The following is a 63,439-nucleotide window of genomic DNA, read 5'->3' on the forward strand; positions in this document are numbered from 1 at the left end:
CAATAGAATACTACTCAGCCATAAAAAAGACAAAATCGTCCATGTTGCAACAACATGGATGGGCCTGGAGGGTATTATGTTAAGTGAAATAAGCCAGAAAGAGAAAGACAAACACTGTATGATCTCACTCATATGTGGAATATAAACCAACACATGGACAGAGAAAACTGTATTGTGGTTACCAGGGGCAATGGGGGTGGGGGCTGGGCACAAGGGGTGAAGGGAGACATATATATGGTGATGGACAAACAAAAATGTACAACCCAAAATTTCACAATGTTAAAAACTATTAAAACGTCAATAAAAATAAAAAGCCAATCCCACAAGGTTACATACCATATGGTTCTATTTATATGACGTTCTTGAGATGGTAAAATTATAGAAATGGAGAACAGATTAGTGGCTGCCAGGGATTGAGGATGTGGGGAGGGAGAGGGGAATAGAAGGGATGTGGATGTGTCTATAAAATAGTTACACGGATGATCTTGAAGTGATAGAAATGTTCTGTATCTTGACTGTGTCATTGTCAATATCCTGGTTGTGAGATTGTACAAAGGTTTGCAAGATGTTACCATTGGGGGAAAACTGGGTAAAGTGTACATGGGATCTCTCTGTATTATTTCTTTAAACGCATGTAAACCTACAATTATCTCAAAATTAAAAGTTTAGTTTAAAAAATAAACAAGGAATGTGCTGCAACTTTCCTAGATAGCCTTGCCATGAGCTCCAGGCAGTCTCTTGATCTGGCACCACTGTGTCTACTGAGTCATAAGGGCCGAGACGTAGAGCCTTACATTGCAGCCTGGTTCTGCTGGAGAGTCTTTTCTTGCTCTGGGCCACGTTGTAAATTCTTAAAGCTGGCTGTAACAAATTGCCACAAACTTAGTGGCTTAAAACAGCACAGATTTATTATCTTACAGTTCTGGAGGTCAGAAGTCTGAAATGAGCCTCACTAGGCTAAGATCAAGGTGTTGGCAGGGCTGCACTCCTTCTGGAGGCTCCAGGGGAGAAGCCATTTCCTTTCCTTTTCCAGTCTTGGGAGGCCACCTGCATTCCTTGGCTTGTGGCCTCTTCCTCCATCTTCAAAGCCATCAGGGTAGCATCTTCAAATCTCTGCCCAACTCACACTACCACCTCCCTCTGTCACTTATAAGGACCCTTGTGATCACATTGGGCCTGCCCAGATAATCCAGGATAATCTCCCCATCTCAAGATCCTTAATTTCATCATAGCTGCAAAGTCCCCTTTGCTGTGTAAGGTAACATATTCACAGATTCTGGGGATTAGGACGTAGATACCTTGGGGGTCCAGGGAAGGGGGGCGGGGGAGATGGTTTTACCTACCACACACGGCAAATGATTCAGAGCATCACACTCATATTGGTATACGTCGCCTTTAAAATCCAGAGAGCCCAATCAAGCTTATGCCTCTTTCTTTCTGGTGAGAAATTTAAGTTCTAGCAACTTGAGTACCTGATGTCGATATGTCTTATTGTTGGTGATTTTAACTCTGATCACTTGGTTAAGGCGGTGTCTGCTGGGTTTCTCCACTGTAAAGTTACCATTTTTCTCTTTGTAATTAATAAATATCTTGTGGGAACAGGCCAAATGCTTTTGATTGCACCAGAGAGCTTAAAAAAAAATGAAAACTTCAGAGCATTAAATTCTCGGCTCAAGGCACAAAGCACCAAACAGTTCCCATGCGTGCCCTAGAAGAATTTCTTACCCCAGTAGACAAAGGGCTGGTGTAGCTGAACATTAGAGTCATAATCAACAAGTAAATTGAATTCATACTATTTCCAGGTCTTTTGTGTGAAAGGGTATTGACTGGGAAATTTGGGAACCTCAAGAATTCGAATGACAACATTTGGGAGGCATCGTATGACACCAAGTATCCTGAACCCCCAAATCTCATACCAACTAAAGCCTGTACTGCCCTTACAAGAGAATGCCAGTTCTCTTCAGGTCCTATCCCCACCTTTCCTCATTGACTTCAGACCTAACTAAAGCCCCATCCCAGCACGCTTCCGAGGGACTTGTACAAAGTCTGATGCAGAACAAAGCCTAAATGCCAAGGTTTTTGGTTACCCAGAGGTACACATTATATAAGCAAGGCAGGATAAATGCTTAATCCTTTTATTTATCAGTTTTCAAGATAAAGAGTTGGCATCTTATCATCAAGCAAAGGTGGCCAGTTATTTTTTTAATATTATTATGATCTCATGGTTTTAAATACATTTGATGGGCTTCCATCCCGTGCAATTTTTACTCTTATTGAAGCCCAAATTACCCCATCTTTGGCCTCTTCAAGTTGGCACCTGAGGTCTTTTGAGTGTGACCCTGGCAGTCTTTGATAGCCTCTTGCTCTCTGGTGTGACAAGATATTCCAGCCTCCAGGGAATTTTGGATCAAACAATACGCACCTTTTATATTTTGCCCAATTACTTTCTCCCAAAATGTGGTAATTTACTAACCTCTTAATGATGCGCATCATTACCATTTAATCTCAAAGGCATTACGCGAAATTAAAGAAGCCAGACCCAAAAGGCTACACACTGCATGCTTCCACATATATGACATTCTGGAAAAGGCGGAACTACAGGGACAGAGAACAGATCAGTGGTTGGGAGGGTTTGTGGGCGGGAGGAGGGGTTGACTCCAAAGTGGTAGCATGAGGGGATTTTCTAAGTGGGTATGGACTTTCATGATTCTATGCATTTGCAAAAAGTCATATAATATAACTACATGTGAAAAAATAAATTCTACTGGGTGTAACTTTTAAAAATTCCTGTACACACTTAGATCTGTTTTGGAACCCTTAGTCTCTTCAATTCATTTGTTGTCAATTGCTGGGCCATACTCCACTGTTTTGATCACAATAGTTTTCTAGTCTAGATTAGGTTTTATATAAGAAGCCTATTGATAGTATTAATTCAAAATGTACATATAAACTGCACATATTTAAAGGGTACAATTCGATGAGGGTTTTTTTTATTATTTTATTGAGGTCTTCTTGGTTTATAACATTGTATAATTTCAGGTGTACATTATTCTTCATCAATTTCTGTATAGACTGCATTGTGCTCACCACCAGTAGTTTAATTTTTATCCCTCACCATACATATGTGTCCCTTTAACCCTATCCTCCTCCCCCCCAGCCCCTTCTGCTCTGGTAACCACTATTCTGTTCTCTTTATCCATGTGTTTGTTTATCTTCCACATATGAGTGAAATCATACAGTGTTTGTCTTTCTCTGTTTGGCTTATGTCGCTTAACACAATACCCTCAAATTCTATCCATATTGTTGCAAATGGAATGATTTTGTCTTTTTTGTGGCTGAGTAGTATTCCATTGCATATATATACCACATCTTCTTTATCCATTCATCAGTTGATGGGTACTTGAGTTGCTTCCACATCTTGGCTATTGTGAATAATGATGCAGTGAACACAGGGGTGCACAAATCTCTTTATATTGTTGATTTCAAGTTCTTTGGATAAATACCCACTAGGGGGATAGCTGGATCGTATAGTATTTCTATTTTTAGTTTTTTGAGAAATCTCCATACTGTTTTCCATAGTGGCTGCACCAGTTTGCATTCCCACCAGCAGTGTATGAGGGTTCTCTTTTCTCCACATCCTCTCCAACATTTGTTGTTTTTTCATCTTGTCAATTATAGCCATTTTGATTGGTGTAAGGTGATATCTCATTGTAGTTTTGATTTGCATTTCCCTAATAATTAGTGATGTTGAACATGCCTCTTGGCCATCTGTGTATCTTCTTTGGAAAAATGTTCATATCCTCTGCCCATTTTTTGATCAGTTTGCTTGTTATTGTGTTGTTGAGTTGCACAATTTCTTTATATATTTTGGAAATTAACCCCTTGTAGGATATATGATATGCAAATATTTTCTCCCAGTTGGTGGGTTGTTTTTTCGTTTTGTTCGTGGTTTCCTTTGCCTTGCAGAAGCTTTTCGGTCTGATGTAGTCCCATTTGTTTATTTGTTGTTTTGTTTCCCTTGCCTGAGCAGACATAGTATTCGAAAATATACTGCTAAACTGATGTCAAAGAGTGTACTGCCTATATTTTCTTCTAGGAGTTTTATGATTTCAGGTCTTACATTCAAGTCTTTAATCCATTTTGAGTTAATTTTTGTGTATGGTGTAAGATAATGGTCTACTTTCATTCTTTTGCCTGTGGCTGTCCAGTTTTCCTAACACCATTTATTGAAGAGACTTTCCTTTCTCCAGTGTATGTTCTTGGCTCCATTGTCAAAGATTAGCTGTCCAAAGATGTGTGGATTTATTTATGGGCTTTCAATTCTGTTCCACTGATCTGTGTGTCTGTTTTTCTGCTAGTACCATGCTGTTTTGATTACTATAGCTTTGTAGTGTATTTTGAAGTCAGGGAGTGTGATGCCTCCAGCTTTGTTCTTTTTTCTCAGGATTGCTTTGGCTATTAGAGGTCTTTTGCTGTTCCATGTAAATTTTAGGATTCTTTGTTCTATTTCCATGAAGTATGTCATTGGGATTCTGATTGGGATTGCATTGAATCTGTAGATTGCTTTAGGTAATATGGACATTTTAACTATGTTTATTCTTCCAATCCATGAGCATGGAATGTCTTCCCATTTCTTTATATCTTCTTTGATTTCTTTCAATAATGTCTTATAGTTTTCAGTGGATAGGTCTTTCATCTCCTTGGTTAAATTTATTCCTAGATATTTTATTTCTTTTGTTGTGATTGTAAATGGGATTGTATTCTTGACTTCTCTTTCTGCTAGTTCATTATTAGTGTATAGAAATGCAATTGCTTTTTATAAGTTGATTTTGTACCCTGCAACTATGCTGTAGTTGTCAATTATTTCCAATAGTTTTCTGAAGGATTCTTTAGGGTTTTCTATGTATCCATTCATATCATCCACAAACAGTGAGAGTTTTACTTCTTCCTCTCCTATTTGGATACCTTTTATTTCTTTTTCTTGCCTAATTGCTCTTGCCAAAAATCTCCAGTACTATTCAAATAAGAGTGGCGGGGGTGGGCACCCTTGTCTTGTTCCTGTTCTCAGAGGAATGGCTTCCAGGTTTTCACCATTAAGTATGATGTTGGCTGTGGGTTTGTCATATACAGGCTTTGTTATGTTGAGGTACTTTCCTTCTATACCCATCCATCCTAAATGGATGTTGGATCTTGTCAAATTCTTTCTCTGCATCTTTTGAGATGATCATGTGATTTTTATTCCTCATTTTCTTAATGTGGTGTATCACATTGATTGATTTGAGGATGTTGAACCATCCCTGCATCCCTGGCTTAAATCCAACTTGATTATGGTGGATGATTGTTTTAATATATAGCTGTATTCAGTTTGCTAGTATTTTGTTGAGGATTTTTGCATGTATGTTCATCAGTGATATTGGCCTACAGTATTCCTTTTTTGTGTTGTCCTTGCCTGGTTTTGGTATCAGGGTAATGTTGGCCTCGTAGAATGAGTTAGGAAGCATCCTGTTCTCTTCAATTTTTTGGAATAGTTTGAAAAGGATAAGTATTAAATCTTCTTTGGATATTTGGTAGAATTCTCCAGAAAAGCCATCTGGTCCTGGACTTTTGTTTTTTGGGAGGTTTTTGATTACTGTTTCAAGCTATGTACATGCGATTGGTCTGTTCAGATTCTCTATTTCTTCTTGATTCAGTTTTGGGAGCTTGTATGATTCTAAGAAGGTATTCATTTCTTCTACGTTATCCAATTTGTTGGCATATAGTTTTCCATAGTATTCTCTTATAATCTTTTGTGTTTCTGTGCTATCCGTTGTAATTTCTCCTCTTTCATTTTTGACTTTGCTTATTTGAGCCTTCTCTCTTTTTCTCTTAGCGAGTCTGGCTAAGGATTTGTCAATTTTGTTTATCTTCTCAAAGAACCAGCTCTTAATTTCTTTTTTTTAATTTAATTTATTTTTAACAGCTTTATTGAGATACAATTCACATATCATACAATTCACCTATTTAAAGTGTACAATTCAATGGTTTTTAGTATATTCAGAGTCGTGTATCTATCACCACAATCAACTTTAGAGCATTTTCATTACCCTCCCCCCCAAGAAACCCCACACCCATTAGCAATCACTCTTTTCCCTCATTCCTCCAGCCAGCCCTAGGCAACCACTGATCTTTCTTTTCTTTTTTTCCCCCCTTTTCTCCCCAAAGCCCCAGTAGATAGTTGTGTGTCATAGTTGCACATCCTTCTAGCTGCTGTATGTGGGACGCCACCTCAGTGTGGCCAGACAAGCAGTGCATTGGTGTGTGCCTGGGACCTGAACCAGGGCCGCCAGTAGCGGAGCGTGCGCACTTAATGCTAAGCCACGGGGCCGGCCCCCCAGCTCTTAATTTCATTGATTCATTCTATTGGTTTTTGAGTCTCTATTTCATTTATTTCTGCTCTAATTTTTATTATTTCCCTTTTCTACTGACTTTGGACTTTGATTGTTCTTCTTTTTCTAGTTCTGTTAGGTGTAGTTTAAGATTACTTACTTGAGATTTTTCTTGTTTGTTGAGGTAGGCCTGTATTGCTATAAATTTGCCTCTTAGTACTGTTTTTGCTGCATCCCATGAGAGTTGGTATGTTGTGTTTTCATTTTCATTTGTCTCCAAGTATTTTTTTGTGTGTGTGAGGGAGATCAGCCCTGAGCTAACATCCATGCCAATCCTCCTCTTTTTTCGCTGAGGAAGACCGGCCCTGGGCTAACATCTGTGCCCATCTTCCTCCACTTTATGTGGGATGCCCCCACAGCATGGCCTGACAAGCAGTGCATCGGCACTCTCCCAGGATCTGAACCCGGGTCGCCAGCAGTAGAGTGCGCACGCTTAACCACTACGCCACAGGGCCAGCCCCTCCAAGTATTTTTTTTTCCTCGTTGATTTCTTCATTGATCTAATGGTTGTTGAGTAGCATGTTCTTTTTTTGTGTGTGTGTGAGGAAGATCAGCCCTGAGCTAACATCCATGCTAATCCTCCTCTTTTTGCTGAGGAAGACTGGCTCTGAGCTAACATCTATTGCCAATCCTCCTCCTTTTTTTCCCCCCAAAGCCCCAGTAGTTGTATGTCATAGTTGCACATCCTTATAGTTGCTGTATGTGGGACACGGCCTCAGCACGGCCAGAGAAGCGGTGCGTCGGTGCGCGCCCGGGATCTGAACCTAGGCCACCAGTAGCGGTGCGCGCGCGCTTAACCGAGTAGCATGTTCTTTAGTCTCCACATATTTGTGAATTTCCCGGCATTTTTCTCATAGTTGATTTCTGGTTTCATAGCATTGTGGTCCAAAAAGATACTTGATATGATTTCAATCTTCTTAAATTTATTGAGGCTTGCCTCATTTCCCAACATATGGTCTATCTTTGAGAATATTCCTTGTGCACTTGAGAATAATGTGTATTCTGCTGTTTTTGGATGGAATGACCTATATATATCTATTAAGTCCATCTGGTCTAACTTAAGGCCACTGTTTTCTTGTTGACTTTCTGTCTGAATGATCTATCCACTGGTGTAAGTGGGGTGTTGAGGTCCCCTACTATTATTGTGTTTCTGTCAATCTCTCCCTTTAGGTCTGTTAATAGTTGCTTTATATACTTTTGTACTCCTGTGTTAGATGCATATATAGTTATGTCCTCTTGGTGGAATGTCCCTTTTATCATTATATACTGCCCTTCTTTGTCTCTCATTATCTTTTTTATTTTGGAGTCTGCTTTGTCTGATAGAAGTATAGCAACACCTGCATTCTTTTGGTTGCCATTTGCTTGGAGTATCATCTTCCATCCCTTCACTCTGAGTCCATGTTTGTCTTTAGAGCTGAGATGTGTTTCCTGGAGGCAGCATACTATTGGGTCTTGTTTTTTAATCCATCCAGCTACTCTCTGTCTTTTGATTGGAGAATTCAATCCATTTACATTTAGAGTGATTATTGATATATGAGGGCTTAATACTGCCATTTTATTTCTTATTTTCCAGTTGTTCTATATTTCCATTGTTTCTTTTCCCTTGTACTTCTGACTGCCATTTCAGTTCAGTGATTTTCTGTGATGGTTTTCTCATTTTCTCTTTTTTTATGATTTGTGTCTCTACTCTGATTTTTTGTTTAGTGGTTACCCTGAGGTTTGTATAAAAGATCTCGTAGATGAGCCAGTCCATTTTCTGATAGCCTCTTATCTCCATTAGCCTAAGCACGTTCCATCTCTTTCCTCTTCCCCTTCTGAGTCATTGTTGTCACAAATTATTCTTTTTTGTGTTGTGAGTTTGTGACTAAATTGAAGTGTTTATAGTTATTTTTGATGCTTTCCTTCCCTTCATCTTTTATGTTATAATCAAGAATTTGCTAACCTATTCTGATAGAGAGCTGCAATTTTATGATTGTGTCTATCTATTTATCTCCTTGCTCATAGCTTTGTAAACCGTTGCCTTTTTGTTTCAGGTAGGAGGGCTTCTTTCATCATTTCTTTTAAGGCAAGTCTAGTGCAGATGAACTCCCTCAGCTTTTGTTTATCTGGGAAAGCTTTTATTTCTCCATCATATCTGAAGGATAATTTTGCTGGATAGAGTATTCTTGACTGAAAGTTTTTGTCTTCCAGTATTTTGAATATATCATTCCATTCTCTCCTAGCCTGTAAGGTCTCTGCTGAGAAATCCTCTGAAAGCCTGATGGGGGTTCCTTTATAGGTTATATTCTTCTGCCTTGCTGCCTTTAATATTTTTTATTTGTCATTGACTTTTGACAGTTTTACTATTACATGCCTTGGAGAAGGTCTTTTTGAATTGATGTAATTAGGAGTTCTATTGGCTTCATGTATTTGTAAGTCCAGTTCCTTCCCCAGGTTTGGGAAGTTCTCAGCTATTATTTGTTTGAAAAAGCTCTCTGCTCCTTTCTCCCTCCCTTCTCCTTCTGGAATACCTATAATCCTTATGTTACTTTTCCTAATTGAGTCAGAAATTTCTCGAAGAATTCCTTCATTTTAAAAAAAATTTTTGTTCTCTCTCCTCCACCACCCGAAGCACTTCCGTATTTCTATCTTCTAATTCACTAATTCTGTCCTCCATAATGTCTGCTCTATTTTTCATAGTTTCTACATTATTCTTTATCTCATGGATTGTATTCTTAATATCCAGAATTTCTGTATAGTTTTTTTTAAGGTCTTCAATCTCTTTGGTGTAGTATTCCTTCTGTTCATTAATGTTTTTCCTGAGTTCATTGAACTGTCTTTCTGTGTTTTCTCATAACTCACTGAGTTTCTTTATGACAAGTATTTTGAATTCTCTGTCATTTAGATTGTAATATTCTGTGACTTCAGAATTGGTTTCTGGAGACTTGTCATTTTCCTTCAGCTCTGTAGTGTTACTGTAGTTCTTCATGGTGTTTGATTAATTGATCCTCTGCTGGTGCATTTGTGGTAGTATCAGGTCACAGATTCCACCTGCTACCACTGGGGGGTAGCAGGAGCTGTTTTCTTATCCTGCCCCATCTGCTGATAGTTGTCCTGGTCCGGCCACTCTGCATTCACGGGGGCCGGCTGCAGCTGCTCAGCAGGTTGTGCTCACATGGGTGGGGCCTCTGTGCTCAGTGGGCGGGTCTCTGTGGCATGGGCAGGGCACTGCACTCAGCAGGTGTGTCCAGCTGAGCTACTGCATTAGGTGGGAGGGGTGCTTTTGCATGGGCCCACACTTTGCTTGGGGTCAGATCAGCTGAGTTGCTGCTTGGTGGGTGGGGTGCCTTGGTGTGGGCTGAGCCACTCAGTGGGGAGCATTTGTGCCAGTGGGGCCACTGTAGCATGGTGGGCACTCCAGCAAGCCAGGCTACCATTCTGAAAGCCTTCAAGGGAGCCAGGCTGCTCCTGCCTCCACTCACAGTCATGCTGGCAGCTGTGTGAGGATCCACATCCTGGATCACTGCCTCTGGGGAGAGGGAGGCGTCTTCTCACCTACTGCCACTGCTTTCCAGGGATCTATTCCCCCCACCTTCAGACATATGGCTGCATGGATCTCTCAGGCATCCTGTTGCATTGTGTAGGGAATCCTCTGTTGGTTAATGAATGTCTGTGTAGTTGTAACTTAGAGGGGAGAGACAGAGGGGAGAGCTCACTCTGCCACGATGCTGACGTCACTCCTCTGATGAGTTTTGACATATATGTACACCCATGAAACCATCACCACAATCAAGATAACAAACATCTCCATCAACCTCAAGTTTCCTCGTGATCCTTTGTAATCTCTTCCTCTCTCTGCTCCCTGCCTGGCCCCATCTCTAAGCAACAACTTCTCTGCTTTCTGTTACTTCAGATTTTTGCATTTTCTAGAATTTTGTATAAATGGGACCACATAATAGGTATTCTTTTGAGGAGAGGGTGAGTCTAGCTTCTTTCTCTCAGCATTATTATTTTGAGATCCATCCATGCTGTTGTGTCTTTACAGTAGTTCTTTACTTTTTAATCCTGGGTAGTATTCCTTTCTACAGATATACCATAATTGTTCATCCATTCACCTATTGACAGACATTTGGGTTGTTTTCAATTTTGTGCTATTACAAATAATAAGCCTGCTATGAGTATTTGTTTACAAGTCCTTGTGTGGACATATGCTTTCATTCCTCTTGGATCTATACCTAGAAGTAGAATGGCTGGGTCATGCAGTAGGTATGTGTTTAACTTTTTAAGAAACTGCCAATTATGTTTCCAAAATGATGGTACCATTTTATAGCCTCATCAACACTGTATGAGAGTTCCAGCTGCTCCTATCATAGCCGACACTCAGTATGGTCAGTCTTTTTAATTTAGTGATTCTAATAGGTGCGTAAGTGGTATCTCATTGTGGTTTTAATTTGCATTCCCCTGATGACTAATGATGTCGAGCATATTATACTTGCTGATTTACAATCTGTATATCTTCTTTGGTGAGGTTTCTGTTCAAATCATCTCCACTTTTAAAATGGGGTTGACTTATTATTACTGAGTTGTAAGAATTCTTTGTATATTTTAGATCAAAGTTTTTTGTTGGATATATGTTCTGTAAATATTTTCTCCCAGTTTGTGACTTGTCTTATTTTCAACTTAGTATATTTTGTTGTTTTTTTTTTTTAAGAACCATTTTATTTTTTTTATTTATTTACTTCTTTTTTGTGAGGAAGATGAGCCCTGCTGTGCCTATCTTCCTCCACTTTACATGGGACGCCACCACAGCATGGCCTGACAAGCAGTGCATTGGTGCGCACCTGGGATCCAAACCAGGCCGCCACCAGTGGAGCACGCGCACTTAACCACTATGCCACAGGGCTGGCCCCTCACCCTAGTATATTTTGAAGATCAAAAATTTTAGATTTTGATGAAGTCCAATTTATCATTTTTTTCTTTTATGGATCATGCTTTTGGTGCCATATCTAAGAAAACTGTCCATAACCTGAGATCACAAACATTTCCTTAATTTTTTTTTGAGAATTTTTATACTTTAAGCACTTACAGGGGCCGGCCCCGTGGCTTAGCGGTTAAGTGCGCGCACTCTGCTACTGGTGGCCGGGGTTCGGATCCCGGGCGCGCACAGACACACTGCTTCTCCAGCCATGCTGAGGCCGCGTCCCACATACAGCAACTAGAAGGATGTGCAACTATGACATACAACTATCTACTGGGGCTTTGGGGGAAAAAAGGAGGAGGATTGGCAATAGATGTTAGCTCAGAGCCGGTCTTCCTCAGCAAAAAAAAAGAGGAGGATTAGCATGGATGTTAGCTCAGGGCTGATCTTCCTCACAAGAAAAAAAAAAAACACTTACAGTTAGGTTTGCTGTTCCATATTCCACTGTTTTTATTACAGCACATCTATAGTCTAGATTAGGTTTTGTGTCAGAAGCATGCACATAGAGTTTCAATTAGAAATGTAAGAACATCTTTTTTCTGATTTTAAAAATAGAAAGTGTTCTTGGGCCGGCCCTGTGGCTTGGTGGTTAAGTGTGCGCGCTGTGATGCTGGTGGCCCGGGTTCGGATCCCGGGTGTGCATCGAGGCGCCACTTCTCTGTCCATCCTGAGGCCGAGTCCCGCATGCGGCAACTAGAAGGATGTGCAGCTATGACATACAACTGTCTACTGGGGCTTTGGAGGGAAAAAGTAAAATAAATAAAATCTTTAAAAAAAAAAAAAAAAGAAAGTGTTCTTAATCTGATTTTTATTCTTTTATTTTTAACTACACAAATGACACCAGAGAATAAACTGTACAAAAACAGTGAAAGTACAAGCTGAAAGTCACTCTGGCATACACTGTTTTTCATTCATTCAAGAAATCTTGGTTAGCTCACCATTTACATATTAGTTTTACAATTCAAGGTTTATTAGTCTACCTACAAAAATGCTGTATATGGATTGCCATTGCCATTATTACGGCAATAATTTTGTGTGTGTGTGTGAGGAAGACCAGCCCTGAGCTAACATCTGATGCCAATCCTCCTTTTTTTTTTTTTTTTGCACTGAGGAAGACTGGCCCTGGGCTAACATCTGTGCCCATCTTCCTCTACTTTACCTGGGACGCTGCCACGGCATGGCTTAACAGGCAGTGTGTCAGTGCGCACCCGGGATCCAAACCGGCGAACCCCGGGCCGCCACAGCAGAGCACCGCGCACTTAACTGCTTGCACCACCGGGCCGGCCCCATATGGCAATTATTTTACCATCTTCCCATAGCTTCTTATTCTTGTTTCAAAGACAATAAAATGAAAATCTTTGTGTCATGAAAAAAACTTTGTACATGCATAGTTAAGTTTAAAAAATAACTTAGAGGATGCAGGTTCCAGAGACAGAAGAAATTGCTATAAGTTGTGAACCACGTCTTGTTCACCAAGACTCAAATGAGAAGGGTTCCCAAGTGGTGCTAATGTCTTTCAGATGTGTTAGAAAATTGAGGTTGCAGGACAAGTCAGGAGCTTCATCGTTATGACTGCACTTCACAAAGACTCTTTCTTGTAAGAGTTTGTGTCTTTTTTTAATCTACATTCAAATGGCTGTCATCATGGTCCAGCTTCTTCTTCACTTTCTCCACTTAACTGATCATGGAAATAGCAAGAAAGACACATATGATGTCTTTGACACAAAATCCAGAACAGAGTTGCTACCATCTCCCGGTGACTCAACAACTTTGACTTCACCTGGAGGGCACTGGGATGTTTCTCATCTGCTTCAGCTGGGAAATCATTTGGGCATGATGTCCACCTGTAGTCAGGTCCAGCCGATCATCCACTATTTTCATACTGTAGCTCTGCTGTCCTTCACAAATTCCTGCAGTGTTATCTCCAGAGGCAAAATTGATCAGTGTCATTTCAACAGATTTTAAGTCTTCAAACACTGAATCATTTTGCACTGAAAGACCAATGCTTGCACTTAGAATTGTAACTTTATTTCTTCTGCGGTCTTTGAAACCTAGAGTAGTAAATCCAAGGAGTAGCTTACTTGAGAGGGGGCTCCAGTCCACTGAGTGGGTCTTCCCTCTCTGGCTGCAAGATCTGACTCAGTTAACTACACAGTCCAGTGGACTTCCATCTCCCTTGTTTTATTAGCTATCTTGCCAGAAATCCTGTCCCTACCAATAGGGGGCGCTGAAAAGACACAGGAGGAGGACGGGGTTTTCCTGGTTCTGGTGGATCTCCCTTGCCAGTCTCCTGCAGAGCCCCCTTTAGTCCTCAGCTATTAGGCAGGCAGTTTTTCACACTAGGCTCCCCCAGGGCACAGCCTTCTCTAGCATCTGGCTCATGCACAATAGTTTTTCCAGTGACCAGCTCTGCTGAGGTCAGCTTCCCCAGCTCCCAGTTCCTGAGCAGGTGGTGGCCAGCGGTGCCCAGCAGCCAGCAGCTGCCCCTGGCATATCCTCTGACAGCTTTGTGATATTGCCAGAAAGGCACTTCAGCAACTTCTCATTGCTCTCTCCAGCAAGGTCTGGCCCCTAACCTGGGGGTGAGGGATGGGGGCTCTTCTTTGGGCACTGTATCTCAGAGTGCTGCTCAGGGTGGGGGCTGCTCCCTATATCTGCCATCTCTTTGTTCTTTAAAGTTCTCTTTAAGTCTTACTCATAAACCCCCCATTATTCCAATCCCCTGGAAAGAATTCTTTACATTCAACTTTCCCCGTTCAAATTACTGTGTGGAGCCTGTCTCCTGATTTGACCCTGACTGACAGAATAATGTTATAGCATCCTTGGATAATCTTTAAGGCAAGTCTGGCTTCATGGTTCTTTTTCATACTGTTATTAGTTTTTCTGCCTCATTTTTTCTCCCAGATGAATTTCAAAATCAGTTTCCAAATGCTGGAAACAATCCTTAAGCTTTTTAATTACGATAACCTTGAAATAACGTGAAATTGTTGAGAATGGGCATCTTATAGTAATAAGTCTTCCTATCCGGAAACATGAGTTAGCTCCTGAGGTAGGGAATGCTCTCAATAGCTGGCTTTCCTTGTTCTTGCTCGTGGGGAATTGTTTCTTCGTTGGGCTGTGAGCACCTTAAGAAGGGCTTGGTTTCACCAAAGTGGTCTCACGGCTGCTTCCGCTGGGCTTCCAAGACATAGAAGCAGCCTGGGATTAATTTTTATGATAATTTCTCAGCTTGAGTTTCCCACCTAATGGGTAAATTCTGGCTCCACACCTGTCTGAAGATGAAGAAACAATTTTTGCAAGCCGGAGCCACGGCTGAGACAGCTTCCTACTCGCCTCCCTGGGCCAGAGGGAAGTTTGTTGGTTCTCGTTACAAAGCAATTGCAGCCTTCAAGGATCCCAGCTTTGTGCACGGGTCCCGTTTCCAGCTCATCCCCTCTCAAAGCCTGAGATTTCATCTTTTGTTCCCGAGTGAGGTTAAAAACCAAGCCTTCTCCCTTGGGGAATTTATAAGTAAGTGTTAGACTGCCCCCTTGTGGAAACTCAAGGCAAAGTTGGAATGGCCTTTTCCGATAGTCTGCAGATGTAACAAATTAGAATGGTTGACACCTCCTCCCCACTGTTGATCTATCTGTAATTATCTGAAAAAGCTCCTTCCTGTGTTTAAGGGAGAATACTTCTGTACTGAGTGACAAAAGAGTGGCTCAGGTCCGGAGGACCCCTAGGATGTGAAATAACGTCATTTTCCCAGTCCCTATCCTCTGCTTACGTCACAACTACAGCCTCAGAAGGGGAGACCTGAACATATTCCTAACAGCAGCTCCCTAAATGAAAAACAAATTTTTTTGACTGGGAAAATATTCGTTTTATTACTTTTCTTATATTTGTGATTTAAATATTCCAAAACCATATGATTTTATTTTTTAATTCTTTTTATTGAGATCACATTGGTTTATAACATTGTCTAAATTTCATGTGTACATTATTACATTTCAGCTGCATCGTGTTCACCACCAAAAGTCTAGTTTCCATCTATCACCATACATATGTGCCCTTTTAACCCTCTCTCTCTCCCCCCACCCCCTTCCCCTTTGGTAACCACCAATCTGTTTTCCTCATCTATGTGTTTGTTTATCTTTCACATACGAGTGAAATCATACAGTATTTGTATTTCTCTGCCAAGACCTTATTTGTGAGGAGATTAGTAAGAGGGGATGATTGTGCAGAAGATAGGGAGACGGAGAAGGAAGAGTGGCAACACACAAAAATGAAGCTTCCGTAACAGAGATCCTGGTGGAGATGGTAGACACTAGTAGAATATTTTTTTTCCAAGATTTAAAACGTAGGAAACATCTATGATGACACATTAGCTGGAAGTAATGGAGACATCCGATTTCTAATTCACATTTAAAATGCCTGTTTGCAATCAGCCAGGAGCCAGGCATGACAGTCACCTCCCTGCTGGTTAACAGAAGGGCTTCCCGGGATCCATGGAACACAGGGGGCTGCAGTGCTGTCTCCTTAGGCAGAGACTTATGTGAATCCATCTCACGGCACCTTGTTCTTCAGAAGGAAAGAGCATAGGGAATAAAAAAGAATTTGATACCCCGCCCCCCAAGACCATAAAGAGTCTTGTCTGGCAGGGCTGTGGACAGCCTGGAAGGCAGCAGGAACAGTCTGTCTATTTCCTGGCTTAATGCAGCCTCCCTGGATTCTGTGGGCCACGGGGTGCACGGGCTCTGATGGGTGCCACGCCAGGACCATCACTCCCAACGTAAAACTGAGTCCTAAACTGAACTGATACAGTACTCATCTTTCTCCTTGTCACACTGGCATATTGTAGTAACACGTGCTGCTTAAGAGCGCAGACTCAGAAGCAAGACAGCCACAAGTCTGGCTCTGCCTCTTTCTCCCTGTGAGACCACAGGCAAGTGATTTAACGTCTCTGTGCTTCAGTTTCCTCATCAGTAAAATGGGACCGTTAACAGTACCTCCTTCATGAGGTTGTGACAATTAAGTGAGTGGATCCACACCAAGAGCTTAGAACAGTGACTGGCACTTAGTAAGTGTTCAACAAATGTTATTTTTAAGTCTCTAAAAGAAAAGCAAGCAAACAACAACGACAGCACACCACGCCTCTAACCCCTCCCAGCCTCAGGGACTGCCAGTCGCTCAGCTCACAGGCTGCTTCTCCAGCACTCAGGTTCCTCTTTGCTTTTGGTACTTGGGGATTTCTCCTTCCTCCTTGCAAGCTCGGCCTGGCACTACATTTATGGAGTTGGATATTTTATTCCACATCTGCAAGGGTTGTAGTTGACAATATTCAGCACTAGCCTGATTTCCATTCAGACGAGAAGCTCTGCCTTCGTTTCTCCAGTCTTCCTGCCACATGACACTGAAAGCGTCTGAACTGAACTGGAGGGTGTTTTTCAATGGGGTAGGCCCAGCTGCTGAAACAAACAGGCCCCAGAAGTGTTTGGTTCTCTCTCACGTAACAGTTTAGGGTGGCAGGTCCAGGTTGGTGGAGAGCTCTGCCCAATGCTGTGATTCAAGTGCCAGGCTGACATCAGAGCTGCCATCTTCTGCACGAAGTTTCCATGAACCCCTGATTGTGGCCATTCCAGCCCTCAGGATGGGAAAGGGCACGGAGGGCCTAGATGGAAGTTTCTATGGGCCAGTCCAGGAAGTGGCACGTGTCACTTCCAGTCAAATTCTACTACAGAGAACTTAGCACATGGCCAAACCCTACTCCAAAGGAGGCTGGGAAGGAAAGTGTAGATGGTGTCATGTGCCCTGCTAACGTCTACTACTACCAAAAAGAGAAAGGATTTTGGAGGATAGTAAGCAGTCTCTGCCACAGAAGAAAAAATACTGGGTCCTACAACAGTGAGGCCGAATTAGATTTGGGGATTGGGCAGGAGAGAGTCAGTAGACAGAATCTCTCTCAGGAAGGATCAGTTCAAGAGGAATCAGTTCTCAGAGGATGAAACACTCATGTTGGCCTCAAGAACAGCAAACTTGGAATATCCTGGGAAGTGAAAGGGTAGCATGGCTGGGGCGTGGTGGGCTGAGGGGAGAGGAGCCAGCTGGGGCAGGGGGTTACAGGAGCCCACTTGGGCAGGCTCTTACAAGCTGTGCACAGACTCAGCTCTAACTCTGAGCACAGTGGGAAGTCATCCATGAGCGTATGCAGGAAATTGACATAATCCGAATTTCATTTTTAAAAGGTCACTTTGGGGCCGGCCCCATGGCTTAGCGGTTAAGTGCACGCACTCGGCTACTGGTGGCCCGGGTTCGGATCCTGGGCGCACACCGACGCACCGCTTCTCCAGCCATGCTGAGGCCATGTCCCACATACAGCAACTAGAAGGATGTGCAACTATGACGTACAACTATCTACTGGGGCTTTGGGGAAAAAATAAAAAATAAGTAAATAAATAAAATAAAAATAAAAATAAAAGGTCACTTTGGCTCTCAGTGCCCAAATCTCGGTTTCTGAATACCATTCTCCAATAAAAGCAACAGGGCTCCTGCGGGGGGGGGATGGCTGATTCAGGGCCAGGGCAAGGAGAACACAAGATGAGCCTGGAGCATTTTGTAGTACCAGAAAGTAGGGCAGTACTCAAAACAACAAAAGGATGGGAGCACGTCAAAGGGGCACAGCAGCCAACTTGAAAGAGCTCCCGGTGGCCAATGCTGGAACAATCTGAGCAACGAAGTAAATAACGTAGTGCTGGATTATAACTCAAAGTATAAACTATATATACCCGAGTCCATGGTGATATAAAGAAATGGAGAAGAGACAAATCTCCCTTATAGAAGAATCCCAAAGAATCTATGTAGCTCCTCCCCCTTCCAGGAGTGCTTAGCCCCGCCCACCCGTGGTGTGGGCTGGACTCCGCCACAGGCTTTTAAAGGACCAAGTATGGGAAGGAGAAACGGGAGCTGTCTAGAGGATAAAGCTGGGAATGTGACCTTAACCGAGTGATCAAATTACTTCGCCAGAGATGTCACATTCATATCGGGGACTCTGATACGTGAGGAGAGGGCACCTCACCGCTGTGGTGTTTTGCCCCATTATACCAGTGTAGTCATAGTGAAAACAGAAAAACACAATTTGGGGGACATCCTACAAAATTCCTGAACAGCACTGCTCAAAAGTGTCAAAGTCATGAAAAACAAGGAAAGGCTGAGAAAAGATCACAGGCCAGAGAAGCCTGGGAGTTTAGTTAACAGTAATGTACCTACGTCCGTTACTTAGTTTGGGTTTTGGCAAACGCGCTGTGGTGGCGTAAGGCGGTAATATCAGGCTGAGGGTATATACGAGCTCTCTGTACTATCTTAAAATAAAAGTTGTGTTTTTTTTTTTTTAAAGTCATTTTGGCAACAAAAGATAAAATACCTGGGCATAAACGTAACAAGAAATGTGCATGGTATTTGTAAAGAAGACTTTAAAACTCTACTCAGGAACATTAAAAACAGACGAGTGAACAGAAAGAGCCATCACGTTCTTGGATAAGAAGAGTCAACACTGTAAAGATGTCAATTCTCCAAAAATAATCTACACTTTTAATATAATTCCAATAAAAGTGCAAACAGGATTTTTTAAACTACACAAGCTAATTCTGGAGTTCAGCTGGAAAAATAAATAAGCAAAAATATCAAGGATATTTCTGATAAAGAAGAGTAGTCAGGAGGTACTCTTCCTGCCATACATTAAAATATATGTTAAAGCTATAATAACTAACACATAGTGATGTTGGCACACAAATAGACAGACAGATCCATGGACAGATTAGAAAGCCTAAAAACACACCCAGATATATGTGGGGATTTAATATATGATAAAAGAGGCATTTCACATCAGTAGGGCAAAGTGGATGATTTATCAAACCGTGCTAGCACCCAACTAGGAAAAAATTAGGTAGGATCCTGTGATGGTCAGTTTTATGCAGCCATCAATAGGGGAATTACTCTAAAATGTTATGGTTTAACTATACAATGAAACACTATGTAGTTATTTAAAGAAAAGTTTAAGGAGTCTGGCAATGTGATTCAGAGAGACTACTCCTGCCTGATATAGCACAGCTAAAATGCTGGGGAACATATCAAAACGTCTCTCTGATGAATGGTTCAACTAACAGGAAATGCGAGAGAAATCCTTACTTTTAAAACTTTTTGTTATAAAGAGCTTCAAACCTATAGAAAGATAGACAGAAAAGCAAAATGAACACTCATACACCCACAACCTAGGTACAACAATTGTTGATATTTTGCCACATTGTTTCATCTGTGTGAAAGGGTGAGGGGCCGACCCGGTGGCACAAGCGGTTAAGTGCGGGCGTTCCGCTGTGGCAGCTCGGGGTTCGCCGGTTCGGATCCCAGACACGCACCAACGCACCGCTTGTGAAGCCACGCTGGGTGGCATCCCATATAAAGTAGAGGAAGATGGGCACGGATGTTAGCTTAGGGCCAATCTTCCTCAGCAAAAAGAAAAACAAAGAGAGGAGGATTGGGGGGGCTAGCCCTGTGGCGTAGTGATTAAGTGCTCGCATTCCACTGCGGTGGCCCGGGGTTTGGATCCCGGGCGCACACCGACGCACCACTTGTCAAGGCCATGCTGTGGCGGCGTCCCGTATAAAGTGGAAGAAGATGGGCACGGATGTTAGCCCAGGGCCAGTCTTCCTCAGCAAAAAGAGGAGGATTGGCATAGGATGTTAGCTCAGGACTGATTTCCTCACAAAAATAAATAAATAAAGGAACCTTTAAAAAAAAAAAAAAGAGGAGGATTGGCATCAGATGTTAGCTCAGGGCTGGTCTTCCTCACCAAAAAAGAAAAAAGAAAAAAGTGACAATATAAATATATAATAAGCAAATTTTGATATAAATAAATATAACACATACATAAAGTAAAAACCAGGTATCATGACATTTCAATCCTAATTACTTCTCATACACGCTGAAATTTTTCCTTTTAATTACCAGTGTTCAGAGTTAAGAGTTGGGGTAATGGCCACCTCCAGTGGTGGAAAAGATGGTGGCTTTTTGTTTTGTTTTTGTTTCTTTTTGATTATCATCATGGACTCATGGGTTGTTATAGATCCAGTGTATTTTACTCAATTACAATCATTTTTGAAAAAGAGCTCCCATAAGACTTCTCAACCACAAGGCTGTCCTTACGTGGGTTGCGAGCCAATGAGATTTTGTGACTAACTGAACAAAAAGGTGACAGGCAACTCAGCAGTTCATTGAATTGTTCCTCAACACTTGGCCACCAAGAATCTTTATGAAAAACTCTACAAATGAATTGTTTTCCCATGTTATTAGGCTGAATTACGTGAAACTGACATTTTTGTGGGTAAAAAAGATCAAATATTGGCATTTTCATACAGTGCAACTTAATAGTAAAATAAAGGGTGATCCCTTGAATTATAGATTGTTTCCTAAACTTCACAGTGACAATGAAGAAGGGTCCAAACATTTTATCTTACCCTTGGAAATGAAATGGCTCTCCAAAGGAAATTCTGTAAAAATATTCTCTTTACTCTTTGGTATTATTGGGGAATTATTTAATTCAATAAAGGAAATATTAGACATTACAATTGAGATATTGCAAAATAATATGATATATCTTTAGTTATATTTGAAAAATTTACCTGCTGGAAAAGATCAATCCCTCTAAAACGAAGGGAATGATCATGGGATTTAAAAATAACCCTTCTTGTAGGGAATTTCCAGTTTTCATTTTTGTAGCAATTTGATGTGAACAGGTCTTAAGAGTCTCTATTTTGGATACTATTTAAAAGGACAAAGACACCATGACCAGATTTAAGGATCAGTTTGAACTTCCAGTACTGGTTTGGGTATTAAATCCATCTGAAGCAGGTACGGAGGGTCAGCTAACATTGACAGGCAGAGTTAACTGAGCTTAGAACTATGTTTGAGCCCCAAACATGGTTTAATCAATCTACTTCTGAAAGATTTTGGATCCAACTGTGACTGTCATCTCCACTTCTTCAGAAAGAACTAAATAATGTATGGTAGCATTTCCAACAACATATTTATTTCACAGATTCCCATTGAATCTTTGAAAATGCGGTTACGGCAAAAGCAACAAGACCAACTGTAAATGTGCATCGGAAGAAATCCGAGGGGACTCCTTTTAACAGACTTAGAACGAAATATTATTAATTAGTGGCAATAAATAAAATGCAGGGATCTCATTGCATTTATTTATTTATTTATTTATTTATTTATTTATTTATTTATTTATTTATTGTGAGGAAGATCAGCCCTGAGCTAACATCCATGCTAATCCTCCTCTTTTTGCTGAGGAAGACCGGCTCTGAGCTAACATCTATTACCAATCCTCCTCCTTTTTTTTTTCCCCCCCAAAGCCCCAGTAGATAGTTGTATGTCATAGATGCACATCCTTCTAGTTGCTGTATGTGGGACGCGGCCTCAGCATGGCCGGAGAAGCGGTGCGTTGGTGCGCGCCTGGGATCCGAACCCAGGCCGCCAGTAGCAGAGCGTGCACACCTAACTGCTAAGCCACCGGGCCGGCCCCTCATTGCATTTAATTAATAAAGGTTGCTTTAAAAATACTTCGTATTACTGAAGTCATATTTAAAAATATTTATAACCCAATGACAAGAAATCTACAATATGAAAATTATATGTTGTAATTATCTACTTATTTGAGGATTACCTGGATTTGTAAAAAATCTTACTCGGAAACTTTTCCCAGAAATCTACCTAACCAACTCCATAACCTCTTATATTACTGCTTACTCTTTCCAACCTCTTTTATTTCCTCTTTACCTACCTAAAGTCTCATGATGGTCTCCGAGTTCTTAACAGACTCACTCTATGTCTTACCATGGGCATGGATGTTAGCCCAGGACCAGTCTTCCTCAGCAAAAAGAGGAGGATTGGCATCGGATGTTAGCTCAGGGCTAGTCTTCCTCACCAAAAAAAAAAAAAATTGATAAGATGGACTTAATTAAAATTAAACACTTCTGCTCTGTGAAAGGAATTGTTGAGAGAATGAAGAGACGAGCCACAGCCTGAAAGAAAATATTTGCAAAACACATATCTGATAAAGGGCTTGTATCCAGAGAAATCCTAAAACTCAACAATAAGAAACCAAACAACACAATTCAAATGTGGGCAAATGATCTGAACACACACCTCACCAAAGAAGATCTACTGATGGCAAATAAGCATATGAAAAGATGCTCATCATAGTATGTTATTAAGGAATTGCAAATAAAAACAACAAGATACCACTACATATCTATTGGAATGGCTAAAATCTAAAACAGTGATAATTCCAAATGCTAGTGAGGATGTGGAGCAACAGAAATGCTCGTTCCTTGCTGGTGGAAATGCAAAATGGTACAGCAACTTGGAAGATAGTTTGAGAGTTTCTTACAAAACTAAACACCGTTTTACCATAGGATCCAGCATAAATGCATATTGCTAAGTGAAAGATGCCATACTGAAAAGACTACCTACTGCATGATTCCAGCTATATGACAGTTCAGAAAAGGCAAAACTATATTGACAGTAAAGAGATCAGTGGTTGCGGGGGATTCAGGGAATGGAGGGGAGAGATGAATAGGTGAAGTTGAAGGGAATTTTAGGGTGGTAAAACTATTTTGTATGAAACTGTAATGGTGACTACATGACATTACCCAGTTGTCAAAACCCGTGGAACTGTACAACACAAAGAGTGAAGCTTAATGTAAACAACAGACGATAGTTAATATAAGTTAATAATAATGTTTCAATATTGGCTCATCAATTATAACAAATGTACCACATTAATGCAAGGTGTTAATCATAAGGGGAACCGGGGAATGGGGTGGGAGGGTGAGTATATTAAATTATGTACTATTTGCTCAACTCTTCTGTAAACCTAAAATTGCACTAAAAATAAAATCTACTATGTTTTCATTTTGTTGCTAATTTTCTGAGCCTAGATCCTAACTCAATTTTACACGCGGACACAATGTATCGTTTGAAAGGTTTGAATCTACACAGCATTTTCCAGTAAGGCAGCTACCGTCTATGTAGAGGGACGGCCGGACTTTTTTGTTTGGAACTTTGCCAAGACTTGGTCACTGTGTTAGAAAATCACATCACCCATAGCAGACTAGCCATCTTTGAGTGGTCAGCCCGCCACACGCCTGCACTGTGTGTGCATTTGCAGCCACTGCATTCACTGTGGTTTTATAAAGACGGGCCAGCATCTGTCTGCTTCATTGTGCCTGATCATTGACATATTCAAACACACATTATTTTATTACTAACTACTTTTCTTTATTTATCCTGGGTAGCACAATTAGGATATGATATTGACATTAAAGTTTGTGTGTCTAGATAGGTTTTATTATATGTGAACTTCATTGCAGGAGAGTAACAAAGTATTTGTTATTAAAAGGATGACTGAGTCTGATTGAGTTGAGAACCTCTTCTTGAAAATGAAATCCACTCTGCTTATTCAGCCCTCCCGCCTGTCATAACCAGCCCGGCTGTCGCAGAGGCTCTGCCCCTTCCTCCCACAGTGCCTGCTAAAGGGATCTATTTGTATATCCCAGAATGTGTCAGCTGGTCTTGGTACAGCCTGTTCTACCCTTGAAATGCCTTTATCCTCTTTGTTCACTGCAGTGAATGAAGTGTTCACCAAACCTCAGTTTACAGTGTTCCCCAAACCTCAGTTCTTCACCACCTTCCTTTGAATCTTGTGCCACAGCTGTGCCCCACCTCCCATCCCATTTAGTAAATTTTCTCTAAATTATTCATTTTTCATAAATAAATTCTTTTTCATTTCTATTAAATTTATAAACAAATTTATTTTTAAATTGAAATAAATTAGGGCCGGCCCTGTGGCTTGGTGGTTAAGTGCGCGTGCTGCAATGCTGGTGGCCCGGGGTTCGGATCCCGGGTGCGCATTGAGGCACCACTTCTCCGTCCATCCTGAGGCCGAGTCCCACATACAGCAACTAGAAGGATGTGCAGCTATGACATACAACTATCTACTGGGGCTTTGGGGGGAAAAAATAAAATAAATAAAATCTTTAAAAAAAAAAAAGAAAGAAATTATAAAAATTATTGTTTTATTTTAACAAATTTATATTTTTAATTTATTTATATTTAATTTTTATTGAATTCTTATGCATGTATCTTAATTTAATTATATTTCATTTTTATTTAATTTTAATCAGTTTATAAGCGTCTATTAAATTATGCATAATTTTATTTTTCAAAGAAAAACGTATATCATTATCATAAATAAGAAACTAGCATAAGTAGCCCTAAAAATAAAGCAACTATAAAAACAGAGAGAAGGAACATAAAAGTTTATTAACGTCTATTTAGATAAAATTGTCAGAAGCCCCGAGGCCAGCTCTTTGTTGGAGAGAGAGGGAGAGAGATTAACAGGTTTTAGAAACATGTTGGCTCCGAGTTGAGACCTTCCCCCTCGATGTATTCCGAAGGCTTGAAAGCAAAATGAAAAGAGAATAACTTTCTCTTTCAGTGTAATTTAATGCCGTCTCTGTTCTCTCTAAACTCACTCGTACATCATGACAATCCATTTATTCACCAAGCCTTTATAAAATCAAGCACGTGCTACGGACCGGGCAGCGGCGCTGGACATTTGCAATAATAAAACGCTGAACCAGACAAGCAGCCTTTGCCCCACAGACTCACAGCAGGCTGGAGAAAAAAACACAAGTAACCTGGAAGTGGCCATAAAATTTAATTACTTATGAGAATAATTTGTGACAGAGCCTCTCACTTCTCCAGCATCCGCTATACGAACGGTGATTGCAGAGAACACAAACCCACTCGTAAATTACATGAGTTAGAGCAAATTAATTTCAAAATTGCAATGGTCTATAATCTTTTCAAAGTTCTTCACTGAAAAAAAAAAGTGGAACGTTGGGTGTATCTTAATATTTTTGATGTGATGTGACCTGGGACCGCCGAAAGTAATTTTTTTTTTTTAAGCGTTGGTGGAGGGAGGGCACGAGACAAGGCTGGGGAGAGGGCCTGGGCTCACCTCCGGGTCACCCTTTCCTCCGGAGCCTTTGCTTAACCCCTCACTGCTCCGGATGCAGTTCAGCCTCACCGCCACCAGGAAGCCGGCCTAGACCTCCAGCAGGGCCCACGCCTCCGCTGTGCGCCCCAAAGGCCCGGCGCTTCCTCAGGCACCAGCTGGAGGAGAAGGGTCCGTCTGTCCGTCCGTCTTCCAGGCTGGCCTGGGGGCTCCGCCAGCACGGGCACCTGGCTCTCTCCTCGGCCTCCCGAAGCACCAAGCTCGGCGCAGCCTGCCAGGACCGCAGGCGACAGACGGTCTCTGGCTTCCCCGGGCGCCAGCCCCGCTCAGGTTACACCCTAGGCTGGGGCTCCACAGGCGCGCGGCGAGCCGGACCCTCGGTGGGCTCTGGCTAGCGGGGTCTGGCACCACCTCCGAGCTGGTGGAGCGGGCAGAACACCGCGCCAGGTTGGTCCAGGGGCCTCGGCTGGGGGAGGGGGGTACCTCCCCCCACTGCCTTACGCCAACCCGCCCGCAGGGGTCAGGGACACGCGCCCGCGGAGAGGTGAGGCAGCAGGGTGACCCTCCCGAGTCAGCCACCTCTAAGCTGCACCAGGCGGCCGGGGAGCCGTGGGGTCCCGGACTGGAGGTCAGGCTGGGCTCCGATGCGAGAGTCTGCAGTCCTTGCCGGCGGGAAGCCGGGAGGGGTGGTGCGAACCTCTGTCCCCGCCTCGGGGGCGGAGCCTAGGTCCGAGCCCGCGGAGCGTGAGACCCGCCCCAATCCGCCCGGGGCTCCCTCCCTCGTTCCCGCCAACGCCTCCTCTTCCTGGGAGACCCGACCCCCCTCCCTCTGCCCACCGCCGGCAAGAACCAGCCTCCGGAGTCCTCCCGCCCTCGGGCCCCGGCGCAGGTGCAGGTGCGGCACTCCACCTCCTCCCACCGGGGCGCATCCCGCTGGGCGGCCATGGCGCGAGGAGATGTACCGCAGGACAGGCGAGTTGGGGACCGGGTAGGGTGCGTACGGGGATCCGGGTGGCCGTGGGCAGCGCAGACCCGCTCCCTTTGGGCTCTCCAAGGCGCAAAGCAAACCAAATGGAACTACAGCTCCCATGAGCCGCCTCCCTTGGCTGCCTGAGCCGCGGTGATGGGGCTTGTAGTCCGCTCTCCGGAGACGGAGGCCTGGGAATCGGGAGGGGCGGCAGAGGCGGTGCGTCCTCGGGGTGACCTTCTGACTGATCCCCACAGCTACCACCTGGTCGGGATCAGCTTCTTCATCCTGGGCCTGGGCACTCTCCTTCCCTGGAACTTCTTCATCACTGCCATCCCGGTGAGACTGGCGGCTGGACAGACAGCCCACGGTCACTACCAGCATCTGTCCCTGCAGCCGCCTTGGACCTGGGGCATCCCAGGGGCTCTCCCCACCACGCCGGCTTTGACTCCTCATTATGCCTGTTTGTATGGCTGCAGTCGGGAGCCTCAGAGAGGGGAGGTGCCCCTCTCGCGGCTAGGGAAGGCCAAGCTTTCAGAGATGCCCAGATCCCAGAGGGACAAGGTCACCATCTTAGAAAGTCCTGTAGAACCAGCAATGAGCTACCCACCCACCACCCCTGTTTGTCATTATTCCTGGGATAGTCACTCCAAAAGTGGGTTACCCAAGCTTTTGGGTTTCTTTGAAATAGCACAAATTACACTCATTCATCCAACAAATAATTAATGTGTACCTACTGTGGACCAGGCCATGTTCCCGGCACTGGAGGGACAGGAGGAAATATAACAGATGAAGGCTCCATCCCGCCGGGGCTTATATTCTCTCAGGGGAAGGCAGAAATGTGGGGCTGCGTTCTCTTTGGGACTAGGTTATTCATATATATTCAATGCAACAACTTTCCAGATGCCTCTTCAGTGCCTGGAGACCCAAAGATGAATCAGCCCCTGGTCTTGAGTGCAAGATGGGTGCCAAAGAGCTGTTAATAATGTAGCATGACACGTGCCATTTCAAGTGGAGCAGAGTCCTGTGGGTCCCCAGGGGAGGGAGCAATTCCTTCTGCTTCATAGAGGAGGTGATTTGTAACCTAGGAGAAGGATATAGGTAAAGCGTTTGTATTGGGATGGGTAGTGGTAGGAAGGGGGAGGGCATTTCAGGTGGAGATGGCAGGCTTGCCTAGGCAAAGGCACTGAGGCAGGGGAGTGCCAGCCTGTTCAGAGAAGGAGCCAGAGCCTCGGGTGCCTGGAGCTTAGCAGGACGGAGCAGGAGACAGGGCACCAAAGGGAGGTGGGGGTCTGGTTCTGAAGGGCCCCAAATGCTGTTCCAAAACCTCGGGGCTTTGCCCTGCAGGCAATAGGGAGCCATGGGCGGGGGGCAGGGGGAGGTTAAGCAGAGGCGTGACGGAATATGTGTTCTAGAGAGAATGCAGTTGGTCAGCACCTGGGCCAGAGCCTGGCTACAGTAGGCGCTCAGTGAACACTCAGGAATCTAGAAGCTGCTGCAGGAGTGGGGGTGGGGGCTGGAACCTGGGCACTGAAGAGGAGGTGTGATCTAAAGATGGAGCAAGGCCCGGGTTAGGGGCTCTCAGGGCCTGGGCTCTGTCCCAGACTTCAGCCGTTCAGTTCAGTGCACATTCATGGAGCTCCGACTGTGTGCCAGGTGCTGGGAACAGGACAAGGACACACAGACAGTCCCCGCAGACATTAACCAAGCAGTCCCAAGCATGCGGGAGGCCGAGGGGGAAGGCTGGGGGTCCCTGAGGGTAGGTTGTAGGGTGACCTGTACCCTCTCCCCCGGCATCCTGGCAGTACTTCCAGGGGCGGCTAGCAGGGGCCAACAGCACCACTGGGACCCTGGGCGCCAACCACACGGGCCCCGCAGACGCCTTCAACTTCAACAACTGGGTGACTCTGCTGTCCCAGCTGCCGCTGCTGCTCTTCACACTCCTCAACTCCTTCCTGTATCAGTGGTGAGAGGCACCCCCCAGGCTCCCTCCCCGGCCATCCCTCTGTGGGCCATCCCTCTGTCGTCCCTCCCCCACCCCTGCTGAGGCAGCTTCCTCGGGGCCCAGGAAAGTCCTCTCATCCTTCCTCTCTCCCCCTGCATCTCCCCCCAGCCCCCAGTGTCCAGCCCTGGGCTGAACCTCTGGCCCATGTCCCCCTGCCCGGCCTGGGCCCAGCTGATACCCACTCTGCACCCCTAATGAGCAGCATCCCTGAGACAGTTCGGATTCTGGGCAGCCTGCTGGTCATCCTGTTGCTCTTTACCCTGACGGCGGCGTTGGTCAAGGTGGACATGAGCCCTGGGCCCTTCTTCTCCATCACCATGGCCTCCGTCTGGTTCATCAACTGTGAGCACTGCTGCCCCTACCCGCCTCCCCACCCAGCCCACCCAGGGCTTCAGCCCAGCCTCTTGGTAACAGAAAGGGCCCCACATATCCAAGAAGGGAAGATAGCACCATCACCACCCATATCCCTGACGAGACACTGAGGCCCAGAGAGAGAGGAAAAGTAATTTGTCCCAGGCCCCACAGTGACCTAAGAGCAGGCCTCCTGGCCCCTAGCCCCATAGACCTGTGGCTGCACCTCAGAAGAAGGGTCGATGGGGAGTGTTACACCAGAGTGCCCAGACCTAGTCCAGAGTCCCCTGTGCACCCTGCCGCCACCTCCTCCAGGGAGCCCCTGAGGCCTGCCTAGTTGAGTGGCGACCCCCACTCTTGTCCATCCACAGCCTTCTCTGCAGTTCTGCAGGGCAGCCTCTTCGGGCAGCTGGGCACCATGCCTTCCACCTACAGCACCCTCTTCCTCAGTGGCCAGGGGCTGGCTGGGATCTTCGCTGCCCTTGCCATGCTCATGTCCATGGCCAGTAAGTGGACTTGGGCAGCTGGAGGGCAGGGGTGGCCTCTGTGACTCTGGGGTACAGGGAGAGTGTGCCAGGAGTGAGATGCCTTGGGTTCTAGGTGGAGATGGAGGTGTCGGGGTGATGGGGGCTGGGGATTGGGTCTGGAGGTAGGGAGCAGGGCTCTTGGGTTCTGCAGTGCGAGAATGGCCAGGCGAGGCTTGGGTTAACTTGGGGCCAGGGGCAAGATTCCTGAGGCCAGTGCTGGTATGTGGCCTCAGGAGTTGAGGTGGAGGGAAGCGGGCACAGGTTTGGGACTCACATAGACTTGGGTCTGAGTCCCAGTTCTACTGCTCCCTAGCCAGGGGAATTGACAAGGCACTTAACCTGTGTCAGTTTGCCCACCTAACTGATTATTGTACCTCCCTCCTCAGAGTGTAAGGAGTATGCAATAATAATGAGCAAATAGTAGGCGCTCAAAAAACTGACACATAGGGCAGAGTAAGAGAAGTGAGGGGCTGGGCTGGGACCCTACACAAGATTTCCAAGTTTGTCAGTGAGAGGAGTGGAAGAGGCCGGAAGGTGAACCTGAGAGGTGCTTAACCAGAAGTGGGACAGGAGTTGTTATCTCTGTGGGAGCCAGTGGGACCAGCCACCTCCCCTCTGCAGCTGAAGTTTCTGCACAGGTGGCGTGGATGCCCAGACCTCCGCCCTGGGGTACTTCATCACACCCTGCGTGGGCGTCCTCATGTCCATCGTGTGTTACCTGAGCCTGCCCAACCTGGTGAGCCTGGTACTGGGTTCAAGGCCCCGCTTCAGAGCATCTTGGATACAGCCTGAGTCTGAGGCCCTGAGAGAGGCCAGGGGAGGCGGAGGGTCCCAATCCTCAAAGGAGTCAGCCATGGGGGGACCCCAGCCTGGAAGCCACCAGGGTGGGGAGGGATCCGGACACCTCAGCCAAGTGAGGCAGGGCCAATGCTTTCCTTCTGCAGGAGTTTGCCCGCTATTACCTGGCCAAGAAACCACTGCAGGCTCGGGGGCAGGAGATGGAGACCAAAGCTGAGCTCCTCCAGTCTGGTGAGCCCGGGACCCTGCTGGGGAGGTGAATATCCAGAGCAGGCTAGAGCCACCTCGGCAGGAAAGCGCTTCCCTCTGTCCCCACCTAGAGCCCTCACCCCTAGTAGCCTTGTGTGAGCAGAGGCAGGAGGGAAGGGAAGTCAGTGGGACTGAAGTCATCCCTGTCGCCCTTTGGGCCTCATTTTCCTCATCTATAAAATGGGAGGCAGTAGAGTTTCAGGCAAGCTCTGGATCCAAGTGCATCTGAGTTTGAATCCTGGCTTCACAACATCCAAGCTGTGTGACCTTAGGCAAGTCACTTAACCCCTTTGAGCCTCAGTTTCTTTATTTGTGAAGCAATGGCGCCGAGATATTCCATCTAAGGTGCTTAAGTCTGCCTGGCACATGTATGCGCTTAACAAATAGTAGCAAAGCCTATTTCCGTTGTTTTTAATTCTCTTTGCCCGCACCTCGGGCTGGAGGGGGGCATCACTTGTTGTAACTGCTGGGAATCTCCCTCCATCGGGCCTGTTTGTCACAGGCATGACCCTGCCCTCCTCTCTTGCCCCAGATGAGAAGAATGGAATTCCCAACAGCCCCCAGAAGGCAGCACTGACTCTGGATCTTGACTCTGAGAAGGAGCCAGAGCTGGAGCCGGAGGAGCCTCAGAAACCAGGAAAACCTTCAGTTTTTGTTGTCTTCCGAAAGGTTTGGCTTGGCTTTAGCCCCCAACCACCATGCCTAGGGCTAAGGCCACTCTCTCCAGCCCTCCCCAGAGACTCTTAGAATGGAATGGCGTCTTAGTTGTTACCTTCTCCACCCCAAGGTGACAGGGTCATAGTGGGTTGGGGACAAAGCTGGGCCAGGCCCCAGGGGTCCTGCTCCCGGGCCAGCCCTTGGGCAGGAGGGTTGGGGCTGAGTGTTGAGCCCTGGGTCTGCCCCACCTTCTCACGTCCCTGCCTCTGGCTTCCAGATCTGGCTGACGGCGATGTGCCTTGTGTTGGTCTTCACAGTCACCCTGTCCGTCTTCCCTGCCATCACAGCCATGGTGACCAGCTCCACCAGTCCTGGGAAGTGGAGTGAGTGGTGGGAAGCAGAAGAGGGCAGGGCAGGGGATGTGCAGGGGAGAGAGAGGGAGGAGGGGAGTTGAGACCAGGACAAGCCCTCCCTCTCTCCCAGGTCAGTTCTTCAACCCCATCTGCTGCTTCCTTCTCTTCAACGTCATGGACTGGCTGGGACGGAGCCTGACCTCCTACTTCCTGTGGGTGAGCACACCTAGGCTGCTGTGATCTGATGCTTATAGGAAGCAATTGGGGATCAGAGGGTGTGAACGAGCACAGAAAGGCGATTTCCCAATAGTCCAACGGGTCGGGTCTGGCGATGGAACAGCAAATCAAGTGGCAGTGAGCACCCGGCCCCTGGAGGTATGCAAGCCCGCCTTGACTGTGAGCTCCTTGAAAGCAGAAGCCATGTCCAAGTGACCTCTGTCCCCAGCATCCAGCCCAGGGCCCAGCCCTCGGTGTTCACAGGCACTTATGTGGGTTCCTGTGCCACGTGAGAGGTTGGGCAAGATTCCTAGTGTTTGGGTTGCTTTTAGCCAAGGCGCTGCTGCTTTAAATGAAATCTTCCAAGGAGACACAACAAATAAACTAGATCAGGGCCGGCCCCGTGGCTTAGTGGTTAAGTGCGCGCGCTCCGCTGCTGGCGGCCCGGGGTTCGGATCCCGGGCGTGCATCGACGTGCCGCTTCTCCGGCCATGCTGAGGCCGTGTCCCACATACAGCAACTAGAGGGATGTGCAGCTATGACATACAACTATCTACTGGGGCTTTGGGGGGAAAAATAAATAAATAAATAAAATCTTTAAAAAAAAAAAACAAAAAACAAATAAACTAGATCCAAGAGGAGCTGCTCTGAGCCAAACCAGGATGGGGCCTGGATCCCCAGCTTTCAATCCCATTCAGCAGCCCTATCTGCCCCAAAGGGGTCTGCGGAACCCCCAGGGGTGCTCAGAGGAACCGAGTTTGAAAACCAAACTCCTCTCCCAGGTCTGCCATGGAGAGAGCACAAGTTGGCGATCAAGAGAGGCAGAGGCTGGCCCCAGGCCAGTCCTTGATTGCTGGGTGGCCTTGGCCCAGCCCCTCGCTCTCCAGAGGCCCAAGTGCTGGTCCTCAGTGGCTCAGGAAGGGTAGGTCAGGCGAAGTGGTAGGTGAGTCTATCGGGGTGCCCCTGGAGCAGAGACCGTGCTCCCAGGGACCACCCTCACCCCAGCTTCTGCCGCAGCCGAACAAGGACAGCCGGCTGCTGCCCCTGCTGGTCTGCCTGCGCGTCCTGTTCGTGCCGCTCTTCATGCTGTGCCACGTGCCCAAGAGGTCCCGGCTGCCCATCCTCTTCCCACAGGACGCCTACTTCATCACGTTCATGCTGCTCTTTGCCGTTTCCAACGGTTACCTGATGTCCCTTACCATGTGCCTGGCACCCAGGTCTGGGGGCCGGGGGGAGGGCCTGGGGGAGGGGAAGTGGGCCAGCTCTTTGAGGGGGACAGCCTGCAAGGGAGGGCCCATTCTGCTTCCCGCCAGCCCAGCGCTAGCTGTCTCCAAGCCTCGCTAGGGCCACCCTGACGGGTCAGGCCTTAACTGCTGAGCCGTCCCCAGGCCAGGAGCAGGGAGAGGAGGCCTCCAACAGGGAGCTTTCTGCCTAGTAAAGTAGCCCAGGCATTGGTTCTGGGGGATCCTCTCTGGGCCTCGGTTTCCCCATCTATGAAATAAATGGACTGAACTGTCATTCCTTAGGGCCCAGCTACTCCCCAAATTCTTAGTTGAAGGGAAGCTAAGGTTTTGATCAAAAGCAAGGTTTATGGGCGATTTGCTCTAGAGACGATGGAGTTGAGAATCCAGGGAGAGTACAGGTGATAGGGAGGACCAGGTTGGGGACATTTTGTCAAGAGGGAAGGCAGTGGAGTCTAGAATCCTATAGTATTGGACCCCAGGGACCTGAGAGGTGACCTTGTCCAGTGGCCTCATTTTACAGATCAAGAAACGGAAGTCCAGAGAGAAGGGCCTGATTATAGTGAGCCAGAGGATGGGTCGGCCCAGACAAGAACTTGGGCGTCCTGTTGTAGGAGGGCAGAGGGCACTGGGGCTGGGTCCGGGTCTGGCCTGGCATTTTCTAAGAGCTCCTACTCCTGTGTGCTCTAGGCAGGTGCTGCCGCACGAGAAGGAGGTGGCCGGCACCCTCATGACCTTCTTCCTGGCCCTGGGGCTCTCCTGTGGGGCCGCCCTCTCCTTCCTCTTCAAGGCGCTGCTCTGAAGTGCTCCGTCCACGGCTCTCGCAGCAGCTCTCTTCTCGCTGCCCCTTTGGAGCTGAGACCCGGCGCAGGGGGCAAGGCAAGCCGGGTTCAAGCCTCTGCTGGGCTGAGGCCCCTTGGTCTGGGGGTGCCAGGAGGAGGCGGGCACTGCTCTCCCTCCCAGGCTGGCAGCCACTTGGGGTGCTACAAGGAAGAATTCACCACTGGTCATTCCAACCCTCACCCAGGAATGGAGCTGACACAGAGACAGACTGTCTGGACGTGCATAAGACCTCACTGAAAGGGTGCTGATCAAGGAAAAGAGGGCCGAGGGCCATGGCCCTTCCCCACCATCAGGAGTGCGTTTGTTAATCACAAGAAACCCTCTTGCTAATCGCCAGGTATCAGAGGCCACCAGCAGAGCCTTGCCGAGGGTGTGGCCGGTATGGCCCCAGCCTCAGGTTCAGAGCAGGAGCTCCTCTTCTCCCCAGGCCTCAGCGATCCCATGATCCCACGGTCAAGTCTCTCGGACCCCAGGACAGAGGATGCCAGGGAAGTTGAGGGAGCATGGGGAAGGAACAGGTGTTAGGGATTTGAGAGTGCTCAAAGGACCCTCTGGGCCTCAGACAGTGTTTTCCTTGCCAGCACTTACTATCTCCACTCCCCAGAGCCCAGCTGGGCCTGGGTCCCAGAACTGCAGTTGGCCTGCATGCGTGCACTGCACTTTATAGTTTGCAAAGCTCTTCTCTCACTGAAGCTGCATTGAGGCCCTTGGAGGGAGCCAGGCAGGGACTGTGCTCCCCCTTTGTAGAGGCGAGGAGACCGAGTCCCAGGGGGAAGTGACGGTCCGTGGCAGAGCCGGGACCCAGCCCCCAGCTCCCTCCTCCCTGTAGGTGCTGTTCGTCCTGCCCGCCACCTGCTTCTCTTTTCCTCAAAGGGCTCAAGGCAGGAGCCCTAAGCACTTACTCCACCTTTTTGCTGTTTCTCCCTCTGACCCTGCTCCCGGGTCTAATAACCACCCTCTTTATTTGTATAATGAATTCATTGAGTCTTTATTTCCAAAGTGCTTTCAGCTCTGTTGGCTTTGATGAGCTGCGTGGGGTGGGGATGACTGTACCCATTTGACGGATGAGATGACTGAAGCCCTGAGAGGGGCAGGGATTTGTGGGCATCCCTGTGCTGGGCCCTCTCCACCACATCATGGCCAAGGGGTACCTGCCTGCAAGGAGCCCTGTGCTCCTGGGAGGAGCACCTGGCTGCATGGACGACTGTCGCTCTCCCCTCCACCGGTGTCCTCTGCCTCCCCGGCTCCCCCCTCTCAGAAATGGAGCCTGAGAGAGGCAGTCAGCCAGTTCTCCGGAGGGGTGGAGGAAAGGCCTGCTTCCCCACACACCTGTACTTCCTGCACAGCCCAGAGACGAGCGATTTTGCCATTATAGGCTCTGGCCTTTCTGCCCACTTGCTCTTCTGCCTCCTATGAACATTCACTGAACAGCTGTTATATACCAGGCCCTGGGCCAGCACAGGGCCCCTTATCAGAAGCCAGAGGCTGTTTTGCTGTCAAAGAGGAAAGTGAGGCAAGATAAGACCTTGCGAGCTGAAATAAAGCCACAGGGCAGACCCCAACTGAGGATTAACTCCTTTGACCACTATTCAGTGTGCCAGACCCTGGCTGTTTGGTGACCCTCAAGGAGACGTGGGCCCTGCTCCCAAGGCCATGGGAAGCAGAATGTAACTTGTGATGGGGCTTGTGAGGGCCCTGCAGAAGTGTATAATATAAGACTTCAGAAGAGGAGGCTATTAATCCCACTGGGAAGTCAGGGCAGGGATCCTGGAGAAGGTGTCCCCTTAAAGGGGCCTTGAGGGATGAATATGAGTTTGCCGGGCTGAGGTGGTGGAGGAGCAGCCCAGGGAGAGGTACCAGAGAGTGTGGAAGGCATGGACATGGATTATTCAGAGAACAGTAGGGACTTCGAGGGTGCGGCGGGGAGCCCCTAGGGTGTGAGGTGGGGGGAGAGGATGAAGCTGGAGCAGTGGGTTGAAAACAAATGATGAAGGGCCTTAGTGATGAGGCCTAAAAGGGGATTAGAGAGAGAAGGAGGGATACAAAAGAAGAGGGTGGCCGTCTCTACAGAGGCCATTTAACTTGGTGGTTAAGTGTATGTGAGCTGGGCCGCCCCTGTGGCCTAGCGGTTAAGTGCGCCCGCTCCGCTGCTGGCGGCCCGGGTTCAGATCCTGGGTGCGCACCAACGCACCGCTTGTCCAGCCATGCTGAGGCCGCATCCCACATACAGCAACTAGAAGGATGTGCAGCTATGACATACAACTATCTACTGGGGCTTTGGGGAAAAAGAGGAGGAGGATTGGCAATAGATGTTAGCTCAGAGCCGGTCTCCCTCAGCAAAAAGAGGAGGATTAGCATGGATGTTAGCTCAGGGTTGATCTTCCTTACAAAAAAAAAAAAAAAAAGTGCATGTGAGCTGACCCAGAATCCTGGGTTCAAAGCCAGGCCCTTTCACTTACAAGCAGTGGGAATGGGGACTTTCCCAAGTCTGGAGTCCTGGGGAGAGGTTGGGGCTGGAGTAGACATTTACTAATGGGTAGTCGTAGTCCTGGGAGTATCTTGTGCAAACCACTAGGCCTAGCTGTACCCTTTGACTGGGAGTGTGGGGACAGGACCTCAACACTTCCTGGGTCCTCTTCTCCAGCTCCACCCTCAGAGACTGTTGTCTGTTGTACCCAAAAGCCCCCTAGACCTGCCAGACCCACGCTTGCCGGGCAGGCAACAGTCCCAGGGAACCCATCAGTGCTGGTCCGTGGTCATCGGGAGCAGGCCCAGGTTAGGCTGAGCAGTGAAGGATGGGCCCAGAAAGAGGACGCTCACCCCTCAGATGTCCTTATGACGTCACAGCCTCGAATTCCTTCTTCCCATCCTCCTTCCCAGTAGACCCTGCCCAACTTTCCCATCACATCAGGGTGCCCCTGGCTTTTGATGCTGGAAACAAATACTTGGGCTGCTGGTCTGCACCTGCCCGTCCCTCTCCTGATGCCCAGTCCCCCGGCCACTGCCACCTCCCTGGCCTGACACAGCTCTGCCAGCAGGCCCAGGTTCCCTCAGAAGCAGCCAATTTCCATCAACAAACACTTGGAGAGGGCTCCACGTGGAGGGCACTGAGACAGGCTTGGTGGAGGGACAAAAACATTTGAAGGCCAGTCTTCACCCTCAAGTTGCTCACCCTTTTACGAAGAGGCCTCCTGGTTTGTAAATTGACTCAACTCTCCAATTAAAAGGCAGAGATTGTCAGAAAGGACTAAAAAATGATTCAACTATATGCTCTCTACAAGAAACTCACTTTAGAGTCAAAAATACAAATAGGTTGAAAGTGAAAGGATAGAAGAAGATATTCCACGCAAACAGTAACCGAAAGACAGTTGGGGTGGACATACTGATATCAGACAAAATAGACAAAATGTCAAAAATCATTTAAGAGACCAAGAAAGATGTTATATATTCATAAAAGGGTAAATCCCTCAAGAAGATATCATAGTTATAAACATGTACACACCTAACAACAAAGTCCTTAAAAAATCTGAAGCAAGAATGGACAAAATTGAAGGAGAAATAGACACTTCTATAATAATAGTTGGAGATTTCAATATCCCACTTTCAATAAAAGATAGAAGAACTAGACAGAAGATCAATAGAAAAGAGGACATGGGGTTGGCCCTGTGAAGTAGTGGTTTTCAGCACTCTCCGCTTTGGCAGCCCGGGTTTGCTGGTTCAGATCCCAGGTGCAGGCCTATACCACTCATCAGCCATCCTGTGGCAGCAACCCACATACAAAATAGATGAAGACTGGCACAGATGTTAGCTCAGGGCTAACCTTTCTCAAGCAAAAAAAAAAAAAGGACTTGAACATTCTAGAAACGAACTAGGCCAAATGGACATACACAGACCATTCCACCTAAAAACAGCAGAGTATACCTTCTTCTCAAGCGCACATGGAACATTCTCCAGGATAGATCATATATTAGGCCATGAAACAAAGCTGCAATACATTTTAAAAGATTGAAATGATACAAAGTATATTTTCCAATCACAATGGAATAAAACTAGAAATCAATAACAGAAGAAAAACTGGAAACTTCACAAATATGTGGAAATTAACACACTCTTAAACAACTAACAGGTTAAAAAGGAAATCAAAAGAGGAATTAGAAAATACTTTGAGACAAATGAAAATGACAACACAACATAATAAAATTTATAGGATACAGCGAGAAGCACTGAGAGGAAATTTGTAGCCATAAATGCCTACATTAAAAAGGAAGAAGGATCTCAAATCGATAACCTACCTTTATTCCTTAAAGAAACTAGAAAAAGAAGAGCAGATTAAACCCAAAGCTAGCAGAAGGAAGGAGATGATAAAGATTAGAGATAAACAAAATGGAGGAAAGAAAAACAATAGAGAAAATCAACAAAACCAAAAGTTGGTTCTGTCACTGACTAGGTGCCTCAAGACACTCAAAGGTGGGTTTAGAAGCAATTAACTGTTTTTCCAAGTTGTTTCTTTTCCTTTTTTGTGTTAAAGACATGTAACCACCAACCATCCTGAAACTGACCAAGCCTCACCACAAGAGCTACGCCCATGACCTTTGCCTTATTTTTAATGCAAAGATCTCTCCAGGAGGAGCTTAGGCCTCATTATGGGGAAGCATGTTCTCCAACTGAGCCTGTGCAAGCGAATAGCCCCACCTCTCCCTTTTTTTTTATTTTATTTTTTGTGAGGAAGATCAGCCCTGAGCTAACATCCATGCTAATCCTCCTCTTTTTGCTGAGGAAGACCGGCTCTGAGCTAACATCTATTGCCAATCCTCCTCCTTTTTTCTCCCCCAAAGCCCCAGTAGATAGTTGTATGTCATAGTTGCACATCCTTTTAGTTGCTGTATGTGGGACGCGACCTCCATGGCTGGAGAAGCGGTGCGTCGGTGCGCGCCCGGGATTCGAACCCGGGCCGCCAGCAGCGGAGCGTGCGCACTTAACGGCTAAGCCACGGGGCCGGCCCGCTCCCTTTTGAATATTCATTCCCCAAACAAAATAAAAGCTCCTGCTTCCCTTTGTTTGGGGACGCCATGACTTTGGAAATGATTCCTCATGGCCTCCTATTTGCTGCAAATACACTTTACTTTGTGAGACAACTTCCGCTGGTGTAGAGTCTTATTTAACTCACCAGGAGGCGAGCCCACTTGGTTCGGTAACAGTTCTTTGAAACAATCAACAAAATTGACAAACCTTTGACTAGACTGACTAAGAAAAAAAGAGAGAAGAATTTAAAATTACTAAAATCAGAAATGAAAGTGGGGCCATTACTATTGATTATACAGAAATAAAAAAGATTATAAGAGAAAACTATGAACGATTGTACACCAACAAATGAGAAACCTAGATGAAATGGACAAATTCCTAGAAACACACAAACTACCAAAACTGACTCAAAAAGAAATAGGAAATCTGAACATACCTATAACAAGTAACAAGATTGAATCAGGAACCAAAAACCTCCTGACAAAGCAAATTCCAGCACCTGATGACTTCACAGGCTAGTTCTACCAATCATTTAAAGAAGAATTAACACCAATCCTTCTCAAACTCTCCCCAAAAATACAAGAGGCAGGAATACTTCCTAACTCATTCTATATAACCAGCATTACCCTGATGCCAGAGCCAGATAAAGATATCGAAAGAAAACTACAGACCAATATCCCTATGAATACAGATGCAAAAATTCTCAACAAACAACTAGCAAACCGAACCCAGCAGGATATTAAAAGAATTATACACCATGACCAAGTGGGATTTACTCCAGAATGCAAGGTGGTTCAACATGCAAAAATCAATCAATGTAATACATCACATTAATAGAACGAAGGGGAAAAACCACATGATCATCTCAATGGATGCAAAAAAAAGCATCTGACAAAATCCAACACCGTTTCAAGATAAAACACTCAATAAACAAGGACTAGATGGGGACATCCTCAACCTGATAAAGGGCATTTATGAAAAATCCACAATTAACATCACACTCAATGGTGAAAAGACTGAGAGCCTTCCCCCTAAGATCAGGAAAAAGACAAGGATGCTGCCGACTTTCACCATTTCATCTATTCAACTTTGTACCGGAAGTTTTAGCCACAGCAATTTGGCATGAAAGAGAAATAAAAGGCATCCAAATAGGAAAGGAAGAAGTAAAACTATCTGTATTCATAGATGATATAATATATATACAAAAAATCCTAAAGAATCCACACACACACACAAACTATTAGAGCTAATTAACAAATTCAGCAAAGTTGCAGGATTCAAGATCAACACATAAAATTCAGCTGTATTTATATACGTATGATTCTGACACCAATTCTGATGTGTGGCTTTTTTTCCCCACACCAAGAAATTCGCTGACACCAACTGAGCGTCCTCCAGTGCAACTCAATTCTGACACTACGTACCTGGAGATAGTGTCAGATTCCACAAGTTAAGAGCTCAGTCCCACAAGACCGCCCCCACTTCAGATGCCAATTGCGAGTCCAAGTTGTTACCTATACTTCTGACCAACTGGCTATAAATCAGAGATTCCAGAGACCCCTTCCCTGGATTCCATTAATTTGCTAGAGCAGCTCACAGTACTGAGAGAAACCTTTTACTTACTGGATGACAGGTTTATTATAAAAGGACACAATTCAGGAACAGCCAGATGGAAGAGATGCACAGGGAAAGGTATGTGGGAAGCAGACTCCTTGTTAATGGTTTTTGATTCTGGTCTTTGATTCTTTCAGGTCCCACGCCATCACTGCCAGTCCCTCTCCCCAGCCAGGCCTCTCTGCCCACAAGAGCAGGCTTTTGGCTTTCCTCTGGGCCTCTCATGTGGCTTTCCTTGATCTTAACACCCCACCAAGGCCCAGTCACCACTTTTCAGTCTCCCCTTAGACTAGGGCCCCTGGGGACACTTCAGAAGCTTCTTATTTACTCATTCAACAAACACGTCTTGATGCCTGCTGTGTGGCTTGCATTGCAGTGGGCAGGGGGGGCAATGTGGGCAGACGCCCAGGGAAATCTTCAATGGAGGTAGTAAATGGGTACTGTGTGAGCACTGCAGATGAAACACAAATGTTTAAAGCCCCGAGGCGGACAGGAAGGCGCAGGGTTGAGACTTTGGCAAAGGGAGGACTGTTTGCAAAGGGAGAAACACTTTTATGCTCTGGCCAATTGTCACCCTGTGGGAATGCAAGCCTGGCATTGCCAGATCTTCCAGAATTTAAAACAAAAGTTGGAAATGTGAATTTTATGTGAAATCTCCTGATTCCCCAAAGTTAACAACTGACGTGATTCAAATTGTTATTTCTAAACACTGAGCAGGTCAAAGAAAACCCCTATGGCACCAAATCTGCTTCTGAGCCTCCCTGATCCTTATGATGGGATCCACACATACCTTTCTCCTCTCTCCTGGCACAAGTCACCAGTGAAAACCTTCAAGGACAGTACCCTTGTCCCCTGCAAGGCCCCACGCCCGGTGCCTAACACAGCCTCTGGTGTAGAGCAGGTATTATTATTCAGGGCTGCAGAATATAGGTCTCCTGGTCACTTCTCAACTCAACAACCCTGGCTCCCTACTGCCTGTGGAATAGCGGTCAAACCCCTTACCCTGGCATGCGAGCCCTCCTCAGTCTGTCCCAAAGCACCATTCCAAGATCACAGGGCTCAAAAAATTATGTATTACATATAGTAATTGATTTAGCAGTCAAAGAACCTGCCTTTCCCCACAGCCTCTGCTCTTCTAAAGAGTCCTTAGATCGTTTATTCCACACTTATTAAGCGCCTTCTGTGTACGCTGGCTGGTGTGAGAATATTCAAGGCTTTCTGCTTAAGTGCGTGTGTTGGGGAGGGAGGTGCGTGGATACAAGGTCTCCGCCCTGGGAGAAGGGCTGCGCGGAGGGGAATCAGTGGGCTGAACAGAGAAATAATTTAAACGATCAAACACCCCTCCCCCCAAGTTCCACTACTTCAGATAGGGAGGGCAGCACCTTCAGGGGGCGTTTCTAATTCCTGCAGTTAATGTATTGGCCCCCAATTAGGCATTGGCCAGAATTTTGGTTCTGGTCTTCTAGGTGCCACCCAACCCTTGGCCCTCTTCTGGAGAAAGAAAAGCACACTTCCGACCTTCGCCCAGAAGGTTCAGACACCTGGAGTACGAAGTGGCCAGAGATGTACGGCGAACAAAGGGGAGAGAGGCCCGGGCTGCGCCGAACTGCGTCCCATCCTCAATTCCGTGCTCTTTAACCTGCTGCTCCAGAGAGGCGGGATGTGGAAAATTAAGAATGGTCTCCCGCGTAAAACACGATCGACGAGGATGGGATTCGAACCCACGCGTGCAAAGCACAATGGATTAGCAGTCCATCGCCTTAACCACTCGGCCACCTCGTCCCACGTACAGCGCCCCTTTCCACATTCCCTTATCTCTCATCTCCTCCGCACCTTCCGGGACCCCCCCCCCACCCCCCCCCCTGCATCCATTCCTCAGAGCAGACTTCGTAGGACCTAGAAGGGGGAGACGGCAGAAAGAAAAGGGCTTTTTGTGTTCCCTTCCACCCGCCGCAGCCAGGAACCCGCGCCATCCTTCTCCAAGCCGCAGCCGAGCTCTGGCAAGGTTTCCCCTCCCTGAGCCGGGGGCGAGCTCGCCGGGGTTTCAGGACGCGCTTGGTTCAGGGGGTCGCGCAGTGATCGGGAGAGAGGGGCTATGTGTCTCTGGGAACCTGGCAGGCGCGGCGGCGCGGCCGCGGGGAGTTTCAGAGTTTGCAAAGCGCGCGGCCCGGGCGGCGAGTGCAGTGGCTCCTCCTCGCGTGCAGGGGGCGAGCTGGCGCGCCTGGAGGCCGGCGCGGGCGGGCGGGGCTGCGCGCGGGGCTCGGCTCGCCTCGGCTCGCTTCGGCCGCGCTCGGTAGGCTGCGGTAAATCCGGGCTTGCGGCTGCCGGCGGAGCCTGCGGCCCGGTGGTCCCTGCTGCGCGCCCTGCGCCCCGAGAGCCATGCAGATGTCCTACGCCATTCGGTGCGCCTTCTACCAGCTGCTGCTGGCCGCGCTAATGTTGGTGGCGATGCTGCAGCTGCTCTACCTGTCGCTGCTGTCCGGGCTACACGGGCAGGAGGAGCAAGACCAGTATTTCGAGTTCTTCCCCCCATCCCCGCGGTCCGTGGACCAGGTCAAGGCGCAGCTCCGCACCGCGCTGGCCTCCGGAGGCGTCCTGGACGCCAGCGGCGACTACCGCGTCTACAGGGGCCTACTGAAGACCACCATGGACCCCAACGATGTGATCCTGGCCACGCACGCCAGCGTGGACAACCTGCTGCACCTGTCCGGCCTGTTGGAGCGCTGGGAGGGCCCGCTATCCGTGTCGGTGTTCGCGGCCACCAAAGAGGAGGCGCAGCTGGCCACGGTGCTGACCTACGCGCTGAGCAGCCACTGCCCCGACATGCGCGCCAGGGTCGCCATGCACCTCGTGTGCCCCTCGCGCTATGAGGCCGCGGTGCCCGACCCCAGGGAGCCGGGGGAGTTTGCCCTGTTGCGGTCCTGCCAGGAAGTCTTTGACAAGCTAGCCAGGGTGGCCCAGCCCGGGATCAATTATGCGTTGGGCACCAATGTCTCCTACCCCAATAACCTGCTGAGGAATCTGGCTCGTGAGGGGGCCAACTATGCCCTGGTAATCGATGTGGACATGGTGCCCAGCGAGGGGCTGTGGAGAGGCCTGCGGGAAATGCTGGATCAGAGCAAGCAGTGGGCGGGCACAGCGCTGGTGGTGCCTGCCTTCGAGATCCGCCGAGCCCGCCGCATGCCCACGAACAAGAATGAGCTGCTGCAGCTCTACCAGGTGGGCGAGGTGCGGCCCTTCTATTACGGGCTGTGCACGCCCTGCCAGGCGCCCACCAACTACTCCCGCTGGGTCAACCTGCCAGAAGAGACCTTGCTGAGGCCTGCCTACGTAGTGCCCTGGCAGGACCCCTGGGAGCCATTCTACGTGGCTGGAGGCAAGGTGCCCACCTTCGACGAGCGCTTTCGGCAGTACGGCTTCAATCGCATCAGCCAGGTGCTCAGAGGGGAAATGGGGCAGGAAGGGTGGTGGGTTCAGGGAGCTATGAGTGGCCCTGAATGGAAAGGAGGCAACGAGGCAGGAGGGATCATAGTTCAGGACGTGGTTGGATGGTGTGGAAGATCCAGGATGCCTCCAGAGTAGTGGGGATGCTGGTGTGCGGCTTTAGGGATGTTAGTCTCAGCCGAAGGAATGTCAACAAACTTGCTGACCTGTCTCTCCCCCCACAGGCCTGTGAGCTGCACGTGGCAGGATTTGATTTCGAGGTGCTGAACGAAGGTTTCCTGGTTCATAAGGGCTTCAAAGAAGCCTTGAAGTTCCATCCCCAAAAGGAAGCCGAAAATCAGCACAATAAGATCCTTTACCGCCAGTTCAAACAGGAGTTAAAGGCGAAGTACCCTGACTCCCCACGTCACTGCTGAGCCCTTCCCTCTCCTAGTCTGAGAAGTCAGCCTCCTCCCTCCTTAGGCCGCCCCTCAGGCCTGACAGGGGTGAGAAATTTCACTCCACTTTGCAGTGGTAGCTGTGGTGTTAGAACACTGGACTTGAATATGGGGTGCTGGGATCAAATCCTAGCTTTACCACTAACTAGCTGTGTGGCCTTGAGCAAATCCTGTTCCCTCTCTGAGCCTCAGTTACCCCGTCTGTAAAAAGGGAGGTGAGAATATCTACCTCACAGCACTGTTGGGAGGCTCAGATGAGATGCTATATGTGAAAACATTCTGTAAGCTTCGTACAAATGTGAAGTATTATTAATATTATTACAGTATTATTATTATTATTATTAACAGTCTTGGGTGGGTGGGTAGTAGGAGAGCAAAAAGTATGCATGGGACAGAGCTAGAAGTCTGAGTACTTAACAACATGGACTTTTTGGAAAGAAATCGGAGGAAGGCGTTGAATTTAGTTCTTAGGTTTTGGGCAGTAGCCTAAACTTCCTGGTTCTCCCAGCCTTCCGTCCTCGGGGACTCTGGAGAAGGGAAGGGTCTGCAGGTTGTGTGTGTGGTAGTCCGCGATCTCTAACCCTCGAATAGGCTGGGCTGAGTTATTTGCCTGCCAGTGACAATGTGTAAATAAATGAGTGTTCACACCTACAGCTGGCTCCATTACTCTCCTGTACCGGGCGGACGGGGAGGTCCCGGGTTCGCCCCTTTCACGCCGGGGGTGGGAGATGGCCGCGGACCAAGGGGCGACGGCTGCAAAGCAAGGAAACCACAAGGGCCTTTCCCGCCGGCTGAAGACCTCTGCATTTCGGCCGGTTGCTATGGAGACCGGCCCGCAGTATCCCAGCATGCCTTGCCCCGAGCTGTCCAATTATGAGCTCTCCGACGGGCGCCTCCTGATGACGCATACGGAAGCGCAGACAAGCCCCGCCTCCCGGAGAAGAGGACCGGCGAAGCGCTTCCGGGAGTCCGGCGGCGGCGGCGGCGGCGGCCAATACCCGTGGTTTCGGGGTCCTCTTTGGGAGTCGCGGACGTGAAGCCAGAGGACCCACTCTCCGCGGTGCGTATCGCCACCCCTGGTGCCTGGTTTGGCCTCTTCGGTGAGTCGGTTCGGAGCCGGCGCAATCTCCAGGGCCGAAGGGGAGACTTAACCGGCTGGATGCTTGGGGAGCCGCAGCTGGCTGCGGGAGAGCCAGTGGCGGGAGGCTTCGGCGCCCCGCGGAGGGGCTGTTGGCCTCTTCGAAGGTGGGGAAGAATCTGCCTTACATGGAGGCCTGCCCTCGAAATGGTTACTTTCTGAAAAGATAAATTGCATGTGCACGGCGCCTTACAGTTTGCTTTTCCATCTCTTACCCTTTGCGATCTTTACAACACTTAGAGTAGCAGTGGTTGTCCTTTTTTTTGCACCCGAGGGGTGTGTGTGTGTGTGTGATTTACTTTAGTTCACTGAGTAGAATCAGCGACAGCTGGAGAGACTCCCTCCCTCCGCCGCCCTTTCTGGTCCCGAAAGGTAGGACTTAAGTCGCGTCTTACAGAGTAAATATATTTAATGGTTAAGAGGGATTGCGAAATTTGGGAACTGCAAGAACTGAGGCTTGAGAATGGGAAAGATAAGGCTGGTTTGGTGAACCCAGGTTTTCAGGTTCAGATCGTTTGTGAAATCATTGAGGAATGTGACTAAGCTGCCCTCTAGGCTAGTTATTTACACAACTCGAATTGGCGTCCGGGAAAGTTAACAGAATATTGGGTTTGCTACCACTACAGGGGCCTGACGCTACCAAGAAGTAAAAGCCAATCCCTGCCCCGCAAAAGTTTGTTTTGTTTAATTTGTATTTGCAAATCCACCAGTTACCAAGTGAGTCAGTACTGTGTTAGGTGAATACGGCGCATGTGCAGCCCTGCCCTGGTGAGGCTTACAGAATGGCTGGGGAGACAGGCATGAGAATGGACAAATAGAGAGGTGATGTAAGCAGATAAAGCTTCCTGGAGGGAGTGGTGTCTACAGTGATCTAAAGGACTACAAAGCAGGGCCCAGAGAGTTTGGGAAAACATCACAGTGAAATAGAAGCCCCCAGCAAGCGGAGATTATCTGTTGAGAGGACTGTTGAGTCTTCCTCTCAGGTGATCTCTTGGTAACATTTGGCCCTGTCACTGCTCCATCCTTCTGAAATTCTCTCTCCCCATAACTTTGAGTTTCTCTTCCTCCACCTCTTGCTAATTTCCTTCTCCTTTGTAGAGGTTGCATCATCTGTCTGTTTGGTGACCCTCGGAGTTCCATCATGGGCCTTTTCTCGCTCCACACATTCTGCCTTGCTGATTTCACCCTCCCTCAAGACCTGAAAAACTCGCTAGATGTTGATGACCAGATTTCTGAGCCCAGATTTCTCTCTGAGGCTTAGATCCACGTGACCCCAGCTCTGCTCCTTCTCTCATTATATGCTACTCACTGTACTTGGAATGTTCCTTCCCTCAACCAGCTCAGCTCCTCGGTCTGGCACACCTTCCTCTGCAAGCCCTCACTGCTGCGGCAAGCTCCAGGTTTCTGTTAGATGCCTCTCCCATCTGCCTCCAGTCTCAGCTCTTCTCACACCACAATAATGGTCTGTTTCTTTGCCTCTCTCTCCCAGGAACTTGTAAACTCCTTGAGGTCAGAGACTGTCTGTCTGTCTGTCACAATTGTGCCCAGTACTACCATAGTGTCTGATGGTACCTAACATATATTAGATTTTTCAGTAAATAGTAGATGAGTGAGGGCCGGCCCCGTGGCTTAGCAGTTAAGTGCGCGCGCTCCGCTACTGGCGGCCCAGGTTCGGATCCTGGGCGCGCACTGACGCACCGCTTCTCCGGCCATGCTGAGGCCACGTCCCACATAGAGCAACTAGAAGGATGTGTAACTACAACATACAACTATCTACTGGAGCTTTGGGGGAAAAAAAGGAGGAGGATTGGCAATAGATGTTAGCTCAGGGCTGGTCTTCCTCAGCAAAAAGAGGAGGATTAGCATGGATGTTAGCTCAGGGCTGATCTTCCTCACAAAAAAAAAATAAATAGTAGATGAGTGAATAAGAGAAAGACTGCTTAGCAGTGTTTAGTGTTGCTGCAAAGTCAACTAAGATAAGCACTGAAAAATGGCACTAGGTACAAAGAGGTCCTTGGTTAACTCTACAGGAGTAGTTTCAGCCGAGCGATGGTACTGAAATGGACTGGAACAAGCGAGAGGTGAGAGAGTAGGACCAGCAAGGGTGCACAAGGCCTTGAAAGTGTAGCTGAGAGGCAGACAGCGGGGAGCAGTTCAGTGGAATGGGGTGAGGTTTTGTGTTGCTGCTTTTTCTAAATGGTGGACAATCCCTGAGCGTGTCCACAGTGTCATAGGAAGGAGCTGGCGAGAGGGAGAATTGAAGATACGGAAGAAATGACATGAGATCCCACAGGAAGCAGAAGGAGATGGGATTTGACCCAGAGCCCAGTGAGAAGACAGGAAGGTTGTCGAGTGTTCTCAGGAAGGGAAGTGGAGGGTGTGGAGCACGAGAAGGGGGGAGGAAGTGCATGGTGTATGTGAGAACTGGCCATTAGATGGTGGGGTGAGGAGCTGGACCAGTAGTCCAAGTCTAGTCTTTGCAGGGCTTTGAAAGCCCCAGTCCCGGGCCGGCCCCGTGGCTTGGTGGTTAAGTGCGCGCGCTCCGATGCTGGTGGCCCGGGTTCGGATCCCGGGCGCGCACCGAGGCACCACTTCTCCGTCCATCCTGAGGCCGAGGCCCACATACAGCAACTAGAAGGATGTGCAGCTATGACATACAACTATCTACTGGGGCTTTGGGGGGAAAAAATAAATAAATAAAATCTTTAAAAAAAAAAAAAAAAGAAAGCCCCAGTCCCAAAGGCAGTGGGGAGCCCCCCTTGGCCTTTTCCATCTTATGAAGCATCACCTTGGCCAGTATTCCCAGGACTGGAATGACTAACAGTGGCCAAGGGCCTGGGCGTTTCTGTGGCTCCCACACTTCTGGGAGATGTGCAGACAGGGCTGCTTGCAGCCTCCCCACCCATCATGTGCTCAGGGTGTGGTGCGTCCAGTCACTTCCCCAGCTGTCCCCGTCTGTGGTCAGGCTTGGTTTGACTCCCCACGTGGCCGCTTTCCTGCTCGGAGCTGCGGGCTGTGAGTGATGGCTCCACTCCTTCTCGCAGAGCCCAGATGCCGGTCCAGCCTCCAAGCAAAGACACAGAGGAGATGGAAGCAGAGGGCGACTCAGCCGCCGAGATGAATGGGGAAGAGGAAGAGAGTGAGGAGGAACGGAGTGGCAGCCAGACCGAGTCAGAGGAGGAGAGCTCAGGTGAGCCCCACACGCACACACGCGTGCCCGCCGCTCCTGCTCAGCTGGCGCTGACTGGCCTCTTGTCTCAGAGATGGACGACGAGGACTACGAGCGGCGCCGCAGCGAGTGCGTCAACGAGATGCTGGACCTGGAGAAGCAGTTCTCGGAGCTGAAGGAGAAGTGAGCGCGGGACACCCAGGGCTGGGTCTTCAGGCACCTGGGGTGAGGAGGCGGCGGGCCTGGTGCTGGGCAGGGGCGGCTGAGGCCCCGAGGGAATGAGGGCGCCTGGCACCTGCGTGACGGAGGTGCACATGGGTGCGTGGCTGTCTTACCTCCAGGTTGTTCAGGGAGCGACTGAGTCAGCTGCGGGTGCGGCTGGAGGAAGTGGGGGCCGAGAGAGCGCCCGAGTACACAGAGCCCCTGGGGGGGCTGCAGCGGAGCCTCAAGATTCGCATTCAGGTGGCAGGTCTGTGGGCTGGCCTGTGCCCTGGGGCGGCCCCCAGTCCCCCTCCCTCTTCCCTGCCAGCACCCATGGCTCTGTCCCCTTCCTCTCTCACCCTGCCCTGCCTCACCCCTGCTCCCGGCCCCCCTTTTTGGGTACCGGGGTCCCTGGCCAAGCAGGGCCTCCCATCTCCCTCCCTCTGCAGGGATCTACAAGGGCTTCTGTCTGGACGTGATCAGGAATAAGTACGAGTGTGAGCTGCAGGGGGCCAAGCAGCACCTGGAGGTGAACGTGGAGGCAGGCCGCGGGGGGGGTGGGCGGGGGGGACACTGAAGTGGCCACCCTGTCCCGCCTGGCTGAGCTGCCCCACCTCTTCCAGAGTGAGAAGCTCCTGCTCTATGACACCCTGCAGGGCGAGCTGCAGGAGCGGATCCAGAGGCTGGAGGAGGACCGCCAGAGCCTGGACATCAGCTCTGGTGAGGCGAGGGGCCGGCCCGGGCCCCCCTGCCCCAGGCCTGGCTCTGTCTGGAGCTCAGCTTCCCTGCCTGCACAAGGGGGTGGAAAAGGACCTGCTTCAGGGCGTCACTGTGGGGACTGAATGAAACCAAGCGTGGAAGGGCCTTGCCCAGTGCCTGGCACACGGTGGGGGCTCAGGAAGAGTGGGTACCCGCCCTCCTCTGCCCCTGCTCTCTTCCAGAACAGGAGGTGTCATTCTGACCCGCCCATGCATACAGTAGCCACAGGCCCCTGCATGTCCACAGCAGCTACATTTATACGGGGCCCTGGGAAGGCAGGAATTGTCATCCTCCCACTGAACAGCTGAAGACACCGAGGCTCATAAAGCACAGTGCCCTCCTTCGCTGGGTTGCACAGCTGTGCAGTCGGGACCTGAACTTAGCTGCCAGCTCCCAAGCCCAGCGTTCTCTCCACGGCCCTGGGAGGTGGTTGATGGGGAGGGCTGGCCTAGCGCCTGTGAGGCTACAGGGTGAGGGTGGCCTGGGAGGACCAGCACCCCGATCGTGACTCTGGTTCTGGGGGCACAGAGTGGTGGGATGACAAACTGCACGCCAGAGGCAGCTCGAAGACCTGGGACTCCCTGCCACCCAGCAAGAGGAAGAAGGCGCCTCTTGTTTCTGGTATCCTTCCACCCACGGTGGCCTGAGCTAGGTGGGACAACAGGGTCTGCTCCAGACCCGGAGGAGGTGGTGGAGGGACACAGAAGGCAGAGTCAGACTGGACACATTTATGGTCATTTGGCATCCTGTGGCCGTGTCTGGGAAAATCCAGCTGTCAGGAATGTTTTGTGGGGTCCTGGGTTTCTCCTGGGCTATGTGGCTATAGAGAAATAGAAACATCCGTTCAGTGACTCCCCATAACTTCTTGAGTGAGGTCTCCTTTGAGGCCCGTCTGGCTTTCCCACGATGTGCCTGGGCGTGTCCCAGGCCTTCCCACCCCCACGCCTTTGCTCACTTTCCACCCTCCTCTTGGAATGCCTTTCTGCCTGTCTCTGCCTGCTCAGTGCTCGTCTCAGATGTTACCTCCTCCGGGAAGTCTCTCTTGGTCTTCCTCCAGTGGCTGTGGCTTCTCTCTCCCCTGCACCTCTGTGCCCTCAGCTGGGGCACCCGCATCCCATATGGGAGCAGTTGCGTCTGCCCCACCTTAGGCATGAGCCCCTCAGTCCAGGGCCTGCTGTGCCTTCATCCCTCCTGGCATAGCCCGGCACAGAGTTGAATTGAATTCTCATGCCCCCGCCTGCCCCCACTATCCCTGCAGCAACCAGATGCTCAGGACGTTGGCCGCCTGGTGATGGGATTCAGGTTTGGGCAGGGAGGGAGGAGTCTGGACTGTAGGACTTGAGGGGTGAATGGGAGGAGGGCGTGGAGGCATTAGGTACAGAGCACTGGAGGGCAGAGTGGATGGCCCCCCTGGGGGACTGAAGGAGCGTTTTCAGGATAGAAGAGAGCAGAGTCTGTAGATGGGGAAAGAGGCCCGATGAGGGCACAGTTAAGGGGATGAGAACAGAAGGAGCAGATTCCTGAACTGGTGGGATGGACCTTGGCCTGCTGACCTTGAGGCTGGAGAGAGGAGGTGAGGGGGAGCCGATGGAAAGTCAGGGTGGGGCTCAGTGACCCCATGGACTCAGCAACATAGACAGTAGCCTCCCCCTGCCCCTGAGAACCTGGGGGCTGAGAGGTAGGAGGTGAAGCCTGAGCTCTGGCCCACCTCGCCACCATCCACGGCACCACCCCCCGAGTGTCAGAGCCCCCAGGCCGAGGCCCGTCACCTGCCCCCCACGCTGGGCATCCTGCTTCCTTGACGCCCGTTGCAGGCCCCTACATCGTGTACATGCTGCAGGAGATTGACATCCTGGAGGACTGGACGGCCATCAAAAAGGTGGGTACCCTGCTGCCCGCATTGCCCGCCGCATCTCAGGATAGGGGCTGCCAGCGCAGGGCCCGGCGCAGACCCCAGCCTTGATCTCTGCAGGCTCTCCCCGGGGGGGCTGTCTGAGGGTCTGGGGAGCTCTCTGCTCGGCCGTCGGCACCCCTGCCTTCAGTTCCCCGGCATTGCGGTCAGCTCACAAGCCTCCTTTTGCCCGAGGCTGCCCTGGAGGAGGAAACTACCAGGGCGGGTTTGGATGGGGTGGGAGAAAGGCGGTGGGGGGAGACGGGAAAGCAGCTGGCCCGGCCAGGCGTCTGACAAGAGACCACCTCAGAGCTTTGCCCAGAAGGGGTCTGTGCTCCCCAGCCCTCTTGGTGCAGCACTGACCCAGCAGCCCCCCACCCCAGAGAGGCTGATGTCGGGGGTGACTTGCCCACTGAAGGCAGGCTCTCAGGGGGCTTTTCTTCTCACCTACCCAGGCTAGGGCAGCTGTATCCCCTCAGAAGAGAAAATCAGATGGTAAGAACCATAGGGATTGTTCTGTTTCCCACCGCCCCACCCCAGCCCAGCTTCCTGGAAAGGAGCCCAGAGAGAGGCAGGGGCCGGGTCAGATCCGTGGCCCGAGAGAGGACAGTCTGGGTTTGAGGGCACTGTGGGGGTGGGGAAGCTCTTGGTTGATGGGGCAGGATTGGTTGGGGAGGGCTGGTGGGCCCACGGAGAAGGGCTCTGGAGCTGCCCTGTGCCCTCCTGGCTTCACTTGCCCTGGGCCAGACTGAGGCCTCTCCTCTCAGTCCCCCATGTGAAGTGACTGCCTCCTCTTGGACCAGCCTCTGCTCACCTGCAGTGATTTCCCCTTCCCACGTACCCCCAGGACCGTGACCCTGCTGTCCACAGCCAGCAGGCCCCTTGGAGCAGCTGGCACTAGACCCAGGATTTGCATTATCCTGCTGCAGAAAGGCAGACTGACAGGCCCCTCAGGGTCTGCCCAGCCAGCTCTCCAGCACTGCTGCTTGGCCCTCCCCTCCAGCCACCACTGGTCTGGACTCCTCTGCCCGTCCTCGGGGGCCTGTACAGCTGTGGCCCGGAGCTGCCCTCGCCGGGCAAGACGGTCTCCTCCATCCCCAACCAGCCCACCTCCTCCCCCTCCCGAAGGTCAGCCTCCTCTGTGCCCTCCCCGACAATGAGGACGTCCCTCGTCTTAAGCCAAAGCAGCATGCTTCTTGCTGACCGTGGACCCGGCTCCCCAGTCACTGGGCCAGTGAGCTGGGCCCCGCTTCGTGGGAACTTTGAGCCAGAAATTATATTTGGAGGGCCTGTCTGTCCTGGCTGTTGCTGGAGCAGGCTCTCCAGGTCTTCTCAAGGCGGTTCTTGGTGTCTTCCTCCCAGATTTGGGGGACTGGAATTAAAACCTTTCCTGGGACTCTGGTGTGGCCTGCATGTGTCTGATTGACCTTACAAGGGAATCAGGGCTCGCCTGGGGAGGTCCTGAGACAGGCAGTCTCTTCGGGGGGTCCCTGGTGCCTTCTCTCACTACCCAGCAGGAGCCTACCCACTCTGACTTGGCCTATACGCTGGGGAAGGTGGGGGGTTCCCCCCCAAGGTGGGGGCTGGGCCCTGGACTGCCTGGTGCTGCTGAGCAAAGTCTGCAGCAGCATGTGGCAGAGGCAGAGCACGTGGCCTCGGGTGGGGAAGGGGGCGGGGTGCTCGGTGGTTGGAGACTGGATCATGTCTGCACCTGCCCCGGTCGCTTGGCAGATTGGCGCAGCAGGCTGGCAGGGCCTGTGCGCGTGGGAGGCAGCCGGCAGCAGCGCTGTGTGCTGACGACCTCACAGCCAGACTTCCCCCTGTTTAGCACTGAGTGTTAGAACCACCCCCAGAACCTCAGTTAAGCAAAGGGGTTAGTTTCCATGGAGACACAGCATCCTTTCTCCATGACAACCTGAAATCCCAAAACCCAAGTTAGGCTCAGGACTGAGTCATTGGTGACCAGTAGGGGGCGCTTTGCCACAAGGCTGACCTCAAGACGTGGACAGATGAGCAATTGACCACAGACTTAAAGGTGCCCCAAGGGTGAGGCTTGGGCTTGTGGAGACTGAGACAGGCCCTGCTTAACCCCTTGCCGCCCACCTGTGTGGTTCGAGGAGGCGGGCAGGACTACAGGGAGTGCTGTGTGGAGGCGGCAGCCCCACAGCTAGGGCCCTTGGAGTGGTGCTTACGTGGAGGGGAGCCCCGCCCCGCGAGGCTGGGCCCAGAACAGAGAGGCAGCGGGCACTGCCCAGGCCGAGTGGACACACAAGAGTTAACTGGCGGGGTGTGACAGGGCGATCCGCCCTCAGGAAGTGTTACTCACCACCGGGAATGTGAATGCTCTTGCCTTGGGGGCTGGATTCTCTTCCTGAGTCCCGGGAGAAACCGGGAGAAACCGAAGGCGCTCCCAGCCATGGAAACCCCTGGGGAGCCAGGAGCGGGACCTCTCGGAGCCCCCAGCCCGACCAGCTTTGCACCTGGGCACCTGGAAAAAAAAAAGTTAGTGAAGTTGGAGGGGCAGCCTGGTGGGGCAAGGAGGGATGGCAGAGCATGGTCTGTCCTGGGGCAGAGGAGGGGGAAAGGGCTGGGCAAGGGTCCCAGCGCCTGGCCTCCTGCTCAGGTCTGGTGCCTGCCTCCAGGCCAGCCCAGGACTCGCTGTACGACGTGCCGGATGCCGGTGGGGGACAGGCAGGTGGGCCCCAGCGGCCCGGGCGCACCGTGAGCCTGCGGGAGCGCCTGCTGCTCACGCGGCCCGTGTGGCTGCAGCTGCGGGCCAACGCCGCGGCTGCGCTACACACACTGAGGACCGAGCCCCCGGGGGTGAGTCGTGCTCCCAACCCCCACCGGGGCTGGCCAGTGGAGGATAGGAGGGAGAGGAGCTGGACACGAGGTCCTGAGCCTCCGAACCCTGTCCACTTGCAGACGTTCCTGGTGCGGAAATCTAACACCCGCCAGTGCCAAGTCCTGTGCGTGCGACTGCCTGAGGCCAGCGGCCCCTCCTTCGTCTCTAGCCACTACATCCAGGAGAGCCCTGGGGGTGAGAGGAACTGGCCTGGCGGGAAGGGGCTGGAAGCAGTTGGGGGGGGCAGGGGGGTCTCCCCAGAGGACACCCTCACTTCCCATCTCTCAGGCGTCTCCCTGGAGGGCTCGGAGCTCGTGTTCCTGGACCTGGTCCAGCTCATCTGTGCCTACTGCCATGCACGGTGAGCCTGGCCACAGGGCACCTGGTGTCTGTGGGCCCCTGCTCCCCTGGGACACCCTGTCCTCCCCACCCCCACAGGCCCTCTCAACCCTGGCAGCCCCAAGCATGCCGCACTCCTGACTTTCTGCTTCCTCTTCTGGCCTCAGGGACATCCTTCTCCTCCCGCTCCAGCTCCCCAGAGCCATCCGCCTGGCAGCCACCCACAAGGAGCTGGAAGCCATCTCCCATCTGGGCATCGGTAAGGGATCCCCTGCTACCCATTGCACAGATGGGCAACCTGAGGCCAAGAGGGAAAGGGAAGGCACGCAGGCACGCAGCCCTGAAGCCTGTGCCTCTCGCTCGGTTGGACACCCTCCGTGAACCTCCCTGAGGCCCCAGTTAGTTTCTCTTCCCTAGAGTTCTGGAGCTCCTCCCTCAACACCAAGGTTCAGCCAGGCCCATCTGAAGGCCCGCTGCTGCCCCGGCTGAAGTCTCGGTCCCCACAAGAGCTGGACCAGGGCACCGGAGCCGCCCTGTGCTTCTTCAACCCACTGTTCCCAGGGGACCTGGGCCCCACCAAACGGGAGAAATTCAAGAGGAGTTTCAAAGTGCGCGTGTCCACAGAGACCTCCAGCCCCCTGTCTCCACCTGCTGTGCCACCTCCCCCAGTCCCGGTGCTGCCAGCGGCAGCCCCCCCCCCGACAGCAAGGTTGCCCCCTCGCCAGCTGCTACGGAGGGAGAGCTCAGGGGGGTACCGTGTGCCAGGGGGCGCTGGCCCCAGCCTCCCACCCCTGCCCTCCCTCCAGGAGGTGGACTGCTGCTCCCCCAGCAGCTCGGAGGAGGAGGGGGCACCAGGGTCCCAGAGGAGCCCCGTGTCCTCACCCCTCCTGGGCCGCCGGCGGCCCCTGCTTAGGTCCATGAGTGCTGCCTTCTGCTCCCTGCTGGCGCCCGAGCGGCAGGTGGGCCGGGCAGCTGCAGCACTGATGCAGGACCGCCGCACGGCCGTGGGCCAGCTGGTGCAGGATCTGTTGACCCAGGTGCGGGCCAGCCCCGAGCCCCGGGAGCTGCAGGGTGTCCGCGAGGCGCTGAGCCAGGCCCGGGCCATGCTGAGCGCAGAGCTGGCCCCTGAGAAGCTGCTGCCGCCTGAGAGGCTGGGTGAGACTCCAGCCCAGGCCTCTGCTGGTTCAGCCTCCTCTCTCCATAATCCAGCTCTTCCCCTTTCCCCTCTCGCCTTCTCTCCACAGTGCCAGCCTGCCTCTCTGAGTCTGTTCTGCTGCTTTACAAACCCAACTTGTCTCACCACCATTCAAGTGAATTCCATCCCCCACCTTCCCCCCAACTCTCCTGTCTCACCAAGAATCCTCCTCCTTTTCATCGTTCCCCCTCCATGACTGTGCCCCTTCTCCCCGGGACTGTGCCCCCAGCCCCGTGATTCCCCTGACCCCTGACTGCCTCTCCTCCACAGAATGCATCCTGGAGAAGTCGCTGCATCGCTCCGTGCTCAAGCCTCTCCGGCCCATCCTGGCGGCCCGCCTGCGGCGCCGGCTTTCTGCCAATGGCTCCCTGGGCCGCCTGGCTGAAGGCCTCCGCCTGGCCCGGGCCCAGGGTCCCGGAGCCTTTGGGTCCCGCGTGAGCCTGCCCTCCCCCGTAGAGATGGAACAGGTGCGCCAGAAGCTGCTGCAGCTGCTCCGGGCCTACTCACCCAGCGCCCAGATCAAGCGGCTCCTGCAGGCCTGCAAGCTGCTCTACACAGCCCTGAGGACCCATGCGGGTATGCCCCCTCCCACCACCTCCCACTGGCCCCCTGTTGAGTCAGAGGCAGGCCCCCACCACCAGGCAGAGACTCCCTGAATGGTACGGCAGCAAAAAAAAAAAAAAAAAAAAGAGTCCAACCCTCCCATCTCAAAGATGGTGAAACTGAGGCCCAGAAAGTAGAGCATCTGCTCCCTAGCCCGTGCTCATGGTTGCCTTAGAAACCACATTGCCCAAGGCCTGGCAGGTGGAGGGGAGGGTCACTATCTAAGATGAGGAGTGGGGCCCCAGAGGAGCCTGAAGCTTCCTCCTCCACCCTCCCACAGGGGAAGGCGCTGGGGCCGATGAGTTCCTCCCACTGCTGAGCATCGTCCTGGCCCAGTGTGACCTTCCTGAACTGCTGCTGGAGGCCGAGTACATGTCAGAGCTGCTGGAGCCCGCCCTGCTCACTGGAGAGGGTGAGGGACCCCCACACGCCGCCTCCCTGTCAGAGTGGGGCTGGGGTGCCTTAGCGGCTGTGTGGCCCTGAGTAAGCAGGGGAGGGCAGAGGGAACAGGTCACCCACCCCCAGCCTGAGCTGCATTCTTCCCCTTGTGTGCCAGGCGGCTACTACCTCACCACCCTCTCGGCCAGCCTGGCCCTGCTGAGCAGCCTGGACCAGGCCATCCTTCCCCTGAGCCCCTCCCAGGAGCTGCAGCGCTCCCTCAGCCTCTGGGAGCAGCGCCGCGTGCCTGCCACCCACAGCTTCCAGGTAACAGGGCCTCCACGCCATCCACCCCAAACTGTCCAGCGCGGGGGCTCTGGCATCCTCCAGCACAGTCCCCTCCTTTTCTCAGTGGGACGCAGCAGGGGAGAGGCTAGTCCTGCATCACCCCGCAATAGAAACAGCGCCCCACGCAGAACAAGCATCAGAGCCGGCCTTTCTAGAAAGAGTACGCCCCCTGTGCCGGCACCCTGCTCAGTGCCCTGGGGATGCAGCCCTGCATCTCCACAGAAACTCTGAAGTAAGGCCATCATTGTCCCCATTTTACAGATGAGGAAATTGAGACATGACAGGAGAGGGAAAGGGACACACATGGCAGGCTCCAGCCCCCAACTGGGGCTCTGCCCTCCCCTGGACTCAGCCTTCCAGCCCATGCTCCTCTCACCCTCCCATCTGGGCTCAGGCCTGGTGTCCTCAGAGCCAGACGCCATCCTGCCATTCACCTCCTCTCCATCCAGTCAAGGGACCCTTCCTGGCCTTGGTCAATAGTCCAGACTTGGGGGGCCAGCCTGAGGGCATAGTGGTTAAGTTCGCACGTTCTGCTTCAGTGGCCTGGGGTTCACGGGTTCCCAGGCACGGACCTATACACTGCTCATCAAGCCATGCTGTGGCAGCATCCCACATACAAAAAAAGAGGGAGATTGGCACAGATGTTAGCTCAGGGCCAATCTTCCTCACCAAAAAAAAAAAAAAGTCTAGACTTGGTAGCCAGATCCTGAGTTCAAATCCCGGCTCTGCTACTTTCTGGTTGTGGAACTTGGTCAAGTTATGTCACCTCTTTGTGCCTCGATTTTCTCATCTCTAAAATGGGGTAACAGTACCTACCTCCTGGGCTTGATTGAGGATTAAATGACTTAATGCGGGACAAGCACTTAGGGCACAGAGGAAGCTCTGTCTGAGTAGGATGGTCGGGCTGTAGGGCCAGCTGGGGCCAGCCTTCCAGCCTGCAGCTGGGGCCCACTAGCCCGAGCACATCTCTTCCTTCCTCAGAAGCCCCCTTGGAGCTCACCTTGTCCAAAAAGCTTTTGCCACTTGGTTCTCCCACTGGATTTATCCCACCCCACCCCTGTCCCTGCTAGGCCTACACTGGGACCTCAAGCTTGGCAGCCAGATAGAGACCAGGCAGGGCTGAGGTCTTGTTTTCGCTTCTCCTCCTGCACAGCACCTCCTCCGAGTAGCGTATCAGGACCCCAGCAGTGGCTGCACCTCCAAGACCCTGGCCGTGCCCCCAGGAGCCTCAATTGCCACCCTGAACCAGCTCTGTGCCACCAAATTCCGAGTGACCCAGCCTGACACTTTCGGCCTCTTCCTGTACAAGGAGCAGGGCTACCACCGCCTGCCCCCTGGAGCCCTGGCCCATGGGCTTCCCACAACCAGCTACCTCGTCTACCGCCGGGCAGAGCGGCCTGAGACCCAGGGGGCCTCACCTGGGGCTGCGGCAGAGGAGGGTGGTGGGGAGCCAGAGGCAGGGGGCAGGGAGGAGGGGAAAGGGGGCCCTAGAGATGGGGACACCGTCAAAGCAAGTCCCAGGGACAGCAAGGGAGAGTCGGAGACAACTGCCCAGGGGGCTGAGGGGGTCAAGGGCCAGGCCAGGGGGAGCCCTGCTCAACCAGGGGCGCCAGAGGCTGAGGGAAGTCAGGCAGCAGAGGAGTAGCTGGGAGTGGCCAGAAGGGTCATTTGGGGCAGAAAACTCTGAGCCTGCTGGGACAGCCTTTCAGAGCCATCAGCCCCAGCAGCCAAGGCCACAGCTCCCTTAGCCTTCCCCACCCCAGGCTGGGGTCCTGTGTCTGCCACCACCTCTGTCTGCCATGTATCCCCATGTTCACACTGCTGGAGGAGCGCCTGACTGGCCACGTCTGGGGCATTGGAGTAAAGTTGAGGGGGTTTGGGGGGCTCCAGACCAAGGCCCCAAGGCCCTTTGCCCCTTGTCCTTCCCCAGCAGCTGGAGGCCAGTCAGCCTGCAGTGGTGAGTGTGCCCAACAGGGGACAAATCCACCAGACTCCCAACCTGTGGCTGTGGAGGAGGGGTACAGCCCAGGGCAGGGCCACAGAGCAGCCCCTCCAGGCGGTGGCTTCAAGGCCCTGAGAGGCTCCACCCACCCCTGGGTGTCAGGAGGATGCAGGGAGGCAGCAAGGGCTCGGGGACCAGTCCTGCCCCGACCACCTGGAGAACCAGCACCTCCAAACCTCAGTGTCCTCACCTGTAAAGTTGGGGTGCTGTTGTTGCCCAGCCTTCTCCCAGAAGTCTTCTAGGGGCCAAAATGGATGGTTTTGCTGCAAAGCAGAGCTCAGACTAGGGGAAAGGGGAGGGAAGGAGGTGGGATGTTAGCAACCCCCGCCCCCATCCCTCCAAGGGTCTGTCCTCTGCTCTCACGAAGGGTGACGTTCCCCAGTCAGCCCAGGGGAGAGCCTGGAGATCAGGTCCAGCCGAGGGACCACCGACTTCCAGTCTTTCCCCAAGATGGGAAGGCCTCACAGGCCCTCTGGGGTCCCAGGGGAATTGGAGACAGGCTTCCGAACTGGAGGGGGGCTTGGAAGCCACTTTCTCTGCTCTTAACTCTTTTGGACCTCAAGAGCTTTACGAGAGGCAGGGTATGGCTTATTACCCACTGAGGTTCGGGAATGTGACTCCTAAGGTATCACACAACAGGCCATTAGGGGTTCCCCCACCCAAACCAGGATGTCAGGTTCCAACTACGTCCTCTATTCTAAGCCGCCAATAAATTAACCTCAAGGCTCAGAGCAAGCAGCAAATCTGAGCGAAGAAAATGCCATCAACGACCACAAGGGGACGCACGTGGCCCAGGAGGCTGCTGAGTGGGTGACTCCCCGGGGGCGAGGGCAGCTCCAGAGCCGCAGCAGCAGGTGGTCACGGGCTTTGCACTCCCGCCACTGCCAGGCAACCTGGGGACAATGCGGGGGCCGGGGCTGCCAGCCCTCCGCTCCCTTAGCATCAGGGGTCACTCCCTGGGAAGGAACCATCCTCTGGTGGAAGGACCCCAGCCGGTCTCTGAGGTGCTCCCTTAGGTACTGAGCACAAAGGGACATCAGCACACGTGTCAGACAGACAGGACAACTGGAAGGTAGAAATCCCGGGCGTCGGGATTTCAGACAATCCAGATACAGCCCAGTGCAGGGCTCCCGAATTTCTCACTGGGCCCCCAGCAGCTCTTCCCTCCCCACTTCCACGCCCCACCCCACCAAACTTCTCGCTGGTCGGGAGTCTCCCCGTCGTTCTTTTGTATGTCCCCTCGCCCTACCCCACGCCCCCCAGTGCCTCACACAGTGCTGGGCACTCCGTAGGCGCTCAATAAATGCTGTCCACTGCTTGGAGTTTGATACCTAAGAGTGAAGGGCGGTGAGGTGGGAAGCTGGGAGTTTAAGGGAGGGCTGGGTTCTGGGAACCAAACACAGGATGCTTCAAGTTCAGTCCCAGAGGACGGACCTGGAGGGCTTGCAGGGGTTGCTCGGAGAACCCCAGGGCCAGATGTGGAGCTGGTCTCACAGGCGCTAGGACTGGCTGGGGCTTCTGGGCCCCTGCCTTGGGGACTTTGGCAAGCCCTTCCTGTGCTCAGTCCTAATTCCTGGCCCTGGGAATTCGGCATGGCCCCAGCAGTGGCTCATTGGAGCACTGCCAGGCCCTGTCTGCTGCCTGAGTCTTTTGGTTTATCCTCTCAAGAGACTCAGGAGTCCAGGCCAGGTAAATCAGCATGACCAAGGGTCATGAGACGGGGGTTGGGGCTCCAGGCAGGGCAGGCAATGATAGGCCGGTCTAAGACTGCTCTTATTATCCCCACTTGACAGATGAGGAAACTGAGGCTTGCTCAGGGAAAGTGGCTTGTTACAGGGCAAAGGGCTTGGAGACCAGGTTCTGTGGAACTTCGGATTCTGCAGTCCTCCAAAACAGGACACATTTACTCGTCCCCTCAGCAGTAATCTATTGTGTCCATAGGGACCGAGCACCAAGCACCCACAGCCCCAGCCAGAGGGAAACAGGTGTGATCTAGGTAATAGCGTAGTGTGCGCATGGATACTGCCTCCCCACCCCTGCCTCCCACCTTTGGCCTTCTGGAACAGGAAGTCCAGCCTCTGAGAGGCAATGCAGGGCAGGGCTGGAACCCTGAAGCTTGGATCTATAGCAGCCAAGTCACTTCCTCGGAAATGTTGCGCTTCTTACCTCTAGAATCACCATCCTTCTGTGTGTGTTTGTTTATTGTCTGTATTCCCCACTAGAAGGCCAGAGCCAAGTCAGCCTTGTTTCCCCGCTAAATCTTGGGGGCCTAGGACAATGCCTGGCGGGAATTGACACTTAGTAAATATATGTGGAGTGACTAGTTCCAGAAGACTCAACCTAAACAGTTCCTCTGAGCTCCAGGGGCCCGAAGGGCGCATTCTCCATCACTGCCACCAGGGGGCGAGTGTGCCCCTTCTCACTCACATGCCAGGTCTCCTTCTGGCCTGAGACCACCCAGAGACCCCGTGCACCCTGAGGACCCACCCTGGCCTGGTGCCTGGAGGGAAGCAGCCCCACTGTGGGGCCCTGGTACCGTCCTGCGAATGGGGATCCTGAGAACGGAGGTTGGGAAGGTGGCAGAGGGAGGGGCCGCTTCCCTCCAGGTACAGGGCCTGTGAGGTGGCCTGAGAGGGGACCCTACGAGGTGGGGGAAGAAGGCAGCCATTGAGACCCACAACCACACCCTGACTCACCTTCAACGCACAGCGTTTAACACCCTGCCATGGCCTTGTAACCCATGTTCACACCCACAATTTAACACATAGAGACATCCTGACTCACGTTTGCACACACAGTGTGACACCCTGCCTGCCATGGTCATGTATGGTAGCACCGGACACCCCTAGTCTTGACAGGAACACCCAGGGTGTTAGGAACACCCTGACACTCAGCCATTCACGCCCTTTGGGACGAGACAGTGACACCCCTGAGCCCCTCCTTCGAGCCACACCCTGACACAGACATGCCTAGATCCGCAGACTCAGAGATATTCCCTCAACACCCTCCCTCTCGGGCTCAGAATGTGACTCTGACGCATACACATGGGGACAGGCTGACACGGAGATGAGGTGACCTGCTACACAGGGACTGCACGACACACACCTATCCATGCAGGATGGCCACTGCCACACCAAGTCCCCACTCAGACATGGCACACAGCGTCCTCCTTCCCACTCTGCACAGGCATAGGAAAGCAAACACACACACATACAGACACAAACTCAGACACACAAACACACACATACATAACACAAAGACACACACACATACTTTTTTATGCTTTTGATCATGCAGAGAGGTCCAAGCCCTCTGACTAACCTCCCTCCCTGCCCTGGCCTATCCCTGCCACCACTCAGCCCCCTCACCTCATGGTGGACCCTGGTGGGGGCTGTGAGTTGCTCAGAAGACCCCCATGGGGGATGTGGAGACCCCACTGGCCAGGCAGGAGGCAGAGCCCGGCAGCACTGGGCGGGGAGGCCTGAGCTCATCAGATTCCAGCCTGAGTGATTCACGGCAAGCGCCTGGGGAAGATCTGGGGGGGTGGGGGGGGTGGGGGCACTGGCCCAGGGGCTGGGGCTTTGAGGGCCTGGGTGGGCTTCAGACCAGAAGGTCTTGGGTCTAGAGCAAGCCTCTAGTCTGGGAGGGGGGCTTCCTGAGGGGTAGCCCAGCCTCAAGGGGTGCCCTGCTGGGCCTGGCTCCTGGGAGGGGCTAGGACACAGAGCTGAGCAGCCGGATGAGACAATCGGCCCCTCCCGCTCACCCCGCCCAGGGCCTGGGCCCCTGACCCCACGCCTTCCCGGCCCCAGCAGCTGGGTGTCTTTAGCAGGGTTATGCCAAGGGTGGGGGCAGGGCTGGAGTGACCTTCATGGCCGTCTTGGCCCCTCAGGCGCTCGGGCAGGCAGCCTGAGTGGACCCCAGAGGCCCTGAGGGGCTGGCCCTGCCTGGGCCAGGCAGGGCCAACAGGGTTACAGACCCTTGCTGCCCTGCTAGGCAAGGCCTCTGCCAGAGAGCCGAGAAGGACCGGTGCCAGGGAGGTTTTCCTGCCAAGTCGGAGCCCTTTGCTACTGCCACCCTCTGAGCCCCTGCCTCCCAGGCCGGGCTGATGCTCAGAGGACCCAGCTGCCCCTGCGGGGTAACAGGAAGAAAGGATGGGGCTGGGGGCAGGATGAGGGCACAGGAAGTGCCTTTCTTGGAACTCTGCACCAAAATAGCCAGTTCTGTCCCTTCTCTGGGTCTCAGTGTCCCACAGGGGGAGGTTGTGTCACCAAGGAGACCTTCACCAGGGAGGGGCCTGAGCTGACCTTAGTCTGGCTTTTGCTCGCCACCCTCCTCCCCGCTCCCCTGCCAGCCCTCACCATCCCCGCCCCAGGCCCTGCTCCACTTTGAAGTCCTAACATAAA

General features: G+C 50.9%; 4 protein-coding genes and 1 non-coding gene across 12 annotated transcripts; 4 read left to right on the plus strand and 1 right to left on the minus strand.

Annotated features, from left to right (window-relative positions):
* The first annotated feature begins 25,513 nt into the window (after positions 1–25,513).
* Positions 25,514–33,713, plus strand: SLC29A2 (solute carrier family 29 member 2). Of its 5 annotated transcripts, none has more exons than XM_004437656.3 (12): positions 25,514–26,416; positions 26,669–26,750; positions 28,217–28,377; positions 28,619–28,758; positions 29,139–29,273; positions 29,933–30,030; positions 30,239–30,323; positions 30,874–31,010; positions 31,276–31,381; positions 31,482–31,567; positions 32,585–32,784; positions 33,499–33,713. In XM_004437656.3, the coding sequence occupies exons 1-12, from the start codon at positions 26,388–26,390 to the stop codon at positions 33,608–33,610; spliced, it is 1,371 nt and encodes a 456-aa protein (XP_004437713.1). In that variant the 5' UTR covers positions 25,514–26,387; the 3' UTR covers positions 33,611–33,713. The 5 variants fall into 5 exon arrangements, with proteins under 5 accessions (XP_004437713.1, XP_087278730.1, XP_087278733.1 ...); XM_087422604.1 differs by having other exon boundaries at positions 29,151–29,273; XM_087422607.1 differs by lacking the exon at positions 29,139–29,273.
* Positions 33,714–41,987: 8,274 nt separating this feature from the next.
* On the minus strand, positions 41,988–42,069 carry TRNAS-GCU (transfer RNA serine (anticodon GCU)). Its single transcript has one exon. It is a non-coding gene; the product is annotated as a tRNA-Ser (tRNA).
* A 509-nt stretch (positions 42,070–42,578) lies between these two features.
* On the plus strand, positions 42,579–44,819 carry B4GAT1 (beta-1,4-glucuronyltransferase 1). The gene is made up of 2 exons (XM_004437655.2): positions 42,579–43,722; positions 43,956–44,819. The coding sequence occupies exons 1-2, from the start codon at positions 42,667–42,669 to the stop codon at positions 44,145–44,147; spliced, it is 1,248 nt and encodes a 415-aa protein (XP_004437712.1). The 5' UTR covers positions 42,579–42,666; the 3' UTR covers positions 44,148–44,819.
* A 275-nt stretch (positions 44,820–45,094) lies between these two features.
* On the plus strand, positions 45,095–52,722 carry BRMS1 (BRMS1 transcriptional repressor and anoikis regulator). 4 transcript variants are annotated; one of them, XM_014793042.2, is made up of 10 exons: positions 45,095–45,228; positions 48,351–48,496; positions 48,568–48,658; positions 48,817–48,944; positions 49,126–49,205; positions 49,300–49,396; positions 49,964–50,056; positions 51,250–51,314; positions 51,782–51,821; positions 52,174–52,722. In XM_014793042.2, exons 2-10 carry the CDS (start codon positions 48,358–48,360, stop codon positions 52,179–52,181), a joined length of 741 nt encoding a protein of 246 aa, XP_014648528.1. In that variant the 5' UTR covers positions 45,095–45,228; positions 48,351–48,357; the 3' UTR covers positions 52,182–52,722. The 4 variants fall into 4 exon arrangements, with proteins under 4 accessions (XP_014648528.1, XP_087278734.1, XP_087278735.1 ...); XM_087422608.1 differs by having other exon boundaries at positions 52,455–52,722; XM_087422609.1 differs by having other exon boundaries at positions 49,333–49,396; positions 52,455–52,722.
* A 303-nt stretch (positions 52,723–53,025) lies between these two features.
* On the plus strand, positions 53,026–60,352 carry RIN1 (Ras and Rab interactor 1). Its single transcript, XM_004437653.3, has 10 exons — positions 53,026–53,828; positions 53,969–54,149; positions 54,252–54,366; positions 54,460–54,532; positions 54,678–54,769; positions 54,928–55,665; positions 55,976–56,281; positions 56,589–56,720; positions 56,865–57,013; positions 58,188–60,352. The coding sequence occupies exons 1-10, from the start codon at positions 53,743–53,745 to the stop codon at positions 58,677–58,679; spliced, it is 2,364 nt and encodes a 787-aa protein (XP_004437710.1). The 5' UTR covers positions 53,026–53,742; the 3' UTR covers positions 58,680–60,352.
* The last annotated feature ends 3,087 nt before the right edge of the window (positions 60,353–63,439 follow it).

Source organism: Ceratotherium simum, chromosome 34 (genome assembly GCF_057802395.1).
Source record: "Ceratotherium simum simum isolate JZ-2026a chromosome 34, ASM5780239v1, whole genome shotgun sequence".
NCBI lineage: Eukaryota > Metazoa > Chordata > Mammalia > Perissodactyla > Rhinocerotidae > Ceratotherium > Ceratotherium simum.

Excerpts from the sequence above, each read along its gene's own strand:
- SLC29A2 (XM_087422603.1), top strand. The coding sequence starts at position 26,568 with ATGGGGCTTGTAGTCCGCTCTCCGGAGACGGAGGCCTGGGAATCGGGA. Across the intron at positions 26,751-28,216 it reads TCTTCATCACTGCCATCCCG|TACTTCCAGGGGCGGCTAGC; the intron begins GTGAGACTGGCG and ends GCATCCTGGCAG. Across the intron at positions 31,011-31,275 it reads TTTTTGTTGTCTTCCGAAAG|ATCTGGCTGACGGCGATGTG; the intron begins GTTTGGCTTGGC and ends TCTGGCTTCCAG.
- B4GAT1 (XM_004437655.2), top strand. The coding sequence starts at position 42,667 with ATGCAGATGTCCTACGCCATTCGGTGCGCCTTCTACCAGCTGCTGCTG. Across the intron at positions 43,723-43,955 it reads GCTTCAATCGCATCAGCCAG|GCCTGTGAGCTGCACGTGGC; the intron begins GTGCTCAGAGGG and ends CTCCCCCCACAG.
- BRMS1 (XM_087422608.1), top strand. The coding sequence starts at position 48,358 with ATGCCGGTCCAGCCTCCAAGCAAAGACACAGAGGAGATGGAAGCAGAG. Across the intron at positions 48,945-49,125 it reads GATTCGCATTCAGGTGGCAG|GGATCTACAAGGGCTTCTGT; the intron begins GTCTGTGGGCTG and ends CTCCCTCTGCAG. Across the intron at positions 49,397-49,963 it reads GAGCCTGGACATCAGCTCTG|AGTGGTGGGATGACAAACTG; the intron begins GTGAGGCGAGGG and ends CTGGGGGCACAG.
- RIN1 (XM_004437653.3), top strand. The coding sequence starts at position 53,743 with ATGGAAACCCCTGGGGAGCCAGGAGCGGGACCTCTCGGAGCCCCCAGC. Across the intron at positions 54,770-54,927 it reads CATCTCCCATCTGGGCATCG|AGTTCTGGAGCTCCTCCCTC; the intron begins GTAAGGGATCCC and ends TCTCTTCCCTAG. Across the intron at positions 56,721-56,864 it reads CGCCCTGCTCACTGGAGAGG|GCGGCTACTACCTCACCACC; the intron begins GTGAGGGACCCC and ends CTTGTGTGCCAG.